Source organism: Malania oleifera, chromosome 13 (genome assembly GCF_029873635.1).
Source record: "Malania oleifera isolate guangnan ecotype guangnan chromosome 13, ASM2987363v1, whole genome shotgun sequence".
Lineage (NCBI taxonomy): Eukaryota > Viridiplantae > Streptophyta > Magnoliopsida > Santalales > Ximeniaceae > Malania > Malania oleifera.
Window position 1 is genome coordinate 12,287,333 of NC_080429.1, and position 72,089 is coordinate 12,359,421.

Sequence of the window (72,089 nt, forward strand, 5' to 3'; positions counted from 1 at the left end):
TTCCTTGTCTCTCACTATTAGCCACCAAACCTTGCTCACGAAACGTCACAATCGGCTTTCTTAACGTCTCAGAATCTTGAAGTGATGCCATCACATCATCCAACTTCAAGGTTTCCTTCCCCACGAGCAATGCAATTACCAGACCATCAAATGAAGTTGGTAGAGACGACAATAGTAGAAGCGCCTTATCCTCTTCATCAATCTTTACGTCGAGGCTCAACAACTGGGTCAAAATCTTGTTTTAATCGTTTATGTGATCAAAAAGATTGCTTCCCTCGTTCATTCGAAGTTGATACAGTTTCTTCTTCGGAAACGATTTATTGGTAAGGGACTTTGACACATACCTTTGCTCCAATTTCTTCCAGAGCTCCATTGATGAGGTTTCGTCTAACACCGAATACTTAACTTCATTTTCCAGACACAATCGGATTGTGCTGACTGTCTTCATCTCTAATTTGGTCCAATCATCATCTTTGAAATCATCTGACTTCTTCCCGATCAATGGCTTGATCAAGCCTTGATGAACCAAAATGTCCTTCACTGTGCTCTGCCATAAACTAAAGTTGTTTCGCCCATCAAACTTCTCCACCTCAAACTTTGAAGTGCTAATACCTGCCATTCTGCTATGATTCTCACAAAACGGACACCACCAATGACTCTAGAATGGCCGAAAACCTTAGAAATGGTTCAGGCCGCTCGAAAAATCGACCCGAAATGGCTTCGAAAAGCCCGATCAAACTCTCGGTCAAACCTGGTCAACTCTGGTAAACTTTAACAGAATATTCCCCCACAGCATTAGTGACGTCGTAAACTGTGCGGTTTTCTGACGTCGCACGTGGGGCCCACTACCGACGTGACACTGTGGGCCCACCTTCTAAGGCGTAAAATGTGGGACCCACTGTAGGTCCCAGTTGCTGGTGTGGCGGCTAACTTGGCCGCTAACTGGACGGTTTACTGGGCGCCACGTGGCGCTAACTGGGCGTTAACGCGGCACGAGTCCAGGCTGACCTAGCCGTCTTCTACCTTCTGCTCGTTCACTGGACTTTCGCCAGCGCGTGAAGGAGCGTAGGTGCGCGTGGGAACGTCGCCTTAATGTCGGCGGCACATGTGAGCGTGTGCGACTTCGTCCGATCTCCATTCGAGCTCTGGTTTCCGCCGTTAGCTTCGTCTCGACGAGAGGAATCTTGTGGTTGTCTCAAAACTGAGTTTCAAGCTACTAGGCAAAGGCTCAAACTTGGGAATTTTGCTTCAATCCGACGATTTTGCTCCAACCTCGCTCTGATACCATTTGTTGAGAAGAGATCTTTGAGCAACAATCGCACACAAGCAAAAATACACAAACAAGAATGGAACACCAGATTTACGTGGTTCGGTCCACTATGACCTACATCCACGGGAGAGCACAAATCTACTATAACTGTCGGGAGAAATATACAAGAAGAAGGAGGAGGCTACTGCCCTCAACTCCTCTCTTACTCTCTCTTCACTCTGCCTCACACAACACAGCACCACACACTCTCCAACTCACAGCTCTCTGGACTTACAAAACACAGCACCACAACTCACACAATCTGCTGCAACTCTCCACACATTGCACACACAATTACAAACACATATATACACATGGGAGGGGGAAGAAGTCAAATAAGGAAGCTATAATGTCAACGTGGCCGTCCATCTCCAACTTCAACATTTTTTGCTGAGTGGTGCGGCTGTCGTGCCGACACTCATACGAGTCGCATATCCTAACATTAGGGACATTAGCATATGACGTTAAGGGAACACATGAAAGGAACCTAGACTATGTTATGATTGGTTTACAGAGTTGTTATTTCCTTCTTGGCATTTATGAGAATGTTTCTTTGTTAAGTGGATTTTGTCTTTATTATTATTATTTTTTTCTGGTGCGTTAGTCACCGGTGATGGCTTTGGGTGAGAATTATGGTGGAGGTCAATCAATGGGTGGTGGTTGTAAGCGTTGTGATGAGGAAAGAATAGGAAGTTTTTCTCGAGCATATGGGGCCACGCACTGTCAAATCTCAGGCTCACCCTATTTATAATTTTGAAAACAGAGGGCAGAACAAGATCGTTCTGATATCAGTAAATCTCGACTGAATCCTGCTGTTCTTCTTCTTCTTCCCTCCCTCTCTCTCTCTCTCTAGAGAGACGCAGGCCCCATTGAGTGGGGAATGTTGGGAGCCATCTTCTGTACTTTCATGCAATTCTACTCTTCGGGACAAAAACACTGGATGATCCAGCATCTTTTATCAAAAAACGCAGGATGGACCAGTGTCTTTTATCAAAAAAACGCTGGATGGACTAGTGTCTTTTCAAATGCATCAATTCCAGAAATAAAGTCCCATCCAAACTTTTTTCAAATATTTTTAATTAAAATAAATTTCAATTCAGGAAAAAACTCATAACAAGTTATTTGGTGACAGGGCTACTGGTTTTATTTGAGTGCAACTGTGGGACTTGTGGCAGGATTTTGGCCCATAATAGGTCCTTTGCTATTCAATAAGAAATGGAGATCTCATTATTTCCAATTTCTAGAGAATCTTGGATACAAACTTTGTGGCCTTAGTGCCACTGCCACACAATGTTGCTAAATGTGTGTTTCTGCTCGATTCACAAGGAATAAACTTAATATTGCACACCTATGTTTTTTTATTCTGTCATTATTTCCTAAATTTTTACAATTTGCTTCTGCATTTGACTCATTAGGCACTTTAACCCAGAGTATGTTGAGCATGTTGAGGTAGTGGTTAGCCCTTTTAAAAAAAAAAATTTTCTCTTGGCTGGCATTTTGAAGGGAAATGGTTACAAACGATAGCACATTTTAATGTCCAGAGGATTATTAGCACTTAGCAGCACTTCATTCCAAGTGAATTTCTAATATCCGAGAAACAAAGAATAAATTAAAATAACCAATAAAATTATTAGGAACCCCTTCTTCGTCTAATCAAACTAAACTATTGATTGAGACTTTTAAATTTTCACTAATTGAAGAGCACATCATCCGCTTACATGGGGAAGCTGAAATCCAATTAGTAGTAGTAGTGGTAAGACATACAAATACAACAAGAGGCATATGTTCTTGAGCAAAGTTTTACATCTCTATTCAAGATGGAGATTCTATATAGAACTAAACAAAAAAAATCACTCTGTGCTTGCCACCATTCCCTCACCTAAAATTCTTACTTCTCTAACAAAATAATCTTCCTTACGTCCAATTTGCCGCGTATAATGCCTCATATGGTGCTCCACTCACCAGACAAGAACTCTCATAAAACTAGACCTTTCCTCAATACCAAACTGATAATGCAAAGAAGTTCGAGTAACAACCTTGCAATAATGGCTTGAGCCAATCAACCGTGCACCTGTAGTGACTGATGGACAAAGAATATACTTGGACATACATCCAATCACAACTTAAAGACCTTCCAGTAGCTGCCCCTCCGCATTCAATTTAACACCAAGATCATTTGTTACCATCTTTCTTAAAGCAAGTTACGAGATTTACTAGCATTCCCACAATACAGATAATTGAGCATAACATCTTATATCCACATCACTAGCATTCCCACAATACAGATAATTGAGCATAACATCTTATAACCACATTACTAGCAATCCCACAATACAGATAATTGAGCATAACATCTTATATCCACCTTAGGATTACAAGCTAGGCTGCAAAGAAGGGAAAGAACCAAATGGACTGCAAATAATACATGACAGATACCTGCATACTTCTGTCTCTTCCCCCGTTTGAAGGCATAGGCAAATGCATACGTAATCTTTATTCCCATTTTTCTTTCCCGAATGGATCATTCAATGGATGCCATCTCTTATGCTGGCTATGAACAACCTCAGCTCTCTTGCCTTCTTTTGATGTTCAGGCGACGCTTCAGTTTCTGAGTCACTCAAATCAATTACATCAATTGGCTGAAGATTAGGCTGTTGACATTTGGAAACATTGCCGGTGTGTACTGCTGGAGGACTCAAGAGATCAATGACCACCTTTTCAGCAACACTCGAAGTGTTAAAGCAGTGATTCTTTTCACTGTAATCGATGTAGTTTTCTGAGTCCATAACAGGCAGCCGCTCTTTGTTTGCTAGATCAACCCTCGATATAGCACTACTATTGTCTGATATTGATGCTCTCATAGCAAAGGTATTGCAGAAGGAAGAGGAACCACTTCCAGAGTCAATATTGAGCAACAGACCTTGGAGTTTTAGGTTGATTTCAGCTAGGGAAGCTTGATTCTCTGATTGATTTAATCTTGGTTTACAAGGATTCCGTTTCTTCTCCTTAGTCCTGCTCTCATTATACTCTGCTATCTTCTCAGGACAAGCACTGGGGGTGAAGGGTAGAAAAACTGCATGTTAAATTAATCTTCTATTGAAATAATAAATACTCCATGGAGAGATTTAGAGAGAGTAAAAGCATATAGAGGGATCCAGATAACCAACCCACTACCTCTTTTTATATTTTCAAACTCATTTGGCTTTGTTTTATATGGTTATGGGTTTTACATTAAAGATAAACTACAATGAGGATTCCATTAAGAATGATACTATAGGTTCACCTTCTTTTTTTTCTTTTTTTTTTCATAAAAAGCATTCTTTAGAAAGAATCATGTTCTACTTAAAAAAAAAACGTGTCTGCAACTTCCACGAGAAAGGACACACCACAATATTTCCCAATTTTAGCGAGGGCAATAGTACAAGTTTAACAAAGCCATTCAGTTATTATAATGTAAATTTCACCTTGCCTTGAATCCCTCAAATATAAGCCATTCAGCACTATAGCTCAAATTTTTTATGGAAAACAACAAATGACAAACAAAACCAAGCCTTACTCCCACTAAGTGGGGTCGGCTATATGATTCCTTTTCTCCCAATCTATGCGATCATGGACCATTTCTTTTGATAGATTCAAAGATATTAAATCCTTATTCACTATCTCCTCCCAAGTTATTTTAGGTCTATCACTATCCCTTCAACTACTCTTCACAATAACTGAGTCACTCTTCCTCAAAGGTGCACTATGTGGCCTCTGTTGCAAGTGTCCATACCATCTGATTCGTCCCTCCCTTATCTTATCTTCTATAGGAGCTACACCTAACTTACCACGAATATGTCCATTCCTTAATTTATCTTTCAATATTATACTACTCATCCATCTAAGCATTCTCATCTCGGCAACTTTTACTTTTTGGTTATTATGTTTCTTTGTCGACCAACATTCCGATCCATATAGCATAACTGGTCTTATAGCTGTCCTATAAAACTTCCCTTTCAATTTTAAGGGTATTCTACGATCACAGAACACATTTGAAGCACTTCTCCATTTTACCCAACTTGCTTTAACTCTATGCATTACATCATCTTCAATTTCTCTTTCAGCTTGCATAATAGATCCAAGGTATCGAAATCTACAAGTGCTATTTATTTTTTCCATCATCAAGTTTAACTTTGTCTAAAATTTTTATGGAAAAATTGGAGAAAAAAAAATGAATTTTAAAACCCTAAACTAAGTTCAAATTAGGCTTGGGAATCACTCGTTTACATAATGAACGAGACTAAACGAGCTCTTACTGAGCTGCTCGTGAACAGATTGGCTCATTTGCAGCCCTACACTTGAGTATTTAATTAAACCCCATCCCCCCCCCCCCCCCCACCTCCATTTTACTATTTTGCCTCTTCCAAAATCCCAAATTCCCCATTCCATTTACCATTTTACCTTTAACCCTCTTGTATAAACAGTAATTACTTGGGGGGTCGTTTCATATCACTATCAAAAATTATGAAAATGAAAATCAGAAACAAAGACTAAAAATCAGAAATAGGAAAACAAAAAACCAACAACCTAGTCTAGTTCATATTTGCAAAAAAATAATTAATTAAAAATATAACAAAAAAATACTAATTGTTCTCTTTAAATCAAATTATGTTTTTAATTCTTATAAAATAATAAAAGTTCAAATTAATATCATATAAATTAGCGGAAAAGGATTCATGTAGCCAACCCCACCAAGTGGGACTTAAGGCTTGGTTTCATTGTTGTTATTGTAATAAAAGTTCAAATTAATACAAATTAAAAATACTGTAATAAAAATAAAATTATTATAATTTGTTTTTATATTTTTGAAATTCACTTTTTAATAACAATATTATTGTACATGACAACTGAAATATAGTAAATATATTTTGTAATTGACTTTCATTATTATTATTTTTTTTAAATTTATGGATATTTTTTATTTTAATTTTGTTTAAATTCATATGATCATTTTATTTTATTTTAAATAAAAAAATGTGTATAAAATAAATTATTTACTATACAAAACTATCTTTGGATGTTAACTAAAATCATAAAATCTGATTATTAGTTTTTTCGCAAACAACTAAAAACCAATAACAAAAACAGAAAACTAGCAATACAAATGTTTTTATAATCTATTTCTTCACTGTACATAAACAAAAATAGAAAACAGAAAATAACAATAATATCAAACAAACCCTTAATTATTAGTTATTAACTTATTATAAGTTCATAACAATTACCCCCTTAAGTGAATTTGTTATTAACTTATTATAAACGCCTTGTTTCCATGATATGCCATTTATATACCCTACACACTAAAAATTTGTCATGTATGCATTTTCTAAATTTATTGAGTCCAAATTATGCATAATCATCTATTTTAATATTTCCCAAAGTTCCATTGTAAAATTCCATCATTTACTATAAATTTCCATCATTTCCTCAAATCAAAATCAAAATCGAAATTTCTATAAATTGAGACCACCCAAATCAAATATTAAAGTCCTCGAATATGACAAAGCTAAAACAAGCACTAAGAAAGTTTCATCCTCAAACTTGTTTCCAAATTACTTATGAATTTCCTTCAAAGTTGTCCAATTAAACACTGAAGATAAGAATATTTTTATTTTTTTCTTTTCCTAATTGAGGTTACCTATAAGATTTAGTCAAGCTGTCAACAAGGATCTTTGATTTTGTTAAATCTTGATATACATTGTTCACCTTAATCTAATAGCTTAAGCTTTTAAGTAAAGTGGTAATCTAACATGGTATTAGAGCTAGTTACCCAAGAGGTCCTAGGTTCCAGTTTTATTGCCCGTGTTTATTAATTGGTGTTAAAAAAATTATTGTATTCCCTGCAATGGGTGTTATTTATCATGTGTTAATCTCTCCACATGTTGTCAGGTTGCATGTGTAGGGGAGCGTTAAAGCTTGATATACATTGTTGACCCACAATCTAACAACTTAAGTTTTTAGATAAAGTGGTAATCTAACATATTTAAATTATAAATTCAAATTTGCATAAACAAAACAACATTCTAGTAATACCTACAAAAAATGTGAGATACATAAATGAAAAAAATCTTTCAATTTTTTTAGGACAATACTTGACCCAATAGTAAGGGTGTTACACTATCAAGTTCAAGTCAAGAAAACCTCTCCAAATTTGAAGGTATTAGTTTGAGTAACAAAAGCCTATCCAAATGTGGCAGCAAGATTGTGCACATCTTTTGGAGTATATGTTGAATTATTGTATACCTTTGGGCCAATGATATTTGGCTTTTCACATGAGGCACGGCCAAAAGTGGAGGCTATTGAGGGTAAAGACTCATTGTGCTTCACTCCTTATGTTGCCACTATGCAAAGTTTTCAAGGGTATATAGGCTCCTCCCTCAATGATGCAAACCCATGCGATCTGTTGGAAAGTTTCCAAATTTATCTAGTCAACTCTCCTTGATTATAAGAGAAATTTCTATAATTATGTAAATATTCTTAGGAGATATTCTAGGAGATTTGTTAGGAATTGTCATTCTTTCCTTTATTATTCTTTCCTTTTAGATTATCCTTGTAGTCTATAAGACATTCAGATTGTACCTTTTTTTTAAATAATAAGATGTACTATTTCAATTCTTCTCCACTTCTAGATGGTATCAGAGGTTGGTTTTCTTTTCCTTTCGGCAGTTATAGCCTCTAAAACCTAGACCTTTTTGCCCTAACCTTGTTCAGCCTCCATTATGTCTAAAATTTCTGAAACTTCCACCATGGCCAGACCTGAACGTGTGATCAACACCAAAAATGAAACCAAAGTAGCCCATACCGAACCCCATTCAGTCCAATCACAAATATCTGTCTCAATGAAGCCAACTTCTTGATATGGTCTCAGTCAATTCAAATGTATATCCGTGGGAGAGGTAAGATTGGTTACCTTACTAGTGAAACCAAGGTCCTTGACAAAGCAGACCCATCATATGCTATATGGGATGCTGAAAATTCCATGATTATGGCTTGGCTTGTGAATGCAATGGATGAAGATATTAATGCTAATTACATGTGCTATCTTACTGCAAAAGAACTCTGGGATAACTAAGTATTTTAATGTTCTTAAGGGACTGTGGTAGGACTTGGATCTATTCAATGATTATGAATGGAAGAGCCCTAATGATCGCAACTACAACAAGAACATGGTGGAAAAAGCAAGAATTTTTAAATTCTTGGCTAGAATTTTGATGAGGTCAGGAGGAGGATTCTTGGTAGACAACCTCTGCCTCCAATTGGAGAGGTATTTTCTAAAGTGAGATGTGAAGATTGTCGTCGAAATGTTATGCTAAAGAAAAAAGGGCTGATGGAGCAGTGAAGAACTCGACTTTGGTTGCTGCTAATCCTACTGTTTTGGCTGCTGCTAATGCCTTTGTATAGCGGTCATATCTCAATAAAAAATCTCGAATATGGCGTGACTATTGTAATAAGCCATGCCATACCCGAGAAACCCGCTGGAAATTATATGGAAAGCCAACAAATTGGAAGAGCGGCAAACCTAGACCTAGAAACAACCAAGTGATTCCTAGAGCAAATGAAGCCTATACCAATGTTCTAACTTCAGAGTAGATTGATCAACTTCTTCAATTGTTGAAATCCAATCCGATATCCGGTACTTTTATTAATTCCTTGGCCCAAACAGGTAATATGTCGAGTGCCTATTCTAGTTCTTTAGCCTTTGCACCATGGATTATTGATTCAGGTGCATCCAACCATATGACCAATATATCTCAATTGTTTCAATCTTATTATCCTTGTCCGGGTAACAAAAAGGTTAGGATTACAAATGGGAGTCTTTCATCCATTGCTAGAGCAAGTATAATTAGAATTTTCGAGAAAACAAAATTAAAATCCGTCGCAATCTTCTATTTGTTAGTAGATTATCTCGTGATTCTAATTGTCGTATCATATTCTTTGATTCTCACTGTGAATTTCAAGACCAAAACTTGGGGGCGATGATTGGTAGTTCTAGGATGATCGATGGCTTTTATTATTTTGATGATACCCTACTCAGCAATAAACAAGCTCAAGGCTTGAGTAGTAGTACTAGTTCAATCCCTGTGCGTGATCAAATAATGCTTTTGCATCTTAGATTATGGCATCTTAGTTTTTCTTATTTAAAATATTTGTTGCCTAGTCTGTTTAAAATTTTGGATTGTACTTCTCGTCAATGTGACGTTTGTCATTTATCAAAAAGTCATCAAGTTCCTTATAATTCAAAAGGCTACCATGCATAAAAACCCTTTTATTTGATTCATAGAGATGTTTGGGGTCCCTCTAAGGTTACTACCTTATTTGGAGAAAAATGGATTGTGACTTTTATAGATCATCATAATCGGATTTGTTGGGTAATGGGTATATTTGATGAATGGAAAATCTGAAGGTGAAATATTATTCAAGAATTTTTATAGTATGACAAAAATCAATTTCACACAAAAATAAGCATACTTCGTATAGATAATGGTACAAAATATTTCAACCAAGTTTTGGGAAATTTTTTGAAAGAAAGAGGGATTCAACATCAATCCACGTGTCGTGACACCCCACAACAAAATGGCATCGCTAAAAGAAAAAAGCATCATTTACTTGAGGTTGCATGGGCTATAATGTTTTCCATGCATATTCCAAAATATTTGTGCGGGGATGCTACTCTAATTGCTTGTTACCTTATTAATAGAATGCCTACCCGTGTGCTGCAGTATATCACTCCTTTGGCATGCCTAAAAATATCCTTTCATGATAATAGGAAAAATTTGTATCTGCCTCTAAAAGTATTTGGATGCACTGTTTTTGTTCATATTCTAGCTCATCTTAGATCTAAACTTAATCCTAGGGCTGAAAAATGTGTGTTTCTTGGATATGCTCCCAATAAGAGAGGGTACAAATGTTTAAATCCAAAAACAAAAAAAAAAATTCACATCAGTATGGATGTCATTTTTTGTTGAAAATCAGTCTAACTTTAACCAAACTTATCTTCGAGGGAGAAAGAGAGTAGTGAAGATCATTTTTGGCAAACTTCTATACCAATGCCTAATGTTTTCCTTGACATTGACATCCCTCTAAAAAACATTCAAGGAACTGAAATTTTAAATAGTGAAAAAAATGGAAATCCCAATCTGCCTGTACAAAGCATAAAGGAATCACAAGTAGGGAGAGAATTGCTACAGAATAATCTCTCTTTTGAGCTTCGTATTTATACTAGAGACAGGTATCGTTCTAATACTAAGGATTATCCCACAATTTCAGAGCAAAATCAATCATCACCTCCAAAAACTAGTCATTTGGAAATCCCAGGTAATCCTTCTACTACACTTTCAATTGATCAATCTACTGACCTTGATGTACCTATAGCCATTAGGAAAGGAGTTAGAACCTGTACCATACACCCCATTGCCAAATATTTATCATACCATAGACTCTCTCATAATCATGACCATTCAGGAAGCTGTGGATCATCTGGATTGAAAGTTAGCAATTCTTGAAGAGATGAATGCACTACAGAACAACAGTACTTGGGAAATTATTAATTTACCAAAGGAAAAGAAAATTGTAGGTTGCAAGTGGGTGTTTACAGTTAAATGCAAGGCTGATGGCAATATAAAGAGATATAAGGCGAGACTCGTTGCAAAAGGGTTTACACAAATATACGGAATTGACTATCAAGAAACTTTTGCTCTAGTGGCCAAGATAAACTCAATCCAAGTGTTACTCTCCTTAGCCGAACATTCTAACTGGCCCTTACACCAGTTGGATGTAAAGAATGCTTTTTTAAATGGAGATCTAGAGGATGAAGTGTTTTTGGAATTACCACTAGGTTTTGAAGGTAATCTTGGCAGAGATAAGGTGTGTAAATTGAAAAAAAAAAATCATTGTATGGGCTCAAGCAATCTCCGAGAGCTTGGTTTGAATGCTTTGGGAAGGCTATAAAGGGTCATGGTTACAGCCAAGGTCAAGCTGATATTCTATAAGCACTCAAGTGAAGGGAAGGTCGCTATTCTAATTGTCAATGTTGACGATATTATTTTGACAGGTAATGACAGCAAGGAACTTGAGAAATTAAAACAAATGCTTGCTAATGAATTTGAGATTAGAGATTTGGGTGATTTGAAGTATTTTCTCGGTATGGAATTTGCAAGGTTAAAAAAAGGTATTTTTGTTTCACAAAGAAAATATGTGCTTGACTTGCTTGGAGAAATAAGTTTACTAGGGTGTAAAGCAGCTGAGACACCTATAGAGCCTAATCGTAAACTACAACCTGCCAAGCCTGAAGAAGTAACCAATAGAGAACAGTTCCAAAGATTGGTTGGAAGGCTACTTTATCTATCACATACATGTCCTGACATAGCCTTTGCTGTCAGTATGGTAACCCCATTCATGCAGTCACCAGGGCCTGACCACTTTGATGCAGTTTATGAAATCCTAAGATATTTAAAAGGTCTATTGTTTGAACACCATAGACATCTACAAGTTGAGGTATACACTGACGCAGATTGGGCTGGGAGTATAATTGATAGAAGATCAACTTCTGGTTATTGTGCCTTTGTTGGTGGAAATTTGGTTAGCAAAAAAACAAAATGTTGTAGCTAGGAGTAGTGCAGAGGCACAATTTAGAGCAGTTGCTCATGAAATTTGTGAAGTGTTGAAAAATTGAAAATCACTAATCCACTACCTATGAGATTGTATTGCGATAACAAATCTGTCATAGCCATTGCTAACAATCCAGTGCTTCATGATACAACAAAACATGTTGAGGTCGACAAGCATTTTATAAAGGAGAAGCTGGACAGTGGACTGATTTGTTCACCCTATATCTCTACAATTGAACAAGTAACAGATATACTTACAAAAGGACTACCAAAGAAGCAATTTGAAAATTTGATTGGCAAGCTGGCTATGGAAGACATCTTCAAACCAGCTTAAGGGGAAGTGTTGGAAAGTTTCCAAAATTATCCAATCAACCCTCATTGATTATAGGAGAAATTTTTGTAATTATGTAAATATTCTTTGGAGATATTCTATGACATATTCTTAGGAGATATTCTAAGAGATTTGTTAGCAATTGTCATTCTTTCCTTTTGTTATTCTTTCCTTTATTATTCTTTCCTTTTAGATTATCCTTGTATAAGACATTCAGATTGCGCCTTATTTTAAAATAATAACAAATACTATTTCAATTCTCTCCACTTCTAGGCGAACTAATGAACCATGTTAAATTCCAATTGAAAGATTAAGCTATTACTATGTGGACCAACAATGCATATCAAGCCTCAACATTTCCCAACACGTGCAATTCGATTGCACATGGAGAGAGAAACAAACAATGAATAACACCCATGCTAGGTACAAAATACTTTTTTAATTAACTTATAATAAACACAAGCAACAATACTAGAACCCGAGACCTCTTGTCAGCCATGGCATTAATACTATGTTAGATTACCACTTACCTAAAAGTTTAAACCAGTGTTTTAAAAGGCTCAATCGAGGCTCGCCTTGAGGGTCACCTCAAGGCAAGGCATGCTTAAAACACCTTGAGGCTGAATTTAAAATACTAAATTCCAAAAAGGCTAATGCATTACATGCTGAGGCTTACGCATGTTTACAAAAAGACGCCTTTTGCACCTTTTTAGTTGTGGCTTACACATATTGGGTGTGTGATTCTCAAGTTAGAATTGATTAGAAAATTTTAACTACATGTTTGTATAAAAAGAATGTCCTAATATGAGTTTGTTTCTAAAACTCTTGAACTGACCTTGCCAAAATAACTAAGAGTTGTATCTTATATCATGAAAATAGTTTGAACTTTGTAATGGTATAGCTATCTCTTGTCATGATTTATGTCATGAATTCAAGTTAGCAATTTTTGAATGGCCAACAATTATTTTACAAAGTATATCTAGTTTTTCGTTTTTTAACATTATATTTGTGATTTTATTAATTTTTACTTTATTTTAAATATTTATAATTTATTTAACAAATTTTTATCTTAAAAAACAAATTCTAAAAAGGCTTACACCCCAACGCCTTAAGGCTTACGCCTCGCCTTTTGAGGGTTAAAATGCCTTACCTTACACCTTCACCTTTTAAAACATTGGTTTAAACTATTAAGTGGTGGACCAACAATGTATTCAAGCCTTAACAACCTGTTTTATATTCACAAGTCACACACACACACTTGTTATGCTTAGGGGTGTAAGTAAGTCAAGCTGACTCGCGAGCTGCTCGAACTCGACTCGTTCCTTAACTCAACTCGACTCAATTCAAGTCGAGTTCAAATTACTCAAATATTTTAACGAGTCAAATTCGAACTCAATAATAAACTCAAGTCGAGTTTCGAGCCTAATCGAGCTTATTAATTTTATTATTTTTATATTATATATATGTCATATAATATACATTTTATAAATATATTAATATTATAAGTACATTATATATATTTATATATGTATTTATTAATTTATAATCAAATCAAGCTTGAGTTTTATAAACTTGTAACCAAGTAAACTTCAAGTTTAACAATCATGAAATAGATCAAATTCAAGTCAAGCTTCAAGCTTAAAATTCTTGAGTCAAGTCGAGTTTGAGTATTTTACTATGTCAACTCGACTCAACTCAACTCAAATAGATTCCTAGTTATGCTCATAGGGTTTGATAGTTTTCATTCTTTGCATCATGTTGTGTGTATCTAGGGCTAGGGTTTAACCTGCTTAGGCGATTCAAATCTTTATTGTACCAATGTTTGACTACAATGAAAATTCTCCCATCCCTCACCCACGGATGAAAGCTTTAAAGTTGAACCATATAAATTGTGTTAGTGCCATGGTTTTTTTTTTTTTTTTTTTCAATCTACTTAACTTTGCATTTTATTACAAGGTTTATTCATATCAGATTACCACTTTACCTAAAAGCTTAAGCTGGTTGTGGACCAACAATGCATACCAAGCCTTAACAATCCCCCTGCATTAGCAGCCTAATTGCGCATGAAGAGATAAATAAACAATTAAAACTCTCATATTGGTAACATGATAATTTTCTTTAATAAGCTTATATTAAAAGTGAGCAACAAGACTAGGAGTGAGGACCTCTTGGCAATAGTGGATATGATAGAATGTTAGATTAACACTTTACTAAAAACTTAAGCTGTTAGATTGTGGGCATACAATGTATATCAAGCCTTAATAATTCATAAATACTGAGTCTAGTTACTCAATTTATTGATGTGGACTTTAACGATGTGTGCAATCTTGGCTCAAATGGATCTTGAAGATGCTTTGCTAGGGACAGAGAACATGACAGGTGCTATAAAGAAGAGGAGAGTGGAATCATAGAGCTCTTGCTCAGATTCAGTCTGTCAACAAAATTTTGGATGATGTTTTGAAGGAGACCTCTATTGCTATGTGGCTCGGGCTAAAGGTTTTTGGCAAACAAAAAGCCTCATCAACAAACCCCGTTTGAAGGAAAGTTTGTATTCCCTATTGGATGGCACAAAGTAAATATGTCAGAGCTCATCTTAATGAATTCATGGCAACGGTTATAGAAGGGGAAAATGTGGATGTGAAATATGAGGATGAGGATTTAGCTCTAATCCTGTTGTGTTAGAAGATCATAAATAAGGAAAAGATAAAAAAGAAAAGAAAAATGTGTCGAGGGTGGTGATAGCAATGTGCGTTCTCTCAGGGAATGATGATGGAACAAGACCTCAACATGAATGAGTTATGGATACAATCTGTTCCTCCCATAGGCATCCCAATAAGCACTCATTCTCCACTAATGAATTCATTGATAGTGAAGTTGTGCAGATGGGCAACAATTCTTCTTATAAGGTTGTTGGAATAGGAATAATCTGAACTAAAGGGTTTAGTGGCGTGGTGATGCAGAGGCCGCATCAAGGTTCTGCAGCCATGGGAGAATTTAGAAGAAATGGAAGGGAAATAGAGGAGAGAAGAGATACAAGGGGGAAACTCACGTTCCCTTCAATTCAAATTCAACAATAATAGTCTACAACATGGCTTTCACACACTATTTATAAGAAAGCCTCTAAGACATGAAATTACACATATACCCCTAACATTACATGAAACAACAAACAAAACCCTAAATTACACAAAGATTACAAACAACCCCCAAGTACACACGATTATATACTAATTAATACAAAACCCTAAACCCAACAATTGTTGCTCCAATTCTTCTTAAATATTCTCCAACAAGGATCTTCTCAAAGCCTTGCATCTTGTCCTAAATCATGTGGTAAGAATGTTTATGGATGTGAGACATGTCCCTGATATAAGGAGGAACCTTAGTTCCTTGAGCACTCTCAATGCTAAAAGTGATGGTAACAGGTACAAGTACACAGGCAATAAAGTGTGCTCTATTGCTATAAATTTTGCAAGGTTCTATAAGAGCGGTCCTCTATGTGGCAGGAGCATAGGCAATATAGAACTTTTGTGGGAAGCACAAGGTGTTGGCTATAGTAAAGACCAAATGCACTCTTCAGACCTTTGGATTCCATCTTGGGTACCCTCCAAAGGTGGTGCTGGATGCATGTGCACCTTCATTAATGATTTCTCCAAATAGGTTTGGGTGATCTTCTTGAACCATAGGGATGATGTAATTGTCACCTTGAAGCAATGGAAGACCTTAATTGAGAAGTGACAGGGAAGCAAATCAAATGTTGACAATATAATAATCATTTGGAGTTCTAGCTGGGGGGATCAATGAATTCAACAAGACAGAGTGCATTGTGAGACATCACACGTTAGTAAGACATTGCAGCAAGACAGTGTACTGATTGCATTAACAGAACTATAAAAGAGAGAGCACAATGCATGTTCACAAATGCAGGTTAGTGACGTTTGTCTAAGGAGTTTTGGGCTATGGCACCTTACAGCTTGCTACTTGCTAAACTGTTCTCCATCAAATTGAGCTGAAGACTCCTAAGGAGGTATGACTAGACCCGCTAGTTATTCTGATTTAAATTTTTTTATCTCCAACATATGCACAGGTTAATGATGGTAATTAGAACCCAAAAATGCATTTTCATTAGCTATACATCCAATGTTTAAGGAATTTAAGTTGTGGGGTCCTAAAGCATCGAAAGTCAGTAGAAGTGGGGGTGTTATATTTGTTGAGATAGCCATGCTTCATTAAGAGAGGAGCATTCTGTTCCTCATGATGCAGAAAAGAAGCCATTGAGCTAGATTCCCAGCCTTTCTAGCTCATACCAAAATCTGATTTGGGTCAACTTAGTTCATGAAATGTTCCTAGTCCGACATTCAGAGCATAGTTTGAAAACCCGGACTAAATCATTTGCTTGACCAGGTCAGATCAGAACTGGTTGGTTTATCAATCTGGGTGTAGTGAGAAACCGAATTTGAAGTGAACAATGTTCAAGATGCTCAAAACAACAAAACTCGGCCTGACTTATAGGGATCCTGTGGACCAATTAGGTTAAACTGGTCCATTTGATAAAATTGAGGCAATGCTACCAAGAAGATTCAAAATCCAGACCAAGGGCAGGAAGACAGTAAAGTGTAACCAATATGTTTGTTGTTGAACAAAGTATAAATATATAGAACATACTTTACATAACACAAAATATATCCACACATTCAAATTAATCAAACCATTAGCTTGTTTGTCCTCCTAAATTTTTTTAATTTAATCAAATATTATTCTCACTAGCATTAAGTATCTGTATGATTGTTAATAACTTATTCTAATAATAATAAGTTTCAAGAACATTTTAGAAATAATAAGGTAAATACATAAACTGTTATGGGGGTTGCCAAGGTCTTAAATTTCAATTTCGACTAAACTTTCAAGGGTTGAAAAGTAAAAATTCGATGGGAATTTTGATGTTGGCGTCAATTTCAATTTCTATTTTAAAAAATCATGGATATTAGTGGTCAAGCAAGGTATTCCTCTATGAAACTTTTATAACTATTAATAGACATAATAAGGCATGATTTAGAACTAAAATATTATAAGAAAAATGCATCAAAGACAGCTATGTGGTCTATAAGAATATAATAATCACAGTAAACATATCAATTAATATATAAATGAAATCCATAAATCAGTTAAATATTATTTAGGTCAAAAACACACACAACTTAGACATAAATGGTCAAATAAAATTCTGTAGCTGATACCAAAGTTTAATTTTTCAAATTAAACTACTCCTAAAAGACTACTGTAGCTGATACCAAAGTTTAATTTTTCAAATTAAACTACTCCTAAAAGACTAAAGGTGAAATTTTGGTAGTTCTTAAAGTCAAAAAATCTTAATGGCAAATTTACCCTTTTGGTGGTTGGAACCTCTTCAACTTCTAGCACTTGGAGTTTCATTAAATATATGACTTTATGAAGACTATGAACCAATTAGAGCCTTTAACTTTCTGGTGTTTGGAACCTCTTAAATTTATCACTTTAATCGAAATTTCATAAAGTCCAATGAATCAATGGTTAACTAATAATATTATGTAATCAACACCACCCTTATATATCATCAATCCGCTCCTCTCCTGTCATGGATCACATTTTCCACCACAACATCTCTCTCTTCAGCCCAAACGATCACAGAAACTTGTTGGAAAATGACCTCACATCCCTCTCTAGTGACAGCATGAAAGGGACTACTATAAAGGTAAGTAACTAAAGTCGTGATGTTGTTTCAATTTGTGCCAGATTTTGGCGAAATTGAGACAAATGAAGCTGTTTTGGACCATGAGTTTCTAATAACTTATAGCAATTTTCATTTTTTGGGTTACAATAAAGAGAAGTGTGCAGAAAGAAAAAGATTATATTAGTGCCAACTGGTGACGTGGATGGATCTCGGAGCAAAAGGAAAGGATATTCACCATTTGATCATGCGTCTAAAGGGAGAAGCCAATGACGGGTCTCCTTATCCAAGCAAGTCTCCACTCTCTATTATTTCACGTGCCACTTTTATTCCTAAGTAGTGGTGGGGAGATTTCACGTGCCACTTTAATATGAAGGCAATTGTATTAAGTGCTCGTGCTTATTGTAGTAGCTTAATTGTTATAGGATTTTGATAAATTAACCTATACATGGACTAACTAAAATTCCAATAAAAAATTAGGAAATAAAAATTTAAAGGAGAACATTGCTTGTTGATGGAGAATGTTAGGAAATACACAAAGAAAAAAGTTATAAAATGCGTAAGGTATATTATGGCACAAAAGGCACCTGGGGCCTTGATCTAAAACTTTTTTCCTTTTAAATTAAAAAGTAACTATACTAAGTTTAATTATACCATTTTTAGTTCATAGGAAAAATGAAAAGTTAAAAGGGATATCTTAGGCATTGTTACTCAAGTTAAAATCCTCTATATATTAGTAAAAGAGTGGCCATCCTACCCACACAAAGCGTATATAATATGTTTTTTTTTTAATTTATTCATAAATTTAATTAATTTTTAATTTATTATTTATATATTTTTTAAATTATTTTTTCTTTCTGCATGCCAACAAACAATATTTTAAGATGTTGGAACAATCATAAAACATAAATTTAAGCTATTTATTTTTTTGTTTGTCTTCATTTTTTATAAAATTAATTACACATTTTATTTTTATTTTTATAGAAAAATAATTTATAAAGAGAGATGAATGTGCGAGGATAAGTAATCTTCAAAAATAAAATTAAAAAAATAAGTTAATTGAGCCAACCAATCTCATAGCATATTTCCCTACTCCTAAAAGTATAAAACTTTTTCCATGGTAATTTTTTGGGAATAAATTGTATTTTTCAAAACAGGCTGTGTTAAGAATTATTATTCCACACATGTCCATGGCATCTTCTAATAAAATTGGGTCTAATTGTGTATATTGCGTGAATCTGTCATAAAGGAACACACTATATTATAAAGGTACATACCCTCCTAAGGGGAAAGAAGTTCCCAAAAAATAATAATATAAACTTTTATATAATTAATTATTAAGAAATTAATTAAATGTACCTTTTAATTAAGGTTAAAAAAACCACATGCAAAAGCATGCGCTAGTTACTAGTCATTTCAAAAGTCTAAAAGCTATAACTAATACCTTCTTTGTAATAACCTTTAGTTTCACTATAAAAAGAAGGAAAATAACATAGAAGTTTCAAATTGGGTTTTGAATCTTAAATTTGAAATTTGAATTTCAAGGAAATTTAACTCTCGGTTAAAATTTTAAAAAATTGAAATTTGGAGATCTCAACAAATGTCAAATGATTTGTAAAGATTTCAACAAAATGGAAATTGATTGCTATTTCAATTTTAAGGGCGGTGGAAAGTGGAAACTTTGACAGAAATTTTGACAGTTTCGTGGGAAATTAGGACCATTGGTGTTGCTATCAATTATTTTTTGCACTAGTTAACTACAAGAGTTGTTATAATTGGTATCTTTAATATAAATATATCACCAGCTCAACTGCCAGTTTTACTGAAGTGTTTCTCTTATTGTGAAGCACAGTCCCATTCAATTGTTACTTGCCATAGGCCACTGTTGGTTTTAGAGCTTTAGCGATTTGATGTAAAAACATTACTTTCTCTCACGAAAACCTCCAAAACAATGGTACATGTGCTTCAATAGTTTCGTAAGTGATGTTGGCTACACTAAGAGCAAATGCTTTTGCATATTATTGGAGACTCTAATATGGTTCTTTCACATATTTGTTGTATGTTGATGGCATGCGTTAAAGCATGATCTACATTGTTAGGCCACAACCTAATAGCTTAAGCTTTTAGATGCAATGCTAATCTAACATGGTATCAGATTTGGTTACCAAAAGGTCCTAGGTTCTAGTCTTGTTGCCCGCATTTATTGTATGGTGCATAAAAAATTATTGCATTCCTTGTAATGAGTGTTATTTATTGTTTGTTTATCTCTCCACATGCTATCAGGCTGCATGTGTGTGGGAGTGTTAAAGCTTGATATGCAGTGTTGGCCCACAACACAATAGCTTAAGCTTTTAAGTGAAGTAGCAATCTAACAACATGCTGATAGCTGCTAAAGGCATGTCTAAAATTAAGAAGTAGAAATATCAATTTAGTGGTGAGTTTGAAATGAAGTACTTAAGGGTATAATGCAGGGGCAGCATCAAGGTATGCAGCCATGGGAGAATTTAGAAGAAATCGAAGAAAGGAAGGAAGGGTAAGAGAGGAGGGAGGAGATAAAAGGGGGAAACTCATGCTCACTTCAATTCAAATTCAACAATAACTATCTACATCATGGCTTTCACGGACTATTTATAGGAAATCCTCAAAGACATGAAATTACACATATACCTCTAACATTACATGAAACTACAAACAAATCCCTAAATTACACAAATATTACAAACAACCCCCAAATACACATAATTATATACTAATTAACACTAAACACATAACAAACTACTAACTAAACCCAACAGTCATAGGTCCAATTCTTCTTATTCTCCAACAAGGATCTTCCCAAGGCCTTGCTTCTTGTCCTACATCAGGGTACTGAGAAGATTGGATAGGGAGAATAGGAGATTTATAAGGATCACAAGGCAAAAAAGTAGTATTTGTCTCGCAAGCAGACAATGAGAAGGTACTTGAACACTTTGATATGCAAAAATTGAAACTGTGAGACTCCACTTGCTGAGCATTTTAGGTTGTTGGTGTCTTTGTCACCACAGATTGATGATTAACCATTGCTAGGACTTGGTTAGCTTTTCATGTGTAGTGCGAATTGTGCCCTTTAAGAGGCTTAAGGAAAAGGTGGTAGTAAATTTTGTTATACCATTTGTGGTTCAATATTTTGATAGAATTCCAACCAAAATGGAGATTTGTTGAGTATGTCTAGAATTCATATGCCTCAGCCTCAGTAATATGTGATCCATTCTCAAGGGGGAGTTGGGGACACATGAAGACAAAGCCTCTTGAGGGAAAGCACCACTGTGTCTCACTTTTTATGTTGTCCATGATGAAGGTTTTCAAGGATGCGGGGTGGAACCCCATGGTATGGAGCATGGACCCATTCCGAGTGAACAATTCGTTTTGTATTCACAGCACGTACATGCGCACGCATGCGCACACACATAATCAGGAGTAAGACACTCACTGCCCCCACCCCAATCTGTGCGTCCACACTTCACCACACATTAAATGTTCATATATAACTAACTAATAAATAAAAGAGTTCTTTTACACAAATGAGGAAACAAAGAAAGACGACCAAACTGATAAACCAATGACAAATGTGCCAGAAACTTTGCCTGTGAGCACCATGCCACCATTCCCGCCCTTCCAATTCTTCCCCATACTTCTACTTATATTCCTCATTCTCTTCTCCATCCGCCACCATTCTTATCACCCACAAGAATGGCCTTTGGGTGTCTCAATCTTATCACTCACAAGAATGGCTGCCACAAACACCATGCCACCATTTTAACCCTTCTCCTCGTATCTCAACTTATCTTCCTCACTCTCTTCTCTGTATGCCAGCATTCTTGTCACCCACAAGAATGGCCTCAGGGTGTCCCAACCATATCACCCACAAGAATGTCTGTCAGGTGTCAGGCGGCACGCCTGATGAGAAGAAGAGAGTAGAGGTGGTGGATGTTGGTCAAGATCTGGATTTAGGAAGAAACCTACTTGCCAGAGATTTCATGGATTTAGAAAGAAATTCAACAAGTGGAGATGGTCGATTTGGGTCAGAATCTGGGTTGCCGCAAGGGCATTCTCCATTTCCATTATGTGAAGGGCACTGACGAGGCAGCAGGATGAGCCTTGCGATGGTGCTGGCTGCAGAACACCACTTCTGGGTGGCATAAAATAGAGAGCCTGCAGTGATGGGGATGGGGGGCTGGAGAAGGAGTGGAGGTGGGTGCGATTCAGTGGCAGTGGTGGTGATATGCAAAAAATGAAGCCTGCAGTGATGGGGATGGGAGAGTCAGGGAAGGAGATGGGAGATGGGAAGGAAATGGAAGGTTAGATTTTAATGGAAAGATAAGGAAACAGAGGGTTGAATATTGGTGTTAGATTACCACTTCACCAAAAAGCTTAAGCTATTAGATTGTGTGCCAACAATATGTATCAAGCTTTAACACTCCCCCGCATGTGCAGCCCGACAGCTCGGTGAAAGATAAACACACGATAAATAACACCCATGAGAGGGAACACAATAATTTTTTTAAACAGCACACAATAAACACAGGCAACGATACTAGAACCTAGGACCTCCTAGTAACCAGCTCTAATAACATGTTAGATTACCACCTTCCTAAAAGCTTAAGCTATTAGGTTGTGGACCAACAATGTATATCAAGCTTTAACAATAGGCTAATGCAAAATTAAAGAAACAAGAAGTCTTTTTCCTAATACGTCCTGTATATATGTGCAGGTACGCTTTGTTCATAGAGTTTGATAATTTTCATTGTCTACATGAGGTTGGATGTACTTGGGGCTAGGTTTGAGTGTTTGTTCAGGATTATGATAATAAAATTCTCTCCTCTCTCGCTTGTGGATGTTGGCTTCAAAAAGTCATACCAAATAATTTTTATGTATCTACTTACTGTTGCATTTATTCTAGGGTTTGCTCATAACTCATCATGTGCTCCCAGACCCACATATGGTCTGGGAGCTTGAGGCCCAGGCATTGCATTGTTAATAATAATATTAATAGTGAAATAGTAAAAAAGGGGGACTTGTACCTGACCTCAAGTGGTTGGAACAGCAATAATAAGTAATAACAATTACCTTGCTATGAGATCTGCTGGCACTATGGAGGACTTAAACCCAGCCAAATCTTCCCAGGAAACCTCAAAGCAATCTGTTCCTCGAACTGTTCTCTTCTTGATAATTCTAGCTACAGGACATTGAACCGCTTTCTATAATTTAGAAACATTTGTCAGTCCACATAAGAATTCATAAACTTGGTTTCTAAAATAAGATGCCAAAGATAAATTGAATATCCTTTGCAAAGAGTTTTGCTCAAAGAAGGTTTTATGCTACAATTTGAATATCATTTATGGGGAATTTTTCTTAAAGGAGCTTGTTTTTCCTTCAAAGAAACAAATATACTACAAAATCAGTGTATCATATTTGAATTTCATCAATTAATTGCTGATCATAAATTTAATACACTTCAGCTGCCCTGGAGGAGGAGTTAGCCCATCATGTTCTACAAACAAAAATGCATTCCCTAGCAATTGAAATAACTCTACTCTGTTGCATGCTTTGATTCTAGCAGCTTAGAAAATGATACCAATTTAATTTTTTTCTACAAAAATTTGCATTGATCGCTTGATTTATAATTTCTGATAGCTTGATTTTATAATTTTTAAGCAATATAGAAATTCAATTTTCATCATAAGTCTAAAAAAAGATGCACATGTATTATAGCTTTAAGAGTGTAGGAACAGAAGTTGAGTTACATAAACAATTAAACCAAAATTCTTCAGACGAGTTCAACATCATATAATAACAAAAGGTTCTAGGATGTAAGAGTTGTAAGAGTCATACCTTGTGTAGTTCCGAAGAAGTTGAACACAAATTTGCAAATCGCCGCAAGTGTCTTTCAGCAATCTTAGGAAGGATGTACTCATCTGAGCTACTAATCATCAGTAAGATAACAAATACAAGAATAACAAAACAAGTCCTACGAAATTGAATAGCTCCACAATGCCTTTGGAGGTCATATTTTGTGATTCACCTATCCAAATTCAAAATTTTGCAGTATACAAATTTCCCATGTATAAATTCCACTCTAAAATTGTCCTCAGATTTGATGAAGATTAAATCAATGCCAAAAATGGAATTTATTAGTCTCCATCACATGGAACCATCAACTTGCGAATCTGATGCCCCATGCTAAATTAGCTCTTAAACTCACACTCTAGCAGCCAACTCATAAATGAATGCCAAAAGCATTTCCATTTCACTTACTATCGCCTGATTACTCTTATTGAATGTCCAAAAGAAAGTTGTACTGTTGCTTGGTTATCTTTTAATGACAACCCAAAAGATTAATTTAAAAGAACTGATCACTAGGTTATTTTGATTAACCAACCACATTAAATTAACATATTACAGTAAGCCCTACTCATTTGATTCATTCTTCAAGTCCTTTTCCTTTTGCCAATCACAGAGAGCTATAACCTTGCTCAAGATTGAGGCTTTTGTTTGCCAACCAGTCCTTTATAGAATTAACACCAAAAATTGGCTGGCATATTAGATGATCTCACAAGGATCTTCCGCATAATTGGGAGAATATTCATTGTCCAAACTCCTTCCATGCTTTCTTGCTTGATTATTTCAGAGATTTTAGAAGGGAAAATGATGCCAATATGTTGTGGAATTGTGCAGTATTTATGGTGCTCTGGATCATTTGATTAGAGAGGAAAATGGAACTAAGAATAGCTGCTTTATCTGTACAGTTGCTTGGGAGAGAATAGGTTTTCTTGCACCTTTATTTGGACTTCCACCAGCATTAGCTGGCTCAGTTGAGTTACTTTTCCGTTTTCTTTGTATGTTTTTTTTCCTAATAGCAAAAGAAAATTTATTTATAGAGAGAAAGAGAACGATACAAACTAAGGGCTGACAAGATGCACTCAACAGAACCAAATAAAAGAAAAAAAAATGGAAAATCTAAGACAACTTATACAAGAAGCCCATCTTTAAATCCCTTCGTATCATACTTAATAGAGCGCTTTAAATTTACCAACTATCTTTGACCCTTGCTCTTGCTCTTGACACAGTACATCTTATTTCCTGACCTCTAGGACCTGTCAATCTTAAATGCATCCTGTCTAAAAGATCTTAGGCTTCATCACCCTTATCATTTGACTCCACCTATACAGAAGTGAGAGTTAGACTGAAAACAATTGCAGCACTCGATGCATAAAGCACTCATGGCAATCATGGGTCCGAAAAGACATAATTTGGAGAAGCTGTTTCCATGACTTGAACCTATGACCTTAAAATTTGGATGTAACACCCTACTCCCTCACTATTAGATCAAGGCTCACCCTTGGAGTTGGTAAAAGACCATTTCCTCTAAAGTCCTGCTTCACGCTCACCTAACCATTGTTATCATTTAAATAACTACCATCGTCATTAAAAAATAATTTAAAAGAATTCCAACCGAGTCTACCAAGGCCTTTGAAGTATAAAAAGCATTATCCAAAGATGAATTGCAACTTTCCAATAATAAACCATTGTCACATCCATAAAGAAACACTGTCAAACTCAATATCTTTGCCCATTCACCACAGTTATCACCACCCTTTACCACTATTATACTCATTGATGCATTATAGTGTGGAATTTTCGTTCTTCTAACTCTTCCCATATTTATTTTGTTTTCTTTTCGGAAGGTATCACTGTATCTTCCTTGTATTTCTTTATCTTCCACAATAAAATTTCTCTTTCTATCCACCAGGGAAAAAAAATCACAGGACATAACTCATTATTAAGCATAACACTTGCATGGAAATCTTGCATCTAGGCATCAAGCATGTATATGTGCACGAATTTATAAGGAAACAAAAATGTCATTTTTCATTGAGGTAGAAAGGACCTGTGATATCGGGTGTCCACCCAAAGGACCGAGCACATATCTCCTGAAGTTTGGTGCGTTGAAATGGGCGTAGGGCAAGGACCCTACAACGAGTATGTGGGAGGCTCAAATTTTCAATAACTTCATGCTTTTAAAAACAAAAAATTCATATCCTAGCTTCTATGAAGTGGCCTGCAATTTCCTGATACAATCCCCCCAAAAGAACACACACACACATATAAAGACAAAAAACACCCTCAAATTCTAGCATGGTCATTAAATAAAAAGTATGAATTAAAAACAAATAAATTGGGTTCTCCTATTTTTAAGGTTTCTACATTTAAAAACTTCAGCATTTTCATAATTGCCATATATGATGATTTAAACTAAGGTCTGTCATGGTCAACACAAATATAGGGTCACATCGAAAATTCATTTATAATTTCAAAGAGAAATGTTAAGTGCCCACTTTTCCTATAAGTTTAAGCTTGTTGGATAAGTGGGTAAAAAGTGGGTAAAATGGAAGACCTAACCTCAATGATAAGTCTCTCCCTCTATTTATAATATATGTCAAATACAACACCAATGATCATAATACTGTTAGTAACTCACACTTACTAACATAACTCTAACACCTACTAATAGTGCTAAATGATCAAATAACCATTAACATTCTCCCTCAAGCTAGAGCATATATATGATATGCTCCTAGCTTGTTACAAATGAATTTCACACAAGCCGCTCCCAAGGCTTCAGTGAACAAATCAGCAAGCTGAAAATCAGACTTCACATGAGTGGCTGTAATTATCACACATCAACTCCGTAGGCTGAGAATGTGGAACACCCAGTTCTTTCAACTTGTTCTTGAACCAAACAAGTTCACATGTAGTGTGAGCCATAGCCTATACTCTGACTCAACACTCAACCTGGCCACCACAGTTTGTTTCTTACTCCTTCAAGAAACCAAATTACCACCAACAAAGAAACAGTAGTCAATTGTGGATCTTCAGTCAAAAGTCAATTTATCCCAATCTACATTAGTATATCCCTAAATATGAGTGTGAACCAAATCCTTATATAAGAGACCTCAACCTAATGTACCTTTGAGATATCTCAAAATGTGAATTACTGCATCCCAATGACTTGTTCTTGAAGAATCAAGCACTACCTCATAACACTTGTTGCAAAAGATATATCTAGTTGGGTGACTGTGAGATCATTCAACTTTCCAACAAGTCTCCGATACATCCTAGGTTAGGCAACAAATCACCCATATCTGGCACTAACTTACTATTGGGATCCATGGGTGTATCAACAGGTTTAGATATCAATAGCCTAGTCTCATCTAAAAGATCAAGAATATACTTTCTTTATGACAAGATTGTTCCCATACAAGATCTCAATACTTCTATACCCAAGAAGTATTTCAATGGTCCCAAATCCTTGATCCAAAATTTAGTCTAAAAGAAAAGTTTTAGATCTTGGATGCCTTAATTATCATTTCCAGTAATCACAATATCATTAGCATACACAATAAGCAAAATCTTGCCAGATGGAATATAATGATAAAATATAGAGTGATCCACCGCATGCTATTGGAGGCCAAACTCAAGTACGAAAACATTGAATCAACCAAACCATGTTCTCAAAGACTATTTTAAACTATATAATGATTTCTTGAGCCAACACACTAAGCCTGACTCCCCCTGAGCAACAAACCCAGGTACTTGCTCCACATAGACCTCTTCTTGAAGATCACCATGTAGGAAAGCATTTTTCACATCTAACCAATGTAAAGGCCAATGCCAAGTAACGTCTAAGGAAATGAACAAACATACTGAAGAAAGTTTAGGGACCGGAGAGAAATTGTCTGAATAATCCAAACCATACACTTCAGTATATCCCTTACCAACAAGCGAGCCTTCAATCAAGCCACGAGACCATTTGGATTGACCTTCAAAATATATACCCAACAACAACCAACCACAAACTTATTAGGAGGTATTGGTACCAACTCCCTAGTATCACTATCCTATAATGCATGCTTCTTTTCAATCATTTCATCCCTCCACCCAGAATGGGATAGGGCTTCAAAAATAGATTTTGGGAGAACAACAAAAGACAAAGTACTAACAATACAATAATATGAGGGTGACAAGAAATCATGACAAACAAAATTTGAGATTGGATGTTGGGTACAACTATGTTTACCTTTTCAAACAACAATGGGAGGATCAACATATTGGGAAATAGGATCATCTAATGAGGGAACTAAATGTGTAGAAGTGGAAGCTAAAGGATGTTCTCCTCCCTTGAGTCTTTGTGTGTATCCCTACAAATTGGGATGATCCAAGTGACAAGAAGGACTCAAACTGGATGAAGATGTAGGAGGATTAGGCATAGATATTAGGTTAAGATCTAGAAGGCAACGCAGAGGAAGGGACTCATTAAGGTCAACAAAACTCAAGGAATCTAAGTAGTAAGGTGCAGACTCAACAGAGATAAAGAATGGATATAAAGTAGGGCTATAACATCAATATCCATTTTCAGCATAGGAATACACTAAAAAAATACATTTGATGGCAAGAGGATCCAACTTATCCATCCCTGGAGTCAATTGATGGACAAAAGACATACAACCAAATATACAAGGAGGAAAGGAGAACAAAAGAACCTTAGGGAAGATAATTGAATATGGGATTTTACCACCAAGAACAGAAGATAGCATTTTATTCATGAGAGGGCAAACAATGAGCACGACATCACTCCAAAAAACTTTGGGAACATTCATTTGATACAATAGGGTGCAAGTAACTTCGAGAATATGTCAGTTTTTCCATTCCACGTGTAAACACAAGATTAATCTGAAAGGGGCTTTTCCCCACTTCATGCCCCCGCAATCTAACATGATAGGGTTATGATCCGATATGCATCGGGTCAAAGCCATTTGACAAGTCTGGGGTAAATTTGTTAGCCAGTGCAGAGTAATCAGGAATCTATTGAGCCTAGACATAATGGGAATGTCGTGATTATTGGCTCAGGTAAACTCAGCCCCATTAAGTGGTAAATCAATCAATTCCCATTTGGATATAAAATCAGATAAATCACTTAGGGATTGGGATATTTTAGTACAACTTGTTCTTTCATTGGGAGATCTAATCTCATTGAAGTCTCCACAAATGCACCAAGGTGACGTTTTGTTTTCCTTATGTCTTGACAATTTAGCCCAAAAGGAAGATTTCTCCGATGTGCCATGAGGACCATAAACCACTGTGTGAAGCCACTCCCAACCTGTTAGGAAATTCTGAAAGACCACTGTAATCGAGAAATTGCCTTTGATGATTTCCTTGATTTTTATTTTAGCAGAATTCCAGGCCACTAAAATGCCACCAGAAGACCCAATTGCGTTCAAGGATGCATACTCTGGTTGATTGTTTTTCCATACTGACTTCAGCTCCTGAAAGATCATACTAGAATTAGTCATATGGGTACTAAATTGAGTATTGAAGTGCTCCTTAGCATTATCACTACGAAGTATCTTGACTGGCATATCAAATTGAATCTTTATTTGAGAACAAAAGGCACAAAAGACATTAAACGACTTAGAACAATCTTTTATTAAATGCAACCAAGTCATCTTGGAGTAGTTATAGACAAATGTAACAAAGTATCAAAACCCCAATTTCGAATGACACAACTAAGACCCCAAACATCAGAATGGACGAGCATGAAAGGACTATCTGCTCCTCTGTTGACTCAAGAAGTAAAGGAAACATGATGATGCTTTTCTAATCAACAAGACTCACACTCGAGACTAGACATGGAACTCAAGGTAGGCACTAGTTGTTTAAATTTGCCCAAGGATGGATGACCAAGGTGACAATGGATTTGAAGTGGCTTAGCCGCAGTTGTGCAGGAAATGGGAGCAGAGAGCAACTCCAAATAGTAAAGTCCACAAGCCTCACGTCCTGTGCCAAATGTCTTCCTTGTCTTCAAATGCTAAATAATCACAGAATCAAGAAATAAGGTTACAAAACAATTCAGTACTTTTGTATGCATATTGACATGTGATTGAAAGGGGACTTAGGAATGTACAAAACAGAAGAAAAAGAGATGGAGGGAGTAGGATTTACTGTTCCTATCCCCTAAGTTGTGGAATCATCAGCAAGGGTTACTTGACGTAAATTTTGAGGATACTAGAGGGTAGAAAAGAAGTTGGTTACACTTATCATATAGTCAAAAACAGCAGGGTCCCTAATCCAAGGACTAGTAGGAGAGATACTAGATGACATATAAACTATAGGATTACCCTTCTGAGCAAAAGATGTAATGTGATTAGATGCTTGTTGTGATGCTTGATACTCTAAGAACCTTGAATACTCTTCCTCTGAGACAGTTATAGCACGTTGTTCACCTGAACAAAAGTGTATGACGGAAATATATTTATGGGATTTGAAGACGCCATCCCAACACACACACAACATTGATACAGCAGCAAATCAGAAATACACAGTGAACAAAATGCTCTAGGGATTCCAAAAGTGAATTTTTATACCAACCGAAACAATCACAACTGAACTTCCAGGCCAACCGAAACAAACACAAATGAGTCAACTGCTGATTCAATAACAAATGAGTCACCAACAACTGGACATAGCACTGCCACAGCCCCACAAAATCAATGTATAAACGCTGCCACTGCTCCAAGAGACTTAGACGCAGCTCCAAGTAGGGGTGAGCATTCGATCGGTATGGTTAATTCGTTTAATTAACCGAAAAAATTCGGTTAAAAAATCCCATTAACTGAACCAAACTGAAATTCCATATTAACCAAACTCAAAACGGATCAAACTGAATTTTGATTAAATCAATTAACCGATTTAATATTTTAATATATAAATAATATATATAATATATCATATATATATATATATAGTTAATATATAATATAAAAATATATATAAAATTTTAGTATATATAATACATAAATATTTTCATATATATAACATACATAATTATTAATTATTGATTTATACTATTCGATTAATTCGGTTAACTGAATATATTAAACTCAAAAACTGAATCAAAAACCGAAAACTGAAATTCAATAAAAATGAAAACCGAACCGAACTGACCGAATTTACTCGGTTAATTCAGTTAAACTGAATTATGCTCACCCCTAGCCCCAAGAAACCAACACACAGAACAGTATTAAACAGCCTCTATACATTAGCAAATCAGAAATAAACAGTGAGCAACATCCTTCTAGAATTCATGGACACCATCCCAATACACAACGTTCAACAACCGGAGCAAACCACAAACAAACACTGAACAAGATAAAAATGAATCAAGAACACAGCAATACCACTGTTTCAGACCTCAATGAACTGAATAAACATTGACCAACAGCTTCGGGCATTAGCGAACAATCATTCCCAGAATGCCGCACATGAGCAACTGAAAAAAAAATGATATCTTTGGACAAAAAAGGCGACAAACAACTTGGCATTGTGGTGTGAGGAAGGATTCAAGACATTTGGCAGGAAATCAAAGCAAAGTGGCTGCTTAAAATTATCTCAAGCGCCAGCACGTGGGATCAGCACTGCCAGCTTTCAGCCGGCACATGGAGGCTCCTCTGGCTGTGAAATTTTGCATGCTGGCAGATCAGCAGGTTCTGTGGCTTGCTATGTGGTTATTTTTGCAAAAATAGAAGGTATTTCTCGAGGTGTCAAAATGGACAGCAGCGTCAGGATTTTTCCAGCGTCTGCAGCTTCTTCCAGCAACTCCTGGACTTTGGTGATGCTGATAATCCTTCTACAGCAGGAGGTTGCAAGGTATTATGATGTTTAGGATTTGATTTAGCGGCAGTAGGTTTTAGATTGGATCTTGCTCTAATACCATGTTAAATAATTGGGTAAACTTGAAGACCTAACCTCAATGATTGGTCTCTCCCTCTATTTATAATATATGTCAAATACAATACCAATGACCATAATATCCTTACTAACTCACACTTACCAACATAACTCTGACACATACTAATAATGGTAAATGACCAAATAACCATTAACAAAGCTCTTGGGTTTGTAGGAGATAAACAAACAACAAATCACACCCATTATGGGAACAACTAATTTTTAACAAATAAAAGATAACTCAAAATAAAAATTGAAACCATGACCTCCTCACAACCATGGCCATGATACCATGTTCACATTCCCCCATACATGCAGCTAGATTGCATGTGGAGAGAGAAACAAATAATGAATAACAACAGTTACAAGGAATAAACAACTTTTAACAAATATGCAACACATGCAGGCAATAAGACTATAAAACCAGGAACTCCTGGCAACCATAGTTAAGCAACCACTTTTTCCTAAAAGATGATGTTGTTAGGTTGTGGGAGATAAACAAACAAAAATAAAATCGACTATGGGAGCATGATAACTTCAAGCAAATAAATGATAAAAATTCAACTCAAATCCTCCTGGCAACCATAGCTCCGATTCCATGAGGCATCACCACATTAGCTAGCAGCCAGGCTTTAAGGTCAATTGGTGATTTAACATGGCATGAAAGAATGCTTGCTAGGAGGTCTTGGTTTCTATTCTTGCTTTTTTTATCTTTTTCTTTTCTTTTTTTTTATAGCAAAGGAAGAGATTTCATTGATAAGAGGAGAATTTGCAAAAAGGGCAAAAAGGCTTCTCCAATCAAAGTTCTGGAAAAATATAGAAAAGACAAACTAACAAAACAAAAACTGGTTAAAAAACATAAAAATCAGAGCACAAGATTCGTCCAGTCTTGCAGAATATCCGAAAAATTATTCAATTTGTTCAAAAAAAAAATATCTTATTCCCCAAATGGCACTGTTGATCATTCTTTTCCCCTCCACAGTCCATAGCTACTTGGGTGCATGTGTAAGGGAGTGCTAAGGAATTGATTGAACATTGTTGGCCCACAACCTATTTGCTCAAGCTTTCAGGTGAAATGGTGACATGACATGAATATATTTTAGAAACCATTAGCTGACTAAACTATTTTATAAATTGTTCAATTTCTTTTACCAAGGCTTAAATATAATTATTTATATATTTAATGAAAAGATATAAAATATAATCAAAGATACCTAATTTATCACACATAAATAACTACTAAGTTTTATCTAAAAATAAACAAATAAAAAGCTTCTGTAAAATTCAAATTAATGATTGATAGACATAAACCAAATCATCCAAATTGTTATAGATAACAAACTCACCACAGAGCTTACTAGTAACAAGAATAGGTTTACAAATGGTCTTAGTACATTTTGTTCTCAAAGCTTAAAAGAATATGGTTGTTATATTTTATTGAACAAAATTATATTGAAAAAAAAAAAAATCATCACCTTACAAACTGGGACTACTAGTCCACAATCATCCATAGTTATGAAAAGATGTTTACATAATAATTATAATAGTGACCAAAATGATTCAGATATAGATACAAAGTTCAAATATAATTAAATATCCTTAATATATCAAACTAAATAATATGTGTGTGTCTCATATTAAATAACTTGTAAATTTATTAACAAAACTCCAGTAAGATTCAAAAGCATGATAAATAGTATAAACAAAATCATTCTAAATTATTCTAACCAACAGAGAAAATCTCCAGAGTTCACTTATAACATGTTAGGTTCACAAAAGTTTCCTAACACATCGCTAATCTACCCTACCAAAATACTTCATTTGAAGTCCATGGTAAAAATTAAAAAAGGTAATTTGTCCCAATATGCTAGCATTTGTTCATGACTTTAAAATAGGGGCATAACCATCTTCAAGTTGTATTGAGGCAACCAGGGTGTTTGAGCAAGACAATTGTGGCTGACATCACAAGCTCAAATAAGGTCAATCATATTTCATAAACCATAGAGAAGCACCAACATAATCTAGAAAATTTTCAGACAACAATCGCACTGATGTGATCGACCACTTCATGTTGTTGCATGGATCCCTTGTTGCCATTTGGCACCATATAAAATCTTATCCTCACTAATTGCAAGAAAAGTAAGATCTAAAACTTTCATTAAAACATTTGCATGCAACCATGTACCTCTGGTTATCAAGAAATCCACCTAAAATATCATTATTGGATTTTACTCCAAAGAAAATAAGAATCTTAAAATAACCTATTTGTAAGTGAGGAGGACTTCTATTTTTATAAAGCTTGTAGCATGAATGTGTACTATGAGCATGTTTTAAGAGGATAATGCCCATATTTTTTCACATTGTCAGGTTGCATGATTGCAGTGATGTAACCTGTTTGGTGTTTTTTGATGAAGTGTGGATGTGTCCAATTAATGTAGAAGATATCATTAAGGTTAATTTCTACGGTTCTAGGAGAAGCAAGAAGAATAAAATCTTCTAGGTGTGCTTGATTAGCTATTTTCTAGGATTTGTAGGTCCAAAAATGAGAGAATTTTTCCTCACAACTACCATCCTATTTTGCTCTGTGATAGAGTTGCATTCTTAGGCCTCACATCCATGCCTATTTTCTATTTGGAATGAATACGTAACATATTAATATCAGAAAAAAAAAATCTAAAATTACTGCTGATAAAATAGAAATATCTGATTATGGTTTTGGGGGGAGGGGAGAGAGAGGAATCAAGAGAATAAGTACTAAAAATAAGATCATCCCACCTAATTTGTTTGTGATACACAAATATGGGCATATTTAAAAACTGGGGGAGGGGGGGGGGGAGAGAGAGGAATCAAGAGAATAAGTACTAAAAATAAGATCATCCTACCTAATTTGTTTGTGATACACAAATATGGGCATATTTAAGAACTAATTGTACATTAAGTAGTAGGAGATAGTTGCCCACAATTGTGTAAATTGGCAGAAAAGGATTCATGTAGCCATTCTACTTGTACATTAAAAACTAGGAGATCATTCCCCACCTACCAGAACTTAAGGCTTGCTTTATTGTTTTTGTTGTACATTAAGAATTAGGTTGCGAAAATTTTTCAAAGAATATATTCAAATTAATCTTTCAAAACCAAATAAATAGAATGCCTTTCTTCTTAGAAAATTAACATATGTAACACTAATGCAATAGTACTGATCTTCCACCATATATATATATATATACACAAAAGCACAAGTATGGGGACCATGGTGAATCCACCAATGAATAGAAAATGCAATGGCAAGACCAAAACAGAGAAAGATACAGTCAAAAATGGTAATCGTTGTCCATGCAGCAACTAGTATGAATACCAAGAAACAACAGCACATGTATTGAATTCTACCTATGCACAGCAGAAGAGTCCGCTGAATGGCATATTGGCTTCAAATATGCATTGATCACTTCCAACAACCGATCACCCCTTTTTAAATTATGTTCACTTCCTACCAAAATCATCAAGTATTCAAAAGGCAACAGTTAGCTGCACTCTTCAATACACTACAAACAAATGTTTTGTAAATAATGATAAGGACATAACAGAAGCCCAAATGTTCCTATACTTGTGACACTCTGTGCTATTACATTAGCATCATAAAATCATAAGTTAATTATTCAACAACTGTGTTTTAGATGTTTCTGAGCAACCTGTGACATACAATATGCCATTGTACGGTTGTACCATATCTTTGCATGTGTACAAACAAACACATGTGCAGGCTAATGTCGCAGATGCAGTGACCAACATTTTCAAAAATGGTGAACCAAGCTCAGGAAATCTACCATGGTAAACAATGAAGCATTTAATGAAAATTTTCCATCAGTTACTTTAATCCATTTAATTATGATCCTTTAGGCCAAGGTTTTGCCATTTTCAAAGATGATCAACAAATACAATTATCTTCTAAAGTTCTTTATGTGAAGCTTCACAAACACTATAAACACTAGATCATAATTTCCCAAAAAGTTGCTTAATTCTTGTTCTTAGGATATCAAATAATGTTTTAACTTGCTTGTAACCTAATGAATAACTTCTTGAGGCATGACTTTTAAGCACGACCAACCAACCAAAAACAAAAAAAGCAGGAAATGTTAGAAGATTTACTAATGAAAGATTTTGGTCAATCACCATTTATATTCATTTCATGGTCTGAACAATTCTCTTCATAATTGCAGTTGAAAACTTGCCCCCCTTTACCTGAACCTTTTGATTTCTTTGAAAATGATAATCCCTCTGATACAATTTGTTGAAGAACAAATTCATCACCAATTGATTTCACAATTTGGCATGCTGACTCCTGTACCCAGGACAATACAATTGCAACAGCATAAGAATCCATGTACCAAACCTTTGGGCCCTTGTAGCCAATTTAGGGGGAAAATGGTAATCTATCCGCCCCAAGAAAGAAGAGGTTTCCGCACTTACCCGCCCAACTCCATGAACTCCACGAGAGTAATCACTACCAAGCAGAAGGGCCAGGGCAATCTGAAGATCACAAGTAATGGAGTTACCAAAGTATTAACAAAGAAGCAATTCTATCCCATTTAAATGCATAAGCAGGAACTTTAATTAATTTTAAGTGAAAAACAAACACTTGGGAACAAATAAAATGCCAAAGTAAATACTTTTGTGGACCGCTCACCATGTTACATGGCTTTAAGAAAATAAACAGTACTAGAAAGCATGTACATATGCTAATCTCAACTAGATACACAGAATGACGAAAACAAAAAAGATGCAATTCAAAAGGCTAGCCCACTAACACGCATTGGCATTATGTCCATGTTATCTCTTTAATGCGATTTTCTTAACATATAATAAGGTGGTTAAGCAAAGTTTGAGGAGAGCAGATGAATACATGAAGTAATAGTTAAATATGCAAGGGATAACCTTAAGTAGTTTTACTAAATTGCAGTGGGAGATGAGCTGATATTATGGGAAAGATTGAAAAAAATTCCAAAAATATATGAAAATAAACAAAATGGCCAAAAAATAGCAATTTTTTCAAAAAAAATTTAAAATGGAGAAAAAGAAATAGAAATAAAAAGAATTTTTTTCAAAATAAAAAAAAATAATTAATTATCTGAGTGCATGTGCAGCACCAAAACAGGGATGCTTAAATAAAAGCATTTCTGCAAATTTCTTTTATGGCATGCCCAAAACAACGTCGTTTTGGGGTCACCAGCTGTCTTCTTCTTTCCCAAGCACACCTCTGCCCTTGGTCTCCATTTCTGGAGATAAATCCAGATACCTCCTCTCCCGCACAACCTCCCTGCTTCTCTCGGCTCCCATTCAATCTCCTGTCACCCAAACAAGTTCGTGGGCCCTTCTTTTTTCCCTTCCTTCACATCACACCACCCCAAAATGGCAAACCCCCCCCCCCCTGCCTGAGAAACCTTGCCACCTGAGCCATTGCCACTCTGCCAGCCTCCCCTTTTAACCAGTAGACAAAACCACCTCTCATGGCCCTTACCCAGCCAACTCCCCTCTATAAAGCCTAGAAACACCCGAGACAAAGGAGGAGAGACCCATAGCAGAGCTAAAAACATAAAACTAACCACTCGCAATTAAACCTCCATTGGAGATTTAAGAGAAGAAGAAGAAGAAGAAGAGGGGAGGAGGTGAAGCCGAACAGCTGGTGCACCTCGCCTTACTGCAACCCCAGCAGGTAAGTCCATCTCTCTCTCTCTCTCTCTCTCAGTGTGCAGCATAACCTCACCATGGAATTATTTCTAAAAAAAAGAGAGATGGCAGTGGTAATGTAGCCAGATTACAGGTGGTGCTGTGAGGTGTTGTAATGCATGAAATGCAAAATGTTGGGTGTGAAAGTGAAATACACAGATTTATGGATATGTAATGCAAAGTCACGTGGATATGATCCATGCTTGCAAGTGGGGCAAGGAGTGCATGCATGGATTTACAGATTTGTATGTGCACTTGAAAGTGTGAGTATAAAAATGAATGCATGGACAATATGTAATGCATAGCTACGCTGAGTGTAGTGCATGCATGCTTGCTATTGTGTATAAAGGAGTGAAATGCATGGATTCATTGATTGGTGAGCAAGTGATGTATGCATGGGAGTGTAAATAAGAGAGTGAATGCTTGAATTTGTGGGGGTCATGTGCATGGCTAGGAGACTAGGAGAGAGTGCATAAGCATAGTTGGCAGCATGCATTAAGATTGCAAATTGAAGCAATGCATACGTATTGTCCCAAACATAGCATTCTTATGTTATTATTAATTATGTTTTTGGTATATTTCTTTTAAATTTTTTTTAAAAAAAAAATCGGGTATTCTAAGGTTCAGAAATTAGTGTCCAAAAATTATTAAAATCTCTATTTGCATATTTGTTCTATTATTATTTTGGGCAAAAGACACTAACCTCCCCTGAGGTTTGGCAAAAAGACAATGACCTCTCCTGAGGTTTTAAAAATTTCAGAGACCTCCCTAAGGTTCATGAGGTTTTAAAATTTTCAGGGACCTCCCCATGAAGTTTGTCAAGAAGACGCAAATCTGTCCTTGTATTTTGCAAAAAGACAAGTTTTTTATAGGAGGTCTATGTCTTTTTTTATCAAACCTCGGGGGAGTTTTGTGGCATTTTTGAAGCCTCGGCGGAGGTTTTTGTTTTTTAATCAAACCTCAAGGGGGAGAGTGTCTTTTGCCCTATTATTTTCATGTGATTTTAAGAATCCAAAAATGCTAGTATTTGTCATTGTTGAGATGTTCATCTGTTTCCTTATGCACATTATTAGCTCATACATATGTTATGGTTTAGTGCTATCTAGTTCTTGTTGTCATTATGCTAAAAATCCCACCATGTTTATATTCATTTATTTTTTTAAAAAAAATAGAATAAAGCATTTGGGGCTTGCATTCATTATTTGCATTGCCCTTTGTATCTTCTATTTCTAATTTTTGGTATCTTTGGCATCAACGTGAACCCTTGCAATTGGAAAGCATATATTGGAGATGAGGAAATGTCATCTCTCTTAAATATCTTCCACAAGGGGGGGTGACTCTTTACATTGCACAACTTTCGTGTCTTATTTTGCACTTAATTTTGTGAAAATAATATTAAATAATCCGACGATGGATCTCGAAAGTGGTGCAATGGTGTCCTTAGGATAGCCTCCACAATGACAGGTCTATTCAATATAGAAAGTTGGTAAAACAAACAAATATAAAAGAGTCATGAGTCTTGATTGATTGAATTTAAAAGGTGGTCATAGGTTCATCAAGTACCGTTCCTTAGGACGAGTGTACGGGGCTGATACCTTCTTTTAGCATAATTGTACTCTCAATCCCTACTCTGTTATGTAAACCGAGACTTCAGGTTCCCTAGACCTAGGTGTAGCCCAGTGACCAAGATATTGGTAATAATTAGGTAGGTGATCTAACCACACCTAGAAAATAACAAGTTAGTAGTGACTCCATTAAATATTTAAAAGACTCATAATATCACTTGCACTCTCTCAGTCGCCATCAAAGTCAAGGCGGCGACCTTGGCCAAGGCCGGGTGTGTAGAGGGTGTTCATACCTTCCCCTAGCATAACCGTACTCCTAAATCCTGCTCCAATTATGCAAACCAAGAATACAGGTTCCCTGGACCTAGGTTTAGCTTATTGACTAGGAAATCAGTAGTAGTTAGGTTACCTAACCACACCTAAGAAATAACAAGTTAATGGCAACTCCATTGAATATTTTAAAGACCTATAATCTCAATCGCACTCTCTCAGTCGCCATCCAAGTCAAGATGGTCCAAGCTGACCCCGGTCTGGGACGTGTCAACAAAGAAAAGGGTGAATACCAGGTTCTAGCTGTCGAAGAGTTATTCATGCTTTGATATTGTTTCTGTTTTCACTTCAACTCTTTTAAAAGTTGGTTACACGAAAAATGTTTGGAAAGAGATATCCCTACTCCCAAAAATGCAAAAAACGTGTTTCCAAAGGACTTTGCAACCATGTTACACATCTGTTTGAAAAAAAAAAAAAAAACTGAAATATAGAAACAAGGCAAAATCTGGGAAACAAAACAAATCAATGTGTTTCCAAATGCACCCCAAGCATCATCGTCAAATCTACAAATTTAAAAGATTTTATAGGGATATATTTCAAAAGAAAAGGTGGAACCAAATGAGAGATGAAAAGGAGGGACAAAAATGTCTCCATATCTACAATAATATTGATAATATGTATATATAATATATGATAACAAATACTACTACATGGTGCTTTAGAACAGCAGGGTTTTACAAAGGCAAAAGTTGACAGACAGATTTTCCAGCACTCACTTCAAGCCAGTAAAAAACTAGAATTTTCCAGGGAAATCCCATCCCCCAACCATCTTCTGTTGAAATTGTTTCACACTATAACATGAACTAAAAGTTAAAATCTTAACTTTCAAGCGTTGAAGATGTGAAGACTGGTTACAACATCGCATAGCAGACACAAGGCCACATCATATTGAAAATATCTTTAAAAGAATAGTGAGTGTACACTGCAAAAAGCAATATGTGTAATAATTAGTTGTAAGGAAATAAATTACCAGTGAATTCTTCCCAAACCCAAGTTTTTTCTCTATATCTGCCATTTCATAACAAGTAACATAACCGCCTTCCCCTATCACATTTGAAAATGGTTAGCAATATTAATACATGAAATAATCATAGAACAATTCAGGATGCAAGAAACACCCCATCAACTCACCGAGGCAGATATCTCTATATACTGTCCTTGCACCGAAAAGGAAGACATCCGAATCTGAAGAGAAACATCCATCCTGATAATTATAGTAATAATAATAATGCAAGGCTGCCCACCATTAATCTGTGATAGATATAAGATAATCCTCCAAAAATCATTTTTTTTTTTAAAAAAAAAAATTTATACTTACACATAATCCTTCTGAGTCTAACAGTGCACACTGTGCTTCAGCTTCCTCAATCCTGAATTTTGGCAGCCGAAAAAAAAAAAAAAAACAAGAAGCGACAACAATAACAGTTTTGCATTTAGTTCAGGGTTTCTCATCATGCAAATATATGACCAGAAAATCATTATATATGAATGCTTTCTCGACATATAATCTTATTTATTAATTTGGTGCCACAGTTTCTTACATTAGTAACACACTTATCAAATTCAGAGTTTACTGCATCAGAGTTTTAATTAATTTAAACACATTCCTCCAAATGCTCTTAATGCCAGAATTACAGTGAACTAACAAATAACCCCTGGAAAAATTGCAGAGGGCATGAAGAAGTTGCTTAACCAATGAAAAAAGAATCATAATATTCAACTATTTATAGCATCAAGAAGTTCCTTGACCAACAAAAAGTTTAAACATGCCATAAGCGTAAAATACTAAAATCCGCTCATGAATTAAGAAACTCACAAAAATTATCGAAACTATATGTTCTCACAATAAAAGCCGACAACAAGTAATTGAGATTAATATTTTGTTGAGTTGATTTGTTCTGCATGCAATTACCATAAATATTATATATATACATATATATTTCCAAGAAAATCTAGGTAAATTCTGCAGAATTTAAAAATGTATTTTTTTGTGTGACATGAGGGAAGAAGGTACTAAAGATAGACGTTAGATTAGCACAATTAAGGCATTAGGGTAGAAGGTACTGAAGATGGACTTTATATTAGCATAATCAAGAATGTCAAAACATAGTATTTCTCAATTTCAAGAAGTTTTAAAGGAGAGAGGATAGGAGAACAGATTTTATCCGTTCATTCACAAGATATCCATGTACAGTGCTTCTATTGATGGAGCAGAAGTAAACAAGATATCCACGTATTACCCACTGATGGAGAAGAAATACAGGTAACTTTGAAGGACGTTTTATAAATAATTATTCCATTGCCTTCAAGCATTGGAAAATTTATTAGCAATGACAGTGAAAACAAAGGTTATTTTCTTAAGGGAGGCCTAAGTGCCACCGCATTTCCATTGCTTCTACTGATTTCCACATGCAGATGGCTCATAACCTGCTCAAATTTGCTATGTACACAGCCACAATCTCTTGGACTCAAGCTGCCCAAAAAAAAATTTATTAAAAATAAATAAATTGCATTTATGGGGCAGAAGAATGCATAGAGTGGGAAGATAACATAACCTCTTCAAATAAAAAAAAATAAAAAGATCATAGAAAAGGAAAAAGAAAAAACATGAAACATCAAATCAGTAAAGCTTGTCAGTGTCACCAAAATCAAAAAGCAAGTCCCCTCAAAGAAATCAGCAGAAAAAATCCCAAACAGAAAACAAAAACCAAATTCTATCCCAGAGCAATGATAGAGTCAAAAACCTTCTTTTAAAAATTTGTCCATTCCTTTCCTCTCAAATCCCCCACAAAACAACAAAAAAGCACACACTTCCACCAAAGCCTTTGAAAGAAGCAAACAAACAAGCCTCTATCTATTCTATAGAATCCAACTCTCTTCAAAAAAATTTTAAAAAATAAAATAAAACAAATAATCTGTTACACTAACCCAAGCAAAGAAGAAGAAGAAGAGAAGAAAAGAAGAAGAGTGGGAATTAGTCTCCAAACTATCAAACACAATGAACAAACATCAGACGTGAAACCTTACGGGGCGTCCTATTCTGCATTAATTGTAGGAGTCACCTGTACTAAGGACTGCTAACAATATAAATGCCTTAACGAGGAGACTTTTCCCTTCCAAATACAATTATGAAGAGAAAAAGACCTGGAAGATCAATCAAATGATCAAAAAATATCTGCAAGAAAAAGCCCTCAAGCCGTCCAAGGCCTATACACATTGCCCAAAGATCCTCATGTCAGGACAAACAGCATCCAACAAAGAAAACAAACATGAAAGCTAGTCCATCACCCAGCATTAAGGTTCCTCCGAAAATGAAAAGATCCTAAGAAACAGAATTGCCTTAAATCAACATAAACGAAGAAATTAGAGCATATGAACCAAAGGAGCTAAAAAAGACGAGGAAAAAGAGTAGAAAAAGAGACATCTCCCACCCAAAGATCCTCTGAAAAAACAAACCCAAGAACCATCACCCACTTTATAACTAATGAAAAGGAAAAACAAAGAAAAAGTCTGCAAAATGAAACCCCAGTGACTTGCATGAGTAGCTCTGACCACCAATTCTCTTGCAAGCCAAATTTACCTTGAATCAACCTATGCCAAAGGGTTATGGAGAACCACCTATGGATACTCTAGGCAAGCATACTAAAACATTTAGAAATATGGTATTCTACTTGGTTTAAAAAATCTGATAGTTCAGGAAGTTTAGTTAATTTGTGCTTGTTTTGGATATTTTAGTTGTTTTGGAGTTTTATTTTGATATTTAATTACTTTGGGGGTTAATTTATAGTTTTCTTATTACTTTGAGGTTATTTTTTGTAATTTTTTTTAGAATTTCTTGGTTGCTATGCATATAAGCTTATGATTAATGCATATAGGCTTATGATGCGAAATTTGTTTCAAAGGTACCTAGGCTTTTGTATAGCAATGTTATCTATTAAGTATAAACCCTTAAAAAAAAAAATTACATCTCAATGTTAAACGCAGAAAATCAAAATATGCATTTTAAATTTTCTCAAATGTGGTCATCATTAAAGGAGCAAGGTAGGGTTTGCCACTTTCCAACGTACTAAACTACATGGAAGTTGGAACATTGACAAATATCATGAAGGGAAAATTAATACCAACAAGTTTTAATATTAATTCTAAAATAATTATTTATAGAAGACATAAAATTTCAAAATTCTAGAACAATACTCATGATCACCCGTCTAAGCAAGGGATCCCAAGGGTCTCGCCAAGGGCTTTTGCCTCCTTTATCATACATGAGAATTCAGATCCTGTGTTCCTTCTGAGAGAGGATACCTTGTTTGAAATCATTTCATCTCGACTAACCTGGCATAGATCAAGTAGCTGCAGTTGGTATGGGAAAAATCTTTCAAGTGAAAAAGAAAAATGATAGGAGAGGTAAAAGGAGCACAAGGTGTGTTTTGGCAGGTAGAGAAATTAGATGCCACAGAAAAAGCCCTACCTCAAATCCTGAATTTAAGCGCCGTCTGTAAGTAGATACTTTGACTGCAGGAATGGACCCATCTGCCAGTCCAGAAAGATTATTAGAAATTTAGAAGTTTTTCGTATAGCAAATAAAAATATATCTAAAAACTACTATAAATCATTATTAAGGAAAATACATGTTTTAATAGAATTACCAGAATATTCTTTAGAAGCATGCCAACAAAAAAAGCAGCATAATGAATGACACTCTCATTGTCTTCTGATATTTTCACACATATTCATGTCTACCATGTATTAGTAATTATTTTTTCCAGCAAAAAACTCTTACCAAGTCTAGAAAGCTGAAATTTAATACTAGAACAAAAAAAATATCATAATATCATAAATAAATCAAACACAATTAACATCATATTAAAGGCAAGAGTTCTCTTGGCATAACTGCTGAACAAAGAGCCAAGACATTATTAATACTACAAATATAAAATTTATGCATGATTTCTGGTTTCATGGAGTGTGGTTGTTGTCTTTTTCAGTCAGTCATAGCCGTAAATGTTTTGTACCATGTAACAGAGTCACCTATCATATTTCAGCTCTGCTTGTCACATCTATGCATCTGTGTCAGACATGCATGTCACATATACCATTCCAAGCACTGATTTCCATTATGCAAATCAATTTGAATCTACATAAAAATATTTTTTAGTGAAAAAAAAAAAAAAGTTCTGCCACATGGAGGGAGGAGCTCAGATCAACAATAAGGTTGCTCCTTTGCGACCTGTTGGTCACAGGTTTGAGTCCAAGAAAACAGCCTCTCTGCACAAAAGTTCCCAAAAAATCCAGAAAATCCAAAGACAAGGAGAAACGCAGGAAATATCTGAGAACAAAGAAGCACAGGAAAGATCCAAAGGATCATCAATGTTACATCTGCAATCAAAAGGGGCATTATGCAAAGAGGTGTCCCCAGAGAAGGAAAATAATTGAGCTGATTAGGGGAAAGGCTGCATACACTGTGACGACCATCCCCCTACCATTGCAAAGCAGGGAGCCTTGTGGTCCCGGGACGCCCTTTCTTTATTGTTTGACATGAACATTCATCAATAATAATGATCTAAGCTAGTAAGCTACATCACTAGGATTCACATTCAAGAGGGATGGGAGAATAGATAAGGCATTCTTTTCCACTTTCCCCCACCACTTTCCAAGCAAATAGCCCATTTCTCATCTCATCAATCCACCATATTTTTCTTGTTGCAAAAGAGCAGTCATCTTCAACTCGTGATTTTATATGTACAATGTGTCTTTATATCAGTAATGTCAAACATACTTGGAATGAGCCTTATCAACAGTATGTCAATTATAAACACAAGTATCAATGTCCCAACCAAGAAGCTCAATAAATTTTTTTGATCGGTAAAGATAAACTTTTATTAGCTCGGCATCAAGGGGATTCAACCCTGTAGTACAAAATGCCAACCACTCTGTACTCTGTAGAGTGCCACAAACAGCAAGAATTACATTATGATCATTCACAATGTGCCCACTATGCCAGCTGGAAACAATAGCAATCCACCACTCTTTGCAAATCTGAAGCAGCATAGCTGTATCTTTGAAGGCTCTCTTATTTATTTCTCTCCAAGCACACCAAAAGATAGTGATAGGAATGAGATTCAAAGCATTTCACTTCTTCTTGGTGTCTCCAATGCTTTTCCAAGCACAAATCTTCTCTCCCACGGAATTTGCAGTAATTCATTGATATCCAGTCAAATACAAAGCCATGCTCCACAAACTCCTTATCCAAGGGCAGCAAAGAAGAATGTGGTTAACCCATTCAGCATCAGCCATACAAATAAAACATCTATTATTCTATTTGTAACTGTAAGCCCCCTTTGTGTAGCTTGCCTAGGGTTAAAATATTACAGGTGTAGACTCCCAAACAAAAAAGGCAACCCTTGAAGGGTCCTCCAAAGATGAATCCAAGAGGAGTTTTTGCAATTTGTTCCCATTGAAGAGAGCTTGTTGTAGAGAGATCCAACAGTGAGGACACCATTTTTGTCTAAAGCCCATTTTGGTTCCTTAGGGATGTCTTGGTATTGGAAACTATAGAGATTAAGAGAGTGCATGAAGTACCCAATCTGCCACATTCCTAGTAAAAGGAACAATCCAGAAAATCCCCTGATCAGTGACTTGGAGATGATGATTAATGAGGGCATCTTTGTCACAAGACAAACTATACATGAAAGGAAAGGCAGCTCTAAGATTACTGTTGTCACGCCACACATCATGCCAAAAGTAAACATTGGCCCCATCCCCCACTTGAAATCTCATATATTGGAAAAAATAATAATAATAATCCCAACCTTTCTTGATGAATTTCCAAACTCCCACTCCATAGGGTCCTCTACTATTAATAACCATTATGCCTCAGCCCATATTTAGAAGGTATAATTTCCCATCAAAAGTGGTGTTTCTCCTTCATGAATCTCCGCAAACATTACCCAAGGAGGGCTTTGTTGAAAATGAGGAGGGAGTTTCAGCCACAGACCTCCCAAACATATGGATTGTTTAACTACTCCCCATCTAAAAAGGTGATATTTAAACTCCTCCCCTAAGCTTCCCCAGAGAAATCTTCTTTATATTCCCTCCAATCTCCTAACAACTGAGGCCTGTTAGGGAAGGAAGGACATGAAATGGACTGGAAGGTTAGTCAAAGTGCTTCCTGATGAAGGTGAGTGTGCCACCTTTTGATAAGAAATTTCTTTCCAACCAGGCAATCTCCTTCCAAACTTCTCATAATAGGGTCCCAAACTCCTTTGTCTTTGAATTTGGCTTCAAGAGGGAGACCAAGGTAGCTAATGGAAAAGGATCCCCTCTTACAACCCAAAAGACCAGCAAGGAAGGTCCTCCCTGTGTTCTCTCCGATTGGAATGAGCTCACTTTTACCAAGGTTCACTTTCAAGCCTGAGACAACCTCAATCCTAACATAATGCATAGAAGGTTGAGGATTTGAAGGGGATCATCTTTGCAGAAAAAATGATTGTATCATCAGCAAAGAGGAGATGGAAAACTTTTGTAAGCCTTCCACTTTTCCTACCTTGAGACTTCTACAGATCCTTCCTTCAGTAGCTTTCATCAGCATGCAGCTTAGCATCTCCATTACCAAAATGAACAGAAAAGGGTACAAGGGATCCCCTTGTCTCAAGCCTCACAAGGAGTGAAAGAAGTAAAAAGGGCAGCCATTTATAAGCATTGAGAAGCTTGGAGCTTTGTTGCATTGTGCAATACACTACAAAAAAGCTCCCCAAAGCCCATTTTCCTAAGAAGATAAAGAGTGAAGTTCCAATTGACATGATCAAATGCTTTCTCTATATCAAGTTTTCACATTACTTCCCTTTTACCCTCCTTTAGATAGACATCCACAACCTCATTACGGATAAGGGCAACACCAATTATAAACATAAACTAGAGAAATATCTCAAAATTTATTATGACAAATAGCTCAAAATTTATAATATCACTTCTAATAAAAATATCATATTGAACAGCTAACACTAAACTTATACATGGGCATTTTTCTAGGACACACTTTTCCCCATCATTGCAGTTATTAGGCACTTGGCACAACACACAATAATGCCTCTGCCCTCAAATTTTGTTCATGCACTTCGTTTCAAAATAACGAAGAACAAGTGCTACACCCATTTTTGGAAAAAAAAATTATACAACTGATTAGTTTATTTATGCTGACTCCTTTTTTCATAATTCTTACACTCAAGCACACGCGCACACACACAAAACTAATTAACATAGTAAATTCAGTAATTCACAAACACATATCTACAATTATGGGCAACCGAACCAAGCCATTTGCCAGCTACTTGGGAATTGGGATTTTGCTCTATAATAGCTCATTTGAACTAGTTCATCAAGATAAATGAGCAAAGCTTGAGCTTAGATTTGAAGGTTGAAAACCAAACAAGCAATCGACTACATCATAATCCCCTCACCAAGCTCACGAGCTAGATCATTTAACTAGCTCACAAGTTAGCTCATTTATAAGCTTAATAATAGCCTTGTTTGATGGGCTTGTGAGTTAACTCGTTAAGTTCATGAGCTTGTATGTATATAGGTCAAAATTTGACGCTCAACTTATAACTCATTTTCAATTGCATATATATTTTTAATATCTTCTCTAAATCCATCACAAAAAAAGAGAGTCCCCGGGCTACAAGGCTTCCTGCTTTGAGAGTGTAGGAGGAGGGCTACCTCAGTGTATGCAGCCTTATCCTGCTTTTACACAGAGGCTATTTCTTTGGACTCAGACTTGTGAACAACCAGTCACAAAGGAGCAACATTACCATTAATCAAAAACCCTCTGAAATCATCACAAAGCACATATATTTACTAAATACTATTCCTTTAAGATTTCTCCTTAAACAAGAAAACAAAAATAAAAAACTAGACCAATGGTTGCAAATAAATCAAGTTGTTTTGTTTAATTACATTAATGAGTAATAAATGATAGAAATTTGGCTAAGATTAAACCTGGCTCATTTATGTTTGTTTTAGGTCTATGTAGTAAATATGCCAAAAGACAACAAGGTTGACTCTACTCATTTAATTAATGAGCCAATCTCGAGCTCAGTTCTAGAACTTATCTAGAAAATGAGCCAAGCCTGCATGTTAAAGCTCAGTTGAACTCAATTACAGCCCTAAATTCATGCTTAACCTACACAGTCCTTACGTTTGTGACTCTATGTCTAGGAGTCCTAAAAATGTCAAATTATCCTTTTGTTTTCATCCAGCCAAGCTTAGTGTTCTACATAAGCAAAAACCTCAAAAAAAAAATGCATGAGAACTGAGAATAAAAAATTGTCATCCATTTTTCCTTTGTCCCTAATATGTTGTCTAGTTTCAAGTTTCAACACTCGTGAATATTCGCAGTTAGATTTTAATTTTTTTTCAAGATTGATAAGTCACAAGTCCAACGTTTCACGTGCAGATCAAACCTTCATACACATACAACTAAAAACCAAACCAAACCAAACTTTAAGTCTCACTAAGTGGGGTTAACTACATGAATCCTTTTTTGCCAATTTACACAATCTTGGCAATCTCCTCTGATAATTTGAAAACTGTTAAATCCTTAGCCACAATCTCATTCTAAGTTTTTTTAAGTCTACGCTACCCCTTCTACTGTCACCCACAATAACTAGCTCACTCCTTCTATGCACTATTTGGCCTACGTTGTAGGAGTCCAAACCATCTCAGCTGCCCCTTCCATTATCTTATCTTCAAGTGCTATGCCTAACTTACTGCAGATATGTTCATTGTTTATCTTTTAACGGCATCATCCACCTTTCAACTTTTACTTTTTGGAAATATTGTTTCTTAGTTACCCAAAGAAAACCCATCAAAAAATCTACAGAAATACTGCACAATCTGGAAGGATAATCGCTCTGCATTTATCCCAAAATGGTATATGTCTTTCACTTAGTTATGTTTGGCTCACAGAATAGAAGAGAGTAGAAACAGAACAGAAATTGTGCAAGAACATAATAACTTACAAGAATGTTATTCTTACAAATTTCTGTTGTTCGTCCAACATTGAATAAGATATGGATAGAAATTTCTGCAGTAAATTTTGGAAATGTCCATTCGTTGTTTATTCCATGTTATGCATTACTAAAAGAACTGTACAGTCTCATTTTTTACGATGATGACACTTGTTTTTCCTTTCGCAAGCTGTTAAAATTCACCCCACTGAAGACATGACATCAAAGCTTCTGCTCACGCCAATCTAACCCATTAATGATTGCCAAAGAAATTTGAAACACATTCACAATTTCAGCTTAAGAAACAAAAAAACAAACAAGTAGTAAAAAAAAATCATACAATGGAAGGAAAATGGGACGGAAAAAGATCCCAAACCTGTAACAAATATAAGGCTACAATTCAAGGCAATGAGAGCTCTAAGACGGTGGAACAGATTCTTAAGATACACCTTGTCCTTAATGGAGGAATGCGATTTGCCGGCATTTTGAAGTTGAATCATCCAACATGAGAGATCTACGCACACCCTCTTGTTCCTAGCACCCCAATTCAAAAGCAAGACAAAAAAATTAGTGTTCTGATGAAATAATAAAAATAATTCAATGATATGGCGAGAGAAAGCAATTGAAATGTCAAATTGAAGAAGGGGAAATAATGGGAGTGGGAAACTCACTGGAGATGGTGAAGTGGGTGAGTTTTCTTGCAAGACTCTATGATATCCCACAGATTCTTGACCCCCATATCTTCCTATCTCTCATCAGAAATCAGGAGAGAGAGAGAGAGGGAGAGCAGAGAAGGCGAAGCTTGCAAAATTTGAAACCCGAAATTTATCGTTCTGCCATATGGGGTGCGTCGGATAGGAAACGGCGTCGTTTCCTACCTCTATGCATTTGCTAGGATTTAGGTTTTTCATATTAGAAATGTATAATTTAGATTGGAAAAAAGGTATTAATATAACTTATATTTCTGTTTTTGTTTTTTTATTACATAGGAACTCCAGCCACCAACCAGCCCTTCGGACCTCCTGGTACGGCACCAAATCTATGGATCAGCGTCCTCCGCCCCCAGATCTTGCTGATCAAGACAAAGTTCGGATGCGAACACGGCTTCCGTGCATTAGTTGGACGTTCGGTCAACCTGACCTCAGGACACATCTCCATTACCATTCACGGTCCCCACTGCTCATAGAACGAACTCTCACCATCCACAGTCTCCGCTAGCTCACAGAATAAAGTCTCATCATCCACAGGTACCGCTGATTTTGTGAATGTATCTAGTTGGAATTAAACTCTGATGCTCCTTCTTACGTGCTGATATCTTTCCACCGCGCCATGCCTGTAAGAGCTAATATAACTTATATTTATTGCACTTTAACAAATATGTTTATCAATAATTTTAGTTATGTAGATATTTAAAATAAAATTTATAAACTATTAAAAAATAATAATTTTGTGATCTTATGAGTCTGTTAAAATTAAACATCCAAAATTAAAAACTTACCATCACGTGCTAAGCATAATACTTGCAAATACCATCTATAAATACTTTAAATACTTTGTGTAAGAATGTCAGTTGTTAAAAGAAAAAATAAAAAATTTTAAAAATAAATTTATGAATTTAAGATAGTGATTTATCTGCTATTTTTTAAGATGATATTTTTAGACAGTTGAAAGAGTTTGTCACTAAAAAATATAATAATTGTAGGGACTCGAACCAAGAAAATAAAGAAATTAAATAAGAAAAGGAAAAAGGAAATTTCAGCAAGCTTCGTTGACGAAGTCCATATTCTCGTTGACGAAGGCATTTTCACCGAAATTCAGAGTATCGTCGACGAAGAGATCCAGAACGACCAAAAATATCAAGCTTAGGGTTCATTGACGAAACCCTTTTTTCGTCGACGAACGACCTTTTATAGTTCATCGACAAAGGTGTCATTTCGTCAACGAAGCTGACTGGATCAAGAATCTATAGATAGATTTTCAATTGCTTCTTCATTAAAAAATGGGAATATCCCTACCTCCCTCTCTCTCTCTCTCTCTCTCTCTCTCTCTCTCTCTCTAACCAGCACCCACATTCTCTCTCTCTTCGATCTCTCGTCGTTCATTGCTCGTTTCGACGAACGGAAGTTACCACGAGGATCAGGGGGCAAATCTCTAAAAGTCTAGCGGAGTGGATTATTGAACTCGGGAAAAAGTTAGGATTTGGTTTTCGAGTGTCTCGGGTCGTTTTTTAGAAATAGATAAGGGGATTAAATTAATACAACATTTTAATGATTTTGAACCAATTGAAATATGATTTGAGTATATATATTATGTTTTCAGTTATCCTTTTGAAAATCGATCGTTCAAAATGAGTTTTTTTTTCAAACCTATGATATATGATATGATATTTTAAGTAGAAATGAATAGTGGAAAGCTCGGTTTGATCCTACAAACCATTTATGCGGTGTTCTTCTTGTTTGCCTACGGGCTATGTTTCAAATATGGAAAATTATGTAGCAGGTGAATACTATTTTGAGAGTTATGGTAATACCAGAAATGAGAATGTTTGTGAAATATTGAAACTGTTTGAGAAATGCAAGGATTTTTTTTAGAGGGCCAAGGGTTGAGCTTTACAAGATGGCCAAGGGCCGGAGTTCTATCCAGCGGCTGAGAGCCGAGTTGTAATAAAGGGTCGAGGCCGAGTTTGTATTAAACGGTGCAAGGCCGGGGTTTATAAAATGACAGACTTTTATGTGAAATGAGTTTAAAGTACAGTTTTAAATACTTAAATTGCATTATATGCTCTAGGAAACCTGAGGACCTAGTTGTTATTAGCACGGTACCATTGCTAGAGAGAGTTTCACCAGTTGACCGTGTGTGCCCACATTGTACTCGAGAGTAGTGTTGGGTGGTCCAGCCGATTGACTCAGGTAAAGGTGTTACCTTCCCTAGAAGTACATACTAGGAAGTGGCAAGGCAATCAAACCCGCAAGCGAGTTGCGGAAGCCTGCAAACGTAGATAGTAGGGAGTGACTTGGTCTGAGTTGATCCCTCAAGTTTTAGTCTAGCCTTTAAACAGCGCAATCCTGACCACGGGAGTTTATACATGGCTTTTAGTTCCAGGAGAGTCTTTTATACATATTTGTATATTTATGTAAATGAGGTAATTGTTTTTAGTACTGATTTATACTATGAGAAATGAGCAATGAGTATACATACTATTTTCAGTTAAAAGAGAGATGTATGATTCTGAATACACTGAAACGCATGTTGATCACACACTGTTATTAACTTAATTTTCCTTACTGAGAGGTGTCTCACCCTATTATACAACATATCTTTTCAGGGAATCCAAGAGATCAAGTTTAGCAGAACCAGGGGGTGGAGACTTGTATAGCTTTTTTTAGGAGTGTCTTCAAGAACTCAGATGTGAGTAATTATGTTGTAAACCTCTGGGCTTGTATTATGGTCGTATGGACCGAGTTAGTTGACTTGTTAGTTTGAGATTTAATATGAGAATGGAAAGACCGTGATGTATGATTGATGGTTAAACTCTGGTAATAGATTATGGAGAATGTTTTATTTATTCCGTTGCATATTTTATATTATGAGATGGTATAAGGTACTCAAATGTGACTAAAGTAGCACCTCGGGCCCACTAGGAGTTCGGGGCGTTACAGGTGGTATCAAAGCCTAGGTTTGCTAGGTTCTGCAGGCTTAGACGGTTAAGGATTACCAGAGTATAGGTTAAGATGAGATGAGGATAAGAGTTAGTAAGTTAGGCGGATTTTAGTCTAGAGGCTTGGAGGCAGATTTCCTTCAACAGTCTTTCGTGCTTTTCCTAGAATGACGATTTTAGGAAAACTATGGTAAATCCATCGATGGTTTCGTTTTGGGGTTGAGGGGCTGAAACTCAAAATCTAAGTTGAAATGTTAGGTTAAGTGAGTATGTAATTGTCCTGGAGTAGGGGTTAGAGAGATGGTTTGCGAATGGCAAACCGTCGACGGTTTTGTGTCAAAATTGCTTGACTCATTCTTTAAAATTGAGAATTTACATGTTATGGTATTTCTTCATCTAATAACTGTGTTCCACATGATAAGAATGGAATATTGAGCTGGTTTCTATCCTATTTACAGAATGGACTCGAAGGGAAAAGACATGGATGTCAAGGGAGATAACCATGTGGACACATCCAGTGAGGATGATGTCGATGCTTCGGTGATGCTGCACAGTATAGCGTGGCAGGCTAGCAAGGAAACTCGGAAGGATTCTAGAGAGTAAGATCAGCTAGCGGCTGATAGGAGCTACACGTTCCAACAATTCACCCGGACGAATCCACCAGCTTTTTCAAGAGGGTCGAACCCGATTGCAGTGGAGGATTGGGTTCAGGAGATGGAGAAGCTACTGGTGTGCTAGAATGCACCGAGGAGTAGAAGGTTCGGTTTGCCACCTTCAAGCAAAGAGATGGTGGAGCTTGGCTAAGCTGGTGGAGGAACAGCGTCCAAGGTATGTATCTATTACCTAAAACTATTTCAAGGAAATCTTCTTCGGCAAATACTTCCCTATTGCCACTTAGGAAGTGAAGGCTTAGGAGTTCTTACATCTAACCCAGGGGCCTATGATTATACAGCAATATACGGCTCGATTTGTGGAGCTATCCTAATTCGCTCCACATATGGTCCCGGATGAGCCAAAGAAGGCTCGGATGTTTGAGAGGGGCTGAGGTAGGCAATACGCGCACAGGTGGCGACGTTATTGGCTCAGAGCTTTACTGAGCTAGTGGACAGAGCCATGGAATTGGAGGCTAGCATTTAGGAGGGGGGACAGAGAGGCAAATCAGAAGAAGAGGTCCTAGCCTTAGAGTTTTTAGTCCAACACCAGCCAGAGCTCATGGAAGCAGCCTGTTAGTTCGTCGAGCCAGTGACAGGTGATGGGACCTTGAGGCCCTTAGGGGAATTCTTAGTGCCTTACCTGTTCCAAATGTCATAGGAAGCATGCGAGCGAGTGCAGGACTAGTTTTACGGGTTGCTATCGATGCGGTAGTGCAGGATATCAGGTGCAAGATTCTCGTGCGGTATTGAACTATGTGCCTTCACAGCAGCAGTATGGGGGAGGTAGTCAAGCAATCAGAGGTGGTCACTAAGGGGCACCGCACAGGAACGAGTGTACTCATTGACGCCAGGTGATGCAGAAAATGCCGACAATGTGGTGACAGGTACGATTTCAATTATGTCACATAATGCCATTATGTTATTTGACTCAGGTGCTGCCCACTCGTTTATATCTTTGGGGGTTTGCTAGAGTATGCGGAGTTGAGACTTAGTTGTTAGGGGTCGAGTTAGGTGTGGTCATGCCGACAGTGTCAGTTATTGTATGCAGTAAGGTGGTTAGAGATAGGGGTGAGAAAACGGTCGGTTTGGTTAAATTCGGGTAATTAACCGAATTAACCAAAAAATTCGGTTAATATAAACCATTAACCGAACCGACCGAATTGACGAAAGACACCGAACCGACCCCGACCGAATTGCCCATTCGGGTAATTCGGTTAACCGATTTTAACCGAAATCATTTAAAATTAATTGTTAGAAATATAATACAATTATAAATTTTTTTTAAAACCAAATCCAACTTAATTAAATACCTTATTTATTAATTTTATTAATGAAAATAATATTTTACCATAGAACAAAGAATCCAAATAGGTTAATTAAACTCCTTAATGTACTTACATAAGCAAAATTTATATTCATAAATTATATTTAAAATCTAATTAATTAGTAATTCGGTTAACCGAAATTTTTTTTACCCTTAACCGAATCGAAACCGATTAACCGAAATTTTGTAGAATTATAACCGAACCAACCGAACCGGGATTTTTACCAGAACCGAACCGACCAATTTCGGCCGGTTAATTCGGTTAATTCGGTTTTCACCGAATTTTGCTCACCCCTAGTTAGAGACCACCAAATGAAGATTCAGGGGAGGGGGTTGTCTGTTAGTCTAATTGTTCTTGAGATGCACGAATTTGATATTATTTTAGGGATGGATTGGTTAGCATTCAGCTATGCGAGCATAGATTGCCAAAAAAAAGGAGGTAGTGTTTAGACCTCCTAGAGAGCAGGAGTTTAAATTCGTCAGGTCGTGTGTGCGCTCTACACCACAAATCCTCTCAATGATGCAAGCAAGAAGGTTGCTCCTCAATGGATGCCTGAGATACCAGGCGTGTGTGAAAGCGGTACCAAAGGAGGGGCTGAAGCTGGTGGATATTCCATTGCTATGGGAGTTCCCGGAGGAGTTTCCCGAGGACTTACCAGGATTGCCTCCAGATTTTGAGGTGGATTTTGCTATTGAGTTAGCACCAGGGACGACACTAATCTCCAAGGCGCCATACAAAATGGCTCTAGTAGAACTAAAGGAGCTAAAGGAACAGCTGCAGGAACTTCTTGATAAAGGGTTCATCAGACCGAGTGTATCACCCTGGGGAGCGCTGGTGTTGTTCGTAAAGAAGAAATATGGGTCGATGAGGATGTGCATTGACTATAGGGATATTAACAAGGTGATGATGAAGAATAAATACCTGTTACCTCGTATTGATGACCTGTTTGACCAACTGTAGGGCATCCAAGTTTTCTTTAAGATCGATCTGCAATCCGGGTATCATTAGCTGAAGGTGAAATCAGAGGATGTACTAAAGACAGCTTTTCGAACCTAGTATAGCCATTACAAACTCTTGGTTATGCCGTTCGGATTGATGAATGCACCTGCAACATTCATGGACCTGATGAACAGGGTATTCAATGAGTACTTAGATAGGTTCGTGGTGGTGATCATTAATGACATTCTGATTTATTCGAGGAGTTCTGTAGAGCATAAGACTCATTTAAGACTGGTACTTTAAGTACTCAAAGAGAAGAGATTGTTTGCTAAATTCAAGAAATGCGAGTTTTGGCTAGATCATGTTGCATTTCTAAAACATATAGTGTCCAAGGAGGGAATATAAGTGGACTCGAGCAAGGTAGAGGTGGTAGTTAGTTGGGCGAGACTGAAGAACATACATGAAATTAGAAATTTCTTGGGTTTGGCAGAGTACTATCGCCAATTCATCGAGGGCTTTTCTAATGTAACGCCCCAACCTAGGTCTGCCAGGGAGCACTGCGTCTCTCCTCCTCCACCTGGACCAGACAACAGGGGGCGGGCCTTATCAGACTAATGACTGACCCCACAAACCAACACGTATCATTTTCAGTGTGTTTTGTCCTCACTCACACACTTCCTGAGAAAACTTCCCAGGTGGTCACCTATCCCAAGATTGCTTCAAGCTAAGCACGCTTAACTATAAAGTTCTTATGGGAAAGCTCCCGAAAAGAAAGGTGCACCTTGTTGATATGGGTAGTAACATCTAGTCTTTCAAGCCTTTCATCCATGGGGTATCATATTCTCCCCCACTTATAGAACGCAACGTCCTCATTGCGAACCCACATTTCTAAACCCAGGCGAAGTGAATCTCATCACACTTCTGGTTAGGTGTTGACTCTAATACCATCTGTAACGCCCCAACATAGGTCTGCCAGGGAGCACTGCATCTCTCCTTCTCGACCTAAACCAGACAACAGGGGGCGGGTCTTATCAGACTAATGACTGGCCCCACAAACCAACACGTGTCCTTTTCAGTGTGTTTTGTCCTCACTCACACACTTCCTAAGAAAACTTCTCAGGTGGTCACCCATCCCAAGATTGCTCCAAGCCAAGCACGCTTAACTATGGAATTCTCACGGAAAAGCTTCAGAAAAGAAATGTACACCTTGTTGATATAGGTAGTAACATCTAGTCTTTTAAACCTTTCATCCATGGGGTATCACAGATCTGGTATCCAAAACTAGAGTGATGTGTATAAGTATTGAGAAATTCTGGTATTGTGTTTCTGGTTATACATTTTATGTTTTTTCGCTACCTAGGTATATGAATACGTTACAAGGTATCATAGGACAAGATTTTTACCAGTCAACATTGTTATTAAGAAAAAAAAAAATATGGCATGAAAAATGAGATCATTACAATTTGGTATCAGAGCCTAGGTTGTTAGGTTTTGTAGACTTTAAAATGCAGTGGAAACAATACCAGAGTATAGGAAAAAGATTTGAGGTTTTGTTTTGTAGTCTGGGTACAGAATTTTCGTGGTGATTTCTTTGTCTTTCTTGGGGTGACAGTTTCAGGAAAGCCATAGTAAACTATTGTCAGATTGTGTGTTTAGGTTGCAGGATTGAATCTTGAATTAAGATCAGAGGGGGGCAAGTTAATTGGAAATATGGGATTTTAATTAGATTTTATATATTAGATATGTATGGGGATAGGATCCCTAAGTTTTGTTTATTGACTTCTCAGGATGGACCCTAGAGGAAGCAGTGCCCATGCTAGTGGAGATGATGGAGTAGGGCCTTCTAGCATGGGAGGCGGGGATTCAGATGTTGTATTATGCAGCATAGCTCAGCGGGTTATGGCTGAGATTGCTTAGAGCTCTAGGGAGCAGGGAGGTTCATCTACAGTGCAGGGTTGTACGATAGAGAAATTTACGAAGATGAATCTTCCAACATTTTCAAGAGCAGCTGATCTTGCAATTGCTAAGAACTGGATGCAGGAGATAAAGAAAATATTGATGGTGCTCTAGTACACCAACAAGAAGAGGGTCCTTTACGCCTTGTATAAGTTGACAGGTGAGGCTAAGAAATGGTGGGTAGCTACAAAGTTGTTGGAGGAACAGAGGCCTACGCCTGTGGATATGACTTGGAGTAGATTCGGGGAGATATTTTTCGATAGATATTTTCCCGCTACCACCATCAGAGAGGTGAAGGTACAGGAATTTCTGAGTTTGTCCCAAATATTGATGACAGTCCAGCAGTACGCGATGAAATTCATTGAGTTGTCGTGCTTCTGCTGTAATGCCCCGACCCTCTATGTGGGCCCGGAGTGGTACTAATCCATTCATTTACCTGATAATCCACATACTAATATCATGTACACAGCGAAAAAAATAAATATAATCTCCACAAATATAATACTAGAGTTTACTATTCCTATTTATAATCCAAATTAACTACTCACCACCTATAATCACATATATATATATGTCTCCAAAACATAATCCCCAAATACCAGTATTCCCAACCATCGATATCTCAGAAAACTTAAAACATAGAACATAAAACATAAATTTATACATCTCAAAATTAACATAAAAATACACCATTTTCTCTTTCTATTTCCCAAAAATGATATAAAACCTCGAGCTCTCTAAACTTGATCTCGAGGAAATCTTGAAAAAGATAAATTCATATTCGGGTGAGACACATTTCAGTAAGGGAAGAAACAATATATTAAAACAGTGTGTAGCTAACATGAGGTTTATAAAATATCATTTTAATAACATTTGCAAAACGTTATCATAAACACTAAAATCATTCTCTGAGTCTAACCAAACACATGCAAAAGATTTAACCCACGAGATTACCCAAGGATAGGGGTGATTATCCGCTCATACAAGTAGCATCCCTTCGCTCTAATACTTAGGCAACCCTAGCGTCGTTGCTGAAACAGACCGAAAAAATTAAAATAATTAGGAAAAATAATAAATAAAATTAATTAATTAATTAAAATTATTAACCAATTAATTAGTTAAACATTATTGAATTGATGTATTAAATAAATAAATAAAAAGAAATACTATGAAAAAAAAACTAATTGAAATAAGATCTATATATATATATATATATATACACATATATAGGTTAGTTATTATAGAATAAATAAATAAATAAATATATATATATATATATAAGCAAATCTCCTGAAGGATAACTTGAGGAGATCCAGAGGGCGCCCCTGCAAGGAATACCTACGCCAGCTTCGCCTTCAGTCTCCGTCTCTCTCCCTTTCTCAGTTTCTCGATGGATTTGCGGTAGATCAGGAAACGGAAGGTGCTGTTAGATTCCCGGTTCTGCCACCGACATTTCTATTGGAGCATATTTGTCGTAGAAGTGGCTTAAACACCATTCTTGGAGTAAGGCAATTTTTCTCTAATTTCTCAATTTCTCGTTAAATTGGCTGTTAAATCAACGATCAAACACCACCACGGGGTCCTAGTCATGTTTGTCGTCATTTTGACATGAGTAAATTTCTAATTGGGGTTTTCTAAGTCCCACTCCAAAGCGAGAGTAAGATTTAGAAAATTTGGCAAATTGGTTATATTTACGGGTATAACTATTTATTTGGAAATTATGGCCCTAGGAAATATTTAAATAGTATTTTATTTAGGAATAATTTAATGGAACTAGGGTTTTTGAATCAGGGTCCGGGTGAGCGCCACGGGCATCTGTATGAGATTCCTATCGGTGTAGTTTGAGAATTCAGGTAAGGGGAAATTATATATTAAATCAGAATTTATGAATTTAAAACTAATAATTTACGTTATATTATATGTATGTTTTGGTGTGAATTATTAAAATGTCAACCATGTAAAATTATGATTTCTGAGCCTATGACCACTTATTTAGTTATGTATTTGTGGAAATGAACTGAAGAAAGTAGAAGGAATTTTCTGGATAATTATGTAAGAAATGGAAGTTGTATTTTCAGTAAATAAATGCTAAATGTCGGTTGACCTATTTTACAAGAATATGTATGAAATTTACTGTTAAATTGTGTGACATGAGATTCTATGCAAATATATGTTAAATGTATGAGATGCAAGATAAGTAAGTAAAGTATTGAGAATAAAATATGTTATGGACTATGTTGCTTGTGTATGCTAAATGCAATCATGTAAATGTAAGATAGCTAAAAGACAACCATGTTAGAAAATCTAGCACACTTCTGTGTAGACTAACTGATAACAGTTAAAAGGAATTGTAGACTAACTGATGATGGTTAAAGACCAGCTGCAGTACAAAGGAAATGAAATGAAAATGTTATGCAATGACAATGAAATGACATGGTATGAAATGACAAATATAAATGATGTGATGATGAAGAATTACGTAAAGTGAAATGCAATGCAATGTTTAAGCTATGAACACGAACATATGTGTATGAATGAATAATGACAGAAATGAATAATGTATTATGATATTAGAAGTATCTATGTATATAGAACATGTTACGATTGGGCGAGGCAAACTATTCGTCTGAGGGTTTGCTGAGAAAGGCGAGTGCACTAGTGGATTTAAATGTGGCAATAGCCGCATAACGTACTAGGGCAGAGGGAACCTACTTGTATGGGCGGGTAGAATTCCCTATCTTTAGGGCCTTTGCCGGTAAACTATTATTGAATGCGTGAGTACGAGATCAAGTTAACACTTGAGGGCTTGCTAAGTAAGGTGAGTACCCTGATATGCTTTAGTCGTGGCCTTAGGGTTACCTAAGTATCAGAGCAGAGGGGTGCTACTTGTATACGTGGGTAATCACCCCTATCTTTAGGTAATCTCGTGGGCTAAATCTTTGCATGTGTTTGATTAGACTCAGAAAATAATTTCAGAGTTATGATAATGATTTGTAAATGTATTTAAAATGATATCTTTATACCTTATGATAGTCACACTCTATTTTAATATATATTTTTATTCCCTTACTGACATGTGTCTCACCCGAATATGAATGTTTCTTTTTCAGGACATCCTCGAGGTCGGGCTTAGGAGCTCGAGGGTTTATAGCCTTTTGAGGGTTGTAAAGAGAAAAAAGTATATTTTTGATATACTGAGGAGTTGTATAAAGTTTAAGTTTAAGTTTATATTTTATGTCCTTATGTTTTAAGTCTATGGAGAATGGAATGATTGTGAATATACTGGAATATTTTGGAAATGTGTGTATTTATAGAAATGCAGGTGATGGATAAATTTTATGGATTTCTAGATAGGAAATACCAAACTCTGGTATTATGGAATGTTGGTATTGTAGAACTATGTTTATGGAGATTATGATTATGTTTTTCGCTGCGTATATCATGGATTATGGATTATTAGGTATAACGCTCTAGACCTGGGTTTAAGGGTTCGGGGGTTTAGGGGTTCGGGGCGTTACACCAGGGCACTGAGTAGCACTCACCTTACTCAGTAAGCCCTCAAGTATTAGATTGATCTCGTACTCACACAGTTCAAACAAAGGTTTACCAGCGAAGGCCCCAAGGATAGAGAAATCTACCTGCCCATACAAGTAAATTCCCTCTACCCTAGTACATTATGCAACTACTTCTAAATTTGAAGTTACTAGCGCACTCGCCTTTCTCAACAAGCCCTCAGGCAAAGAGTATGCCCCGCCCCAATTGTAACATGTTCTATTAGCATAAATACTTCTAATATTATAATACATTATTCTTTCTGTCATTATTCAACCATTCACATATGTTCATGTTCATAACTTTAACATTTCATTTCATTTCACTTTAAGTGACTCTTTCCCATTTTACATTGTTCACATTTCACATTTCATTTTCGTTTCATTCATTTCCATTTTCATTTCATTTCATTACATACTCAGCATCTTTCAACTGTTTTACCCATCATTTTTCAATTGTTTTATCTAGCATCTTTCAACTGTTTTACTCAGCATTTTTCCGCTATTTTACCCAGCATCTTTCAACTGTTTTACCCAATATCTTTTAACTGTTTTACCCAACATTTTTCAGCTGTCATATATTTACATGGTTGCATTAACATATACAAACATTATGGTTCATATCATATTTCATTTTTAATGCTTTACTTACTTAGCCTGCATCTCATACATTTAACATATATTTGCACAGAACTTACATTTACTCATGCCACACAATTTAGTAATAAAATTCATACATTACCTGTGAAATAATCCAACCAACATTTAACATTTATATACTGAAAATACTTTTCATTTCTTATATAATTATCCTGAAAATATTTTTCACTTTCATTAGTTCATTTTCGCATATACGTATTTAATAAACAGTCTTAAACTCGAAAAAACATAATTTAAATGGTTGACATTTTAAACTCATACCGAAACATATACACGTATATATAACACAATTTATTTTCCATCAAATTCATAAAAAATTATGGTTTAATATATATATTTTCCCTTACCTGGTTTCTTGAACTACGCCAACAGGGATCCCAAAAAATATTTGCGGCGCTCACTCGGACCCTGAATCAAAAATCCTAATTCCATTAAATCAATCATAAATAAAATACTATTTTAACATTTCTTAGGCCCATAAATTCTAAATAAATAAGTATATCCTCAAATATAACCAATTTACCTAATTTTCCAAATCTCACTCTCGCTTTGGAGTGAGGCCTAGAAAACCCCAATTGAAAATTTACTCACGCCAAAATGACGACGATTACGATTAGGACCTCGTAGTGGTGCTTGATCGTCGATTTAACGACATATTTAAGGAGAAATTAAGAATTTAGAAGAAATCTATCTTTCGCCAAGAGTGGTGCCTACGCCGCTCCCACGATAAATCCGCTCCAGTAGGAAATGTCGGTGGCGGAGTTAGGAACCCAACGGTACCTTCCATTTTCTGATCGACACTCATTAGGCCGACGAAATTAAGGAGAGAGAGGAGGATGACGGAGGAATGAGACGGAGACAGAGAGAGAAACTAAGAGAGATGCAGAGAGGCGCTGAAGAAAATGGAATTGGATTTCAAATTGAAATTCAATCCATCCTAATACATTTAATATATATTATTATATTATTATATTGTTAAATATTATATATATATATATATACTTATATAAATATATTATAATAAACTTATGTATATATATATATATACCAATTTTTTTTACTATTCCTTTTTATTTATTGATTTATTTAATTAATTTAATAATATTTAATCAATTAAATAATAATTACTCTTAACTTTTTTTTTCATTCTATTTCTTTTTACTTGTTTATTTAATACATTAATTTAATAATGTTTAACTAATTAATTGATTAATAATTTTAATTAATTATTTTTAAATTTTTTTTTTCCAAGTTATTAGACCTTATATTGTCTCGGATGAAATTATGAAGGTCAGGATGTTCGAGGGGAATTTGAGGCAAGACATTTATAAATAGGTGACAGTTCTTAAGGTGCAGAACTTCTCAGAGTTAGTAGATAGGGCCACAGTAGTAGAGGAAAGCAACCAGGGAGATGCATTGAATATGATGAGCAAGTTCCTCTCTAATCCGGGTAGACAACACTGGTGTTGGCCTTACAAGACTTAAAATCTTGTTATCTTATTTTGATGCTAACAAACAAGTGGAATTTAATGTATTTGTGTGAGTAATGTTATTTCAGGGCTCATATATGAGAAAGCAAGGTCAAAGTACTCACAAGGATCAAATGAAGCTTAAAAGAGTCAAAGCATGGATTTAAAGATAATATATTAAACCTTGAAGAATATGAGGACATGAATGAGTTGTTGAAAGCTAAGGAATATTAAAGTCAAAAGAGTCAAAGAAAGGCAAAGTGAGAAAGCTCAAAGAATATGAAGTCTTGAAGAAAAGATGGACTCAATCAAAGGACAAAGCATAAAGACTCAAGAACTTAGAATGAGAAAAGTCTTAGAAGTCTTTATGTAAGTACTTTAATGTCTAAATATCGTTTGAAATATTATGAAACTCTTAGGTTAACTTCTTGGACTTAGATACCTTTTAAAATACTTGGAAAATATTTTTATAAGGTCAAAAGATATTTCAAAAAGGTTAAAATTATTTTTGGAATGAAAAGTACCAAAAGGAGGTTTTTCCAAATGCTGTTAGTTTTTATACATTCAAATTGAGGTGCATTTTTCACTATCAAAACCTATTTATTTTAAGAAGTATTCAACATGAAAGTTGTAGTATTTTCTCTTAGATTTCTTTTGACACTAAGAAAACCTAATTTGAAGTCATACAAAAAAAGTTATGAGCAAAATACTTAAGTGGGGTCACAATTGTCAGCCAACTGAACACTGTTCACGGGAGGAACTTCAGCTGACTGAACAGTAGACAGAGCCACTTCAGACTACCGAAGTGTAACTTCAGACATCTGAAGAATAACTTCAGAGAATTGAAGATTAAGTTTGGTCATCTGAAGATTTTTTGCTGAATTTTCTAAAGAGGCAGAACCTCCTCAGACAACTAAACCCGAAAGTTCAATCATCTGAATACTGTTAACAGGCAGAAATTTCAAAAATTTTATTTTTTAAATATTATTTGCTTGGACTCCAAACTTTCTAAAAACTTGGGAAACACTCCAAGGAAACTTTAGCAACATGGAAACAAGTCTAATTGCCTATAAATACATGGTTTTCCAAATCAAAACTCAATAATGAATTGAAAAATCTGTTTTAGAAGCTGAAAGCACTCTTGTTCTTCCAAAGCTCTTTTGTTCTGTAAGAACCCGAAACGTTGTATGTGGAGTTGATTTTGGTAAAAGAGGGGTAAAATGGAAATTCTGTAGGCTTCATCGACGAAGCCAAAATTCGTCGACGAAGGTAGTAGGATTTTCGTCGACGAAATTCAGAGATTCGTCGACAAAGGAAAGCTGAGAGGCGGAAAATGGGAAATATCAGACTTCGTCGACGGGGCCTCCAAGTGCTCGATGAAATGCCGGATTTTTCATTGACAAAGAAACTTTTCGTCGACGAAATCCCTCGGGTCAAAGGTCTATAAAAGGATATTTTGGGTTTCTTCATTGCTAAGTTTTGGATATTCTCTCTCTCTCTCTAGGATTTCGAAGCTCTCTCTCTCTCTCTCTCTCTCTCTCTCTCTCTTCGATTCCTTCACCGTTTGTTGTCGGATTCACAAATCCATAGTTACTGCGAGGATCAGTGAAGGATTCTCTACATTTCTACTGGATCGGAATCTCGTTTCGAAGGATTTTGGGTTTCAAGCCAAAATCGAGGTAAGGCTCGGTTTTCATTTCTGATTTGGTATACGTGTAGTAGTATGGATTGTAAGTATGTTTTGTACTGTGGTTTGTAGATTTCAGAATCTCGATTCATAGTTTTGAGGACCGTAGAGTTCGTAGTTGGATTTCGGGTTAAGGTAAAGGGATTCTGTTTATATTAGTCCATTTTTTAAATCAGGATTGGTAAGCTTGTAGGCTACGATCGTATGTATGTTTTGATTACTTATTTAGGGAAATCTATCAGGTAAAAATATGAGATTTTTGGGTTACAGTTTTTGGGAAAATTAGGGATTTCGGGTATCATCTCTAATTTGTTTGGAAAACCGTTTGTCTTGTTTAAACTGTATTATGGAGGTGACCGTAATCCATATTTGCATAAACTGTATACTTGGAATTGTAAATGATATGATTTTCCGTAAACCAAATAAGTGTGGTACGTATGAATGTATGTATGTTGTTCTAGATATTTGTGAAACAGCTATGTGGCGGTTTATTTCTGTACGCTAAAAAGTATAGGGATGTGAGTTCCCAAAATGATTTCAGGTTTTGTGAAATTGGCTAGTGGTGGCTAATTACCATATGTTGAGAGTGGCTGGCTCTATATCCAGAGTGTGAAATATCACCAGTATGGTTCGGCTGGTCAACGAAGGTGTGATCTACACCGTTTGTAGCAATGGATTCACAGTGGGCCTAGGTCGTCGCAGCGTAGTTGTCACATGGTAATGTAATCGGGGTTAGACCAGGTAACCTTGTGTAGTTGCATATGTAGCAATGGATTCACTATTGGGCCTGAGTCGTAGATCATCGTAGTTACATGTGTTGGAACGTAACCGCTGTGAGACTAGGTGACCTTGTGTAGTTGCGTATGTAGCAATGGATTCACCATTGGGCCTCAGTCGTCGCAGGGTAGTTGCGTGTGTAGCAATGTAATCGCTGTGAGTCTGTGGTGACTTGGTGTAGTTGCAAACTAGTGTGAAGACACTGACCGTATGTATGTATGTATGTATGTATGTATGTTGGGTATCGTATGAACTGGAATGGTTTTTGTGAAAATATTGGAACTGTATGGAAATGTATGGAAATTGTTTTGAAACTGTACAAATTGTTTCAAACCGTATTGTATGTATAGTGTTATGATGTATGTAAATGACACTGGTATGCCACACACTGATATAACCTATTTTCTTCCTTACTGAGAGGTGTCTCACCCCAAATATATACAAATGTTTTTCAGGTCCTTCGGGTAGCCGAAACTAGCATCCTAGCATCCGGAAGCGGGGCGTGTTGTTTAGCTACTACTAGTACCTAATAGGTATGAGTTTTTGTATTCGGGTTGTCGTGATGAATTTTGTAGACGGTCGTAGTATGTATGGTATTCGTAGGGATGTATATCCTTGTATGGTATAGACTTTGGTATGGTACAGTTTATGTAAAGAAAGACCGTATTCCACTGCGTATTTTGATGAGTATGGACATTGGTATGTATGTACGTAGGGCATCCGTTCACCCTACGGGGTCGGACCCTCTTTGCATGTTGTATTATGTATGTTTTAATTGATACAGAGACAGGTTAGGTTACTTAAATTCACCCCTGGGTCCCATTTCCGGATTCGAGGCGTGACGTGTTCACTTATTGCAAATCTCTTTTGCTGAGATATTCTGAAGTGCTAATCCTTCCTTCTCTGAATTCCTACTGCTAATCCTCATCTAAGAAGGATATTGGTGAATTCTACACTTAAGCTTCATTGTATTTCATATTGATATTTTACATTGAAGTATATAGTGCTGAACATGTACTAACTTGTTCTTTGTGAGAGTATATTTGTACGCATATTATATCTTGTTTCTTGTAGTTCTCTGACGTTCCAACGATTGTTTGGATCATTGGCTAAGCAAGAGGATATTGCTTAGAGAGGCGGGCTCTAGCCTAAAGGAGTGACCGAATGAGGGGACATCGTTTGGAAAGGCGGGCTCTAGCCTAGTGAAGGAGTGTTTAGGCGTGGGGTATCGCTTGTAAAGGTTTTGTTCCACCCGTCAATGGAACAGGTTTAGTGAATCCTTTGGTGGTTTTGCCAAGGGCGAGGATGTAGGCCGGGTATAAGCTGAACCTCGTAAAAATCTCCGTCTCACTCTCTCTTTCCCTATTCTTTATTTTCAGTACATATTTAAATTGCGTGGATGGTTTAAATTTAAAAATCATATAAACTACGTATATTTGGAAATCAAGTAAACCTTAAATTTGATTTTGATTTGGGTTACGAAAATCGAAAGGGAGTACGTTGGTTGAACCATTCTTTGCGGAAACCATACGGGAGTACGTAACTTGGCTAAACATCCCAAAGATAAACTAACTTAAGAGTTTATTTGAATTTTGAAGTTTGGAAAGAGCAATTGGATCTTATATTGAACATCACATTGAAGAAGCATTTTCATATATATAGGGCTTTGTTCAAACTCGCATTTACTACAGGGCTGAACACAATACAAAAGCTGAAAGTTACATATACCATTAATATATTGTGATTGTATGGTATAAATCTTGAGATTGAGTGAACTATGTTTATATTTCAAAAAGTGCTAAATCTTGAATGATTTCATCAATCTAATAGTGCTGAAGTGAATTTATATTTGGCAATCAAATTGGTTGTTGGTTTGAGCATTGTGGTTGATAAGCTTGACTAGTTTAATTATTTGTGTGGTTGAAGATTGAATGTTTTATTAGTTGTCTTGTTTATTGTTTAAGAGAAACCAAGTTATTGTTTGATTAAAAAAATAGGTAAACAAGTCAAAGAATTGGTTAAATATTAAAAGAAGTAAAGGACTTTAAAAAAGAACTAAAAAGAAAGTTTTAAAAGCCAATTCACCCCCCCCCTCTTGGGAAGTTATTCCTAATTTCAATTGGGAAGCCGTCAAATGGATTTTCAGATACTTATGGGGTACTTCAAGTTATGGCATCATGTTAGGCAAGCAACAATGTTGGCTTTTTGAGTCCGATCTCTGTTTTGATGCTGACAAACACAAGCGATTCTTATGTGTGCTAATAAGTGCGTGAACAGGTATAATTCAGGTCACACATAAGATCAAGAGGACATGGAAGCCATGACACGACTTAAAGCTCATATCTAGCATATTCCATGGAGTTAAAGAGCAAAGAAGAAAGAAGAAGACATTTGTGTTTTATTTTTATTGCATTTATTTTTATATTTTGGTCTGTGATAATGCATACATCTTGCATGATATGTTTTAAATGCTCAAATAACCGTAGATTGACCATAGGGAACCAAATGACTGTACGGTTGACCGACGCCAGATTTTTGGGGTTATTTCTCAAAGGCCTTAGACCGACCTTAGGACCCATAATTTTGCATGAAAATATTTCCTATTGACTTAGAATTATTTATTATATGATTAGGGACATTGCATAAGAGGAAAAGGACCGAAATGCCCAAAATTGGCATGTTCGGTCGACCGAACCCTAGTACTTAGGGCCCTTTGGTCGAATGAACCTCCCTAGGGTCAATAGTTTGACCCTTCCGTCAACCGACCAAAAATGTAAAGCAACGCCTTAGTCGACCAAACAGACACATGGGAAGTCCCAACACCCTAGTCGACCGAACCACCAAATTTAAAAGGACTTGGTCGACCGATGTTCATAAAGTTTAGTCAACCAAACTCAATCTAGTTGACCGAGCCTCGGAGGTTCCTAAAATCACCCTAAGATGGTTGACCAAACCTGTTAGCTTTGGTGTATTTCTAAAAGGGGGGTAAATTGGAATTTAAAATTTTTTCTTAAGTTTGACCTAAATAGCAGCAGTACATTCACAACCTAGGGTCTGTTTATGCAGTTCCAAATGTGCTGATAAATATAATGTGCGGAAATTAAAGTCATGCGTAGCATTCACCAACTACAACATACATGTGCAGGAATGTAAATTGTAGAAAGATAAACAATGCACACACGATATGTTATCGGGGTTCGGCCAATACTGCCTATGTCTCCACTTTGGCTACACTAACACAAGGATTCCATTATGGCTCACTTAACGGGTGGAGCGGCATCGGTTACAACCAGGTCAATTAACGGAGTTGACCTCAACCAACATGCCTTACCAGGATGGTGCACCTAACTTTCCTAACCGGGTCTAAACCAGTCCACAACTATTCAATAGAGCTAGTCTCCCTCTTCAGGCTCATGCCTAGAATGCAACCAATGATATAAAATTTACGTACAAACAAATGCTTTTTACTCAATCTGATATGTACCGATTCAGCACAATATAATCAATACACCTCAATGATGTAAGAACTATTAGCTCGGTGCTTTATGTGTACAATCAACACTCAAGGTTATGTATATAAATAATCAAGCACAAGAGTGTATCAAACAAGCTATTCTTTGAAAACTAGATAAACTAAATCTCAATGTCAGATTAGGGTTTCAAAGATGTTAGCAATAATATTTAAACAAACTCAAAAATATTTTCTTCAATGTAGCAAGCACAAGAGTTGTTTGAAAATAAGCTTTGAAAATGAATTTTGCACACAAAAATTGTTGACTCTACGAGTCCAATCTTGTTTTGATAATGACAAATCACTTGGTATTTGATTTGTACATTGAGTTTGTGAACATGACTTACACTAAGCATGCACGGAAAGATAACGAGTCATGGAAGCCTTTAAGTAAAGCTTACAAATCTTGGAAAGTACCATGGAACTTTAAGAGTACAAGAATCAAGATGCAAACAGCAAAGTTCAAGAATATCTTGGGAATGGGTATTTAGAACTCATGTACTTACATTTTCGTATGATTTAACTTGAGGCTCAACATAACTTAGAATGATTGTTAAGATTCATGCATTTCGTGTACACCATTAGGGAACTTACATGGGCTTAGAAAGGTTTTTAAAATCATGGAAAACTTGTTTTGTAAAAGACCCAAGCAAAGAAACAAAGCAGAATTTTAAATTGGAAATGAATAATTAAGAAAAAGGGGACTTCGGTAGCCTGAACTCAACCTCAGGCGCCTGAAAAATTTCTTCAGTTGCCTAAAGATTAAGTTCGGTAGCCTAAAGAATTAAATGGAAAAATAGAACCTGGCAGAGGTACTTCGGTCGCCTGACCCTGGAACCTCAGGCGTCTGAAGTTGTGACTTCAGGAGCCTGAACCCCACTTCGGTTGCCTGAAGTCGTGGGAAAGTCTAAAAATCATATTTTTATTAAAAGGACTCGCTAGCTATTTCATTGATCCAATGACTAAGATCAATCCTAAGGGTAATATACTATATATTATGAATATCTAAACCCTAGAACAGAAGTTAGACACACAAGAAAGAGAAGAACACACCTTGTTGCAAGAACGTTGAAAATCTACTCCTAGTGTTATACGATTGCCTACTCTTCAATTTCTAATCTTCAAACTTTAGAAAATCAACTCAGATTCTCAAAGGGAACTTGTTTACTCAACTATACTTCAATCTAGTATTGAGGTTTGATCTTTCAAGTTATTATTCTTAAGAACATCTCGTCTCATCTTATCAAGTGCTCTTGACTATCATTAGAGAAGTTTTGATCTTGAGTTTGCATATTCATATAAAAATTGAGTTTTGAAAAGATCATTACTTAAGAAAACTTATTTAACTTGGTTGATTGATTTTTGATTCAAGTGGGTGTTTTTTAAAGGATTTATATTTTAGATATATTAAAGCTTGATTAAATTTCATTGGTACTTATAATTATACATTTAATTTATGGATATTTTCTAAAAATTAATATACTCAATTTGTCATTGAATACTTGAAATAAAACTTTGTGATTTTGATTAAGTGTGTATTCAAGACAAAGTTTTTTTTGTTAACTAGATCACATCAAACATACTTGTACATTTTTGCAAAGTGAACCAAGAACCCTAGTTGACTCTAAAACATTTTGAATATATCTATACTTGGGAGTTTTGGTTAAATAGGGATTTGTGTGTTGAAGCATATCATATATAAAACGATTGTATCGTTTTCATATATTCATGAGCTTCAAGTTATATCATATGTTAATGTATTAGGATTTTGAATTGTACTCACCAGCTTTTGTTAGAAGCATTGCTTTGAGTGTTGATTTTCAGATTCTATTGTATACACGGTTCGGTGTGTGAACCGGTGTGTGAGAGGAGAGAGCTGTATCTCTTGTAAGCAGTAGAGTAGGAGGAAGCTGTGCCTCTTGTAAGCAGCGGATTGTAAGAGAAGCTCCGTCCCACTTTAAGGAGCAGAGTTTTAGTGAATCCTTGAGTGGTTGCTCAAGGCGAGGGCGTAGGCCAAGTCGGCTGAACCTCGTAAAACTGTGTTTGTCTTCTCTCTTCCCTTTACTCTTTATTTTCAGTATTGCATTTAAATTATTTATATTGCATGCATAAGTTGGTTAGTCTTGCACAAAAGTAATTGAGTAACACGAATTTATTGGTAAATATATAAGAAGATTTTAAGTTGTGAATTAGTGCCAAAGAATTTTTTAAATACCCAATTCACCCCCCCCCTCATGGGATTACACCTGATTCAACAAAAATATTGGCTTAGGTAGCTTGCAATGACAATGCAAGAACCATAACCTTCCAAGTCTTCCCACACAAGATTTATCAAGTTAAATCAGTGGAAGAACTTGATGCTTCTACTCTCAATAAAATCAAACAATCAATATAATCTAATAAGAGTATTAGCAAGTATGAATGAAGCACAAACACACAAAATATACTCACAACACTTGCAAG

At 36.1% G+C, this 72,089-nt stretch overlaps 1 protein-coding gene across 4 annotated transcripts; it reads right to left on the reverse strand.

Annotated features, from left to right (window-relative positions):
* Positions 1–3,537: 3,537 nt before the first annotated feature.
* Positions 3,538–50,253, reverse strand: LOC131146750 (single-strand DNA endonuclease 1). Of its 4 annotated transcripts, none has more exons than XM_058096519.1 (14): positions 50,112–50,253; positions 49,817–49,974; positions 43,905–43,966; positions 43,641–43,768; positions 40,755–40,806; positions 40,568–40,640; positions 40,407–40,480; positions 36,285–36,344; positions 36,057–36,156; positions 35,205–35,304; positions 25,921–26,003; positions 23,865–23,947; positions 23,100–23,230; positions 3,538–4,360 (listed from the first exon to the last, which is right to left on the reverse strand). In XM_058096519.1, exons 1-14 carry the CDS (start codon positions 50,177–50,179, stop codon positions 3,835–3,837), a joined length of 1,698 nt encoding a protein of 565 aa, XP_057952502.1. In that variant the 5' UTR covers positions 50,180–50,253; the 3' UTR covers positions 3,538–3,834. The 4 variants fall into 4 exon arrangements, with proteins under 4 accessions (XP_057952502.1, XP_057952501.1, XP_057952504.1 ...); XM_058096518.1 differs by having other exon boundaries at positions 35,988–36,156; XM_058096521.1 differs by lacking the exon at positions 25,921–26,003 and having other exon boundaries at positions 23,865–23,952; positions 35,988–36,156; positions 50,112–50,250.
* Between the last annotated feature and the right edge of the window lie 21,836 nt (positions 50,254–72,089).

Bases quoted from the DNA above. Each gene is read 5' to 3' on its own strand.
- LOC131146750 (XM_058096518.1), bottom strand. From the start codon at position 50,179: ATGGGGGTCAAGAATCTGTGGGATATCATAGAGTCTTGCAAGAAAACT. The intron at 43,967-49,816 runs GTTTGGGATCTT...CTGGACTGGCAG, and splicing joins TAGCCTTATATTTGTTACAG to ATGGGTCCATTCCTGCAGTC. The intron at 23,231-23,864 runs GTATGACTCTTA...TCTAAATTATAG, and splicing joins CTTCTTCGGAACTACACAAG to AAAGCGGTTCAATGTCCTGT.